The sequence below is a fragment of the Pinus tabuliformis genome, chromosome J (assembly GCF_031772625.1).
Source record: "Pinus tabuliformis cultivar Carrire ecotype Pingquan chromosome J, CPIR1, whole genome shotgun sequence".
NCBI lineage: Eukaryota > Viridiplantae > Streptophyta > Pinopsida > Pinales > Pinaceae > Pinus > Pinus tabuliformis.
Window position 1 is genome coordinate 1,326,857,292 of NC_142295.1, and position 72,089 is coordinate 1,326,929,380.

Below are 72,089 nucleotides of genomic sequence, written 5' to 3' on the forward strand. Positions count from 1 at the left end.
ATACAACAATTTCGTTCATCGTAGATTTAGAAGCTTTAATACCAAGGTACATTGGGAGGCTTTCGAAAGATTCATATTCGTGTGGATTCATCGAAATGTGAACATGAAATTTGAATTTTTCTTTCATTAAAGGCCAATCAACATCGTATTTAGAAATTTGAAAAAAAAAATGAATGGAACGATCGTGAAAATCATTAAGAGATTCATCAAGTGATTTTTGTAATTGCATAATTTTCTTGAACACAAATTTATAATCATACCTACCAAAGGCACAGTAAATTTTTGTGGCGAGATGTTCAAAAGAGTGTATGGAAGTGACATAAAATGTATAACACCATTCCCTTACGTGCCCTTCAAACGTAAGAATGAAGAACCTACAAGCAACCTCCTCGTAATAAATATTGTGCTTCATGTAGAATTCAAGAAAACAAGTAGTGTGCTCAAAGAAGGTTGTTTCACCCTCGCCACTGGAACTTTTAGTTTTGAGGTTTTAGAAAAACATGTTGGGGCTAAGATATGGGAGGAATCCATTAATAAGTGCAGAAAGTTAAAACAAACTTCATGGGCTCAGCTTATCATTTGGCACTCCTTCTAGTGCCAGAAATGTTGGTAGTGTTGAACCTGCCAACATTAAGGGGATCTCCCCTGTATAAAGTCCCAATTATACCTCACACCATTTGGTGTAGGAGTCCCATCCGGTACTACGACTTGGTTACTGATGCAGTGGGTGATAATGATATGCCTTGAATGTAATTATGCATAGAGTGATGCATAGTGACTTTGGTGAGAACAAATGTGTGACCTTGCAGAGAGTCAAGTGCGATGCATGAAGGTTATGCTACGTGGAAGGGAAAATAAGCGAGCCCCTTAAAAGCATGTAATAATACGTGACTTAAAAGGAACACACGAGCATAATGACATCACAATATAATATGTGAAACAGTTCACAATTTAACTATGATGAATTAATAAAAAACATGCATTCAACATGATTCATACCAATGCAAACAAAATAGTTCATAAGCATAAGCGTAAGTTAAATAACATACATTGCAAACATAAAAAGAATAGTCCTACTACATTTACAACATATGCATGAAAACATGTCGGCTTTAAGATTTTATTAAGTGAAATTTCCAATCATACATACACCACTGACAGGCCACTAGCCCTAATAGTGGAACTTGAAGTCACCATCACCTGGTCCTCCAAATAAAAATACTTCCTCTACGCTACAGAGAAGCCAAGGCTCTCACAAAACTCCCATGCTCCGGACTCTAATCATAGCCAAAATATTGGCTCCCAAAAGCCCTTTACATTAGTTATGAGGCTCTATTTATAACAAGAGGGGGTGATTCTTCAACTCCCCTTCATGACTTTTGGACTACCCTCATGACTCTTCAACTTCTTTACAAAGTAACTCATTACATTACATCATGACTCTTCACAATCCAATATTGACACTTGAAATTCCACTTACAACTTAATTACAAATAATATTACACTCGTACCCATATAAGATAAAATAGGGTAGAGCCAACTAGACAACCTAAGAAGACAAAACAATATCATGCTTGATTTTGGGAGAACTCAAGCTCAACAAATTCCACTTGATGTTTTTCAGTCACGTAGCGGTGCCAAGCTTGATACTGTGTGATGACATCCCTAAATTGTGTGATGGTGTCTAGATGGAAGCGGACTCGAGCCTCCATGGAATCTAAGTTTAATGTTTTGGAACCAATTTCAACTTCCTTATGAAGCATGATCAACATTGTTTGCACTTGGATAGGGCCACCAATGTAGTTGTGCATGTTCTGTCTATTCACCTCCAAGTCCTCCTTGGTGGCAATCTATCTCAGTTGCTCCAAGTATTCCTCTATCTCCTTTCTGACCTAGTTCTTGGGTTTGGATTCAGTGAGTGAGCCAACTGATGGGATCCTGTGGGTCTTCACCAAGAAATCCAGACTGTTGTATATCCATGCATACGAGGCTTGAATGTTACCAATGAATGAGGTGAGTTGTTTGTTGTTTTGGATCAACATCTGCACTCTTACTTTCTCTAGCTCTGACTGTGGCTTCATTTTCTTACCCAAGTTAAGCAGTTACCCTTTGTATCACATTGTCCATTCATGCACAACAATGATTGCAACTTGCACATTTCTAACAGTTATGACAAAGTATTTGAATTCCTGCTGCAAGCCATGCAGGCAGACAATTACCTTATGCACAACAACAAGTTCCTCATAGAGATCCCACATGGTCTCTCCAAGTGTCAATACTTCATTAAGTATCGCTGCCTTAATTTCCTCTAGGTGGACCTGTATGGAAGCTACTTTCTAACCTACTTCGCAGAGCTGCTCAACCTCTTTCCTGATAGCCTGCAAGTTCTTTGCCAATATTTTATTCTCGACCATCAGACACTGAGTGTTTGAATTTGTTGAACCTACGAAGGCCAAGTTTCCTAAGGCAATGGATTCAGGATCTCTCTTGATGTCGGCCATAATTACCCTTTCTCTCATAAAAGTAGGAGATGTGAGATCATCCGGAAAATGCTTCTTACAAGATTGTACAATCTTCTTCTGGAGTTCATCGTACAATAGATTGTATGTGTCCATAACTGGATCATCTTCAAGAGGAACATCTTACCCTTCCTCGCATGTAGTTGAATTTGTTGTTGGAGGTGGTGGAGAGTGAATAGTGACTTGTTGTGTGCTAGGCATCAAGTCGACATCTTGAGTATGCGGCTCTTGTTTTGCCTCTGTGTCATTGATATTTATCAATTGTTCAATTTGCAGAGCAAGCTCTTGATCCTGCATTTGTCCGCCATCCTCCTTTGCTGGTTTCTGGTTATGTTCTTTCTCTTCAACTTGTTTCCAGGCTATCTCTTATGCTATTGCACATTTCCTTTCTTCTTATTCCTGTTTTTTCTTCTCTTCTTGTTCTTGCTTCTTCTTTTCTTCCTCCAATCTCCTCCGCTCTTCCCTCTTCCTCCGTTCCGCTTTCTACATCCTTTGTTTCCTCTTTGCCTCTGCTGTTAAAGCCACTTTCATGAGAGTTGGATCTGCTTTCATCTTGCATCTTTGTTCTCTCCCTTGACTATAAGCAACCTTTCTCTTTCCCTTATATTGCACGGGTTTTCTACCTTCTTCTGGCACTACTTCCAGAGTAGCTTCCTTATGTGGAGTCACCTGTGAATTTCTTGCAAAACTGACTGGATCGTGGGTCTTGGAGGAATTATAGTAATTCTTCCATGGATCCTCCTCCTTCCAATGAAATGTCTCACTGAGCCACTGAAAGTGAATTCGTGCATAGTGGTTCTTGCAAATACCATGGGGATCATACGGATTAAATTCTTAAGTACTGAATGCAAACTTATCTATTTCCTTTCATTTGGTATCCATGAGTTTTAGGTTCTTTATCTCATACAATCCAATTTGCATAGGAAGAGTTGGACAAGGTGCTTTCTTCTTCCTGTGCAAAGCTGCTGACAACCTTGTGGCGAGATGTTATGACACTTTTAGCATGACAAGCTTGTTAGTGTCATACCTTGGAAAAAGATGGCTTCTTTTTGCCAAACACTCTAAGGAAGGTGCCATTCAGTGAGGCAAATCAATATGCGATCTCTAGTATGGTCTCCATTACCACAGGTGCGATGCAAGGTGGTTCTTCCTCAAAGATAATATTGTATAAAGGAATGAGGAAGGGTCAGTTAGCTTCTCCATAACTCCTCGATGGCTGCAATTTGAGAGAATCTTGTAATGGATTTGCACAATAGAGTTTCGAGGTGTCCAAGCCTAGTTCATGCCAGGGAATGTGTTATGTGCACAGATTTCATCCAATAAATATGAAGACATATTCAATCTTTCTTTCCTGCCCTTGGGAGGATTCAGGGTGTGACCTACTTGGATATTTAACTATCGAGCCAACAAGTCTAACCAGTTGAGCAACTTCCCTTCTTTCACAACCTGGTTCAGAAATATTTCCCACCTTTCCGGAAAGGTCTCTGTGATCTGCTGACCATAGATTCTACAAGCTAAGATTATTAGTCGTTGATAGGCTTTCCTGAGAGACATTGTCTTATATGTGTTGGTGGGTGTTTGTCGTAACTTTGATGGCTCCTTCACCCAACTCTTAACAACATCTTTTGTGCCCAAATTGTTATTGGTGGCTTAGAAAAGTGAATCCATGAGTGTTTCTCACTCAGGAAAATGGTACATACATCGGTAATTTGCTACTAGAAAAGTAGAAAGCCTTTGTTCATTGACACTGCTCAAAGTCATGGTCTTCACATAAATATGTGAGATAATCCAGTTGATGACATCTGCACATGGGAAGGATAGATATCTGCATGAAACCCTATGTAGCCATGATATCTGGACATTAATGTATACTTGTCGGTCCTCTAAATCTACTGCAAATTCCTCCATTGAAAAATATTCGTTCACTTTCTTCCATGTAAGATCTGAGTCCTTTTCTACATACAATTGAGTGTTTGAGTATACTGGCAAGTTTACTGGTGTTTTCTCAACTCCTTCCTTGATACTGATTTTAGTGGTATCTTTTGAAGAAACTCTCTTGGGTGCCATGGTAATAGTGACTCCTGGACAAAACTGCTCAACAAATGTGGTACTGGTGAGATAGAAAAGGAATTCATGGCAAGCAAACATTAGTTTTTGCAAATCTACCTTCACAACAAGATTAGGAAGCAAACCAGTGAACTAGTGAAAAACATTGTGCAATTTTTCTGAGTAAGTGAGGGAGCCTAGATATGGGAACTGCAAATTGCACAGTCCTAGTAGTTAGGGTGCAACCTAAGGCTTGAGACTGCGTAATGCGTAGTCTAGCCTTGGTAGTGACAAGGAGAGACTACACATTACAGAGTTTCAGTGGCCTAGGTGGAAGACTGAGCCCTGGAACTATGCAATGCACAGTTGGGCCAGCCTATACTACGCATTACGTAGTCCCAGAGGCCAAGCCTCAACTTGAGCTTCTAAATTGTCCAATGCCCAGTTGGGCAAGGTGAAAACTAGCCAAGAGAAAGTGCAAATCTTCCTAGTGGAAGTATAGGAAATAGGAAAATCTGAAAGATAATGAAAGTTCAAACATAGATCTCACTAAGCATGAATGGATCAATGTGAATTAAGTGCAAAACTCAACAAACGGAAGGAAAAACAAATATGTGTGGATATTCCATGAAATGACGATCGTTGGTGTGAAAAAATAAGAAAATCAATTCGACACTTATGAAAGGCAAACAACCAACTGAAACAACACTTCTAAAAGCTAATACAAGCTAAATGCCAACAAACATGAAGATAAACAAGTCAAACGACACTCATAGAAGAAAGAAAAAAACCGACATAAAAAGTGGCAAAAGATGACAAAAGTAAAACTCACTCAGAAAAGTGACAACAACTCCACTGAAGGTTCCTTGATCTCCTCAAGAATAATAGAGCTCCTATATTGAATGTACAAATGAGCTCTAGAGGAATCTATTAAATAGATTTGGGCAGATCGAGGTTTATGATGCACATGCCTAAAATCAAGGAAAAGTGACATTTGGCGGAAATTTCTAAAAATAGGTACTGTGCCACCTTTGGGAAACCAATGATGAATCCTTATTTTCTAGGGACTCCTGCTTCACTTTTTTTTCTTTTTTAGTTTTTTGTCGTTTTGGGAAATTTGCCATGCACACTGCCAAGGAAGATTGCGCAATTCTGGGGAACTGAGCAACTTCCTGACTCATTCCATTTCACATTTTCTGAGCTCAAGGAGAGGATTGTGCAGTTTCTGAGCTGAGGGGTTTGGTTGTATTCCATGACTACATAGTTCTTAAGGTCAAGATTGAGATGCCTGTCAGGATTGCGCAGTTTCTAGAGGCAAGCCCAAAATTGTTGTAAGATCAATTCAGAAGTATGCTTGTGACTCAAAAAGATCAGTTAAGTATGAAAACAAGAAAACACAGGCATAGATAACAAAATAACTCTTATTCAAATCATGAATACTAGAAGACATTCAAAGGTAAGCTCATGTCAATAGAAAGAAAGACGCCAAAACCAAAGCATAGGAAATTTTTTGGAGGGTGGTTGTAGCCGCTACAACACCTGCAAAGAAATCTATTTTTAGCTTCTGATCCAACTATCTCCTTGCACTTCCTTTCTTTTCTTTTGTTTTATTTCTCCAATCCAAGTGAATTCTAGAGTGCTCCAAGAATTCTCTAAGTGTGTAAGAGTATGAGAGAATGAGAGAATGAAAGGATAACTCAACTCAAAACTGTCAAAAAGCTAGCAACTGATTCTTTGATTCCTTTTTATCATTCATGTCTCATTTTTCTTCATTTTTCCTCTATTTTCTCTTGCATGCACATTTGTGTCTCTTCACCTTCCTTTTCTCCTTTTTTTCTTTATTTTCACAATTAAATGCCAATTATTGTCTCTTTTCCTTTGCCAATTCATTTTCCAATTTTGATAGAAAATAAATAACCAGAAGTGATGCGCACTAAGTGATTTCCCACCATTCAGCTTGGAATATGTGTCCCATGACCTTGGTCTTATTTTTTTACATGGAAAATCAACCAAGGGCTATTACAGATAGATACAAATTTCAAGGGTTGATATAGTGGGGGGGGGGGGGGGGGGGGGGGGGGAGAGAGGAGAGAGTGGGAAGAAGAGTGTAAACACCTCCTCCCAAATTTACCCACTTTTGCTAGTTTGCTTGGTGAACATGAGATGATGGTCACTATGATAAGGCTCAACCTCCTATATGAACTTAAGGAAATGGAGTCAATAACTTGAGACCTTACTGACTTGCCTCAGGTACTACAGGATCTCCACGAGCAACCCAACCCCTCCAGGTGTCCAACCCCTTAGATGACTCTCTTTTTAGTTGACCTAGAGTCTCAGTCGCTCCCATGAAACATGCATGCATGTGACCAAGACCCTCCAGTCGTTCCCACAACAAGGGTATGCCAGTGATTGGGGACATTTTCAGCTAGTTTTGAGACAATGACCCTAGATTCTATGTCACCTTTTTAGGGCCAGGACTCAGGACATTGCCTTGAATTCCATGAAACTTTTAGGAATGATAAATAACATGAAAACACAATTTATGAACCAAAACTTGAACTAGGACTTGACCTGACCTTCCCCAACCAAGGCTGACATTTTGTCAAACACTTGGTAAACATGCAACCTACAGGTCGTGAATGCAAGGCTAAACATAAGGAGCTAAAAACTTATCTGAGGTTTGATAAGAAGGATCACTGCTTTCTCACATTAGCTGTCATAACATCAATTACGTCTTACATTCATTATTCATTCAGTTACAAGTAAAAACATGGAAAGAGACATGACTAAGAACTGTTAAATAACCTTGTTTATAACCAACATTTAGCCACATAAATACAAATGAGAGAACAACCATTAAAGACACATAATAACAAGCACATTTACTCATCAAAATCAAGAGGAACTTAGCTCTTATTAAATATAGGCAAAATCCAACCAAGTTCGGGACTTCCACATACCACTTGACCATAGATTGTCTGAACTAAATCTTTCTTTAAGCCAATCGCTCCCGTGCCATATTCCAAGCATGAATGTGGGATCTCATGGGATAAACCAATCCATAAACAACCAAGGGAATCCAGAGGTTAAAGCACCTCCACCTTCACCATACTATGATCTCACCTAAACTAGTGCCGAGATCACAAAACCAAACCGAGCTTCGATGCCTCATAAATTCTTCTCCAATACCTTGAGGAATCTTCCTGTCTCCACCCTCAGGATTTATTGTGTATCAAACCATTATCAATCAAATGATTCCTGGGCCTTTGGGAATTTTCCCTAGACTACCTCACTCGAATCCAAAATCTTCTAGTAGTCCATAGCTCAAACCAAGAAAAGTCCCATCACACCATCATTTTCAAGAAATAGCAAGGCAAGGATAAAATTCATTGTCGAAACCCGAAAAAATCCATGCCAATGACAACAAAAGAACTTAATACCAACATGCATATACCATGGATGTCAAAACCAGCTAGGAAATCATACATGAAACCTGTTACTTGCAAGTATTCTTGTTGAAGCTACTTGATCGAAATTTTCCTTGCTTGATCCTAGCTTTCCTTTGCTTTCCTTGTCCTTCCTTTGCTTGCTTTCCTTCTCCTCCTTGGTGCTCTTCTCCTCTCTGAGAATAATTCCAAAATTCAACCAAAAAAAAGCTACCAACTGATGAATTGATGTCCTTTTATTATTGACACCTCTAATTTCTTCATTTTCCTTAATTTTCGTTCAATTTCCTCCTTAAGAAAATCATTTACTAATTGTCACAATTTATGATTTTGTGTTCAAGTCCACCTTGTCATTATTAATGGCATGTTAAATACACTTGAACAAGCCATGTAAAACATGCATATTTCGAGTAGGAAATCCATCCTATGGACACTCTAAGGGGAGCAACTGACATTGTTCAGTTGGAACAAAGGTTAGCCAATTGAAACTACAAAATCAATACCCTAGAAAAACACGTGAACAAGCTAATGACACAATATGTGTTGGGTGTGTGTTATATTCTTTCCATGACTAGCCCTAGGCAAAAGGTTGGGGGACGGTCAGTACAACCTTCATTGTGCTGAACGCAACGGGGGGGTGGTAGGTCCCCTACATGGGGTTTAAAGCAGTGCCCCAAGAAAAACAATTTAGACACTATATTAGGTGTGCGAACCTACCTATGGTTTTTTGCATGGATTTCGCACATGGTTTTGGGCATGATGGTTTTCTTCCCATGGTATTTTGTAGATACGGACAAGGGAACTATGGTTATGTTCTAATCCAGGGATAATGGATGCTTCAACATGTATATATATATATATATATATATATATATATATATATATATATATATATATATATATATATATATATGTATGTATGTATGTATGTATTGTAACATTGAAAGGAAAATAATGAAGAATCAATCTGGTAGTCCCAGTTTTGTGATCCAAGGGAAAATATCTACGTATATTTGTTTTATGTTTTATGCTCTCGCCATTGTTTATCATTTTATTTTTAAGAATTCAGTTGCAGGTAATTTCTTTATAGAGTTCAAACCTACATTTGGTATCAAAGTTGTTTTGGCTTCAAGGGCACACCTTTGCTGCTAAGGGGTTTTGCTTGGGCCTATGGTAGACCGTGTTCAGTCGGAGATTTGTGGGATTGATTCTTGCAGTGAAGGAGATGACGAGCGGTGGAAAGATAAAGATCAATAAATTTAATGGTCAGAGTTTTGAGTTGTGGAAACTCAAGATGGAGGATCTGTTGGTGGATAAAGATCATTGGATCATGGTAGATCTGGGTACTAAACCAACGACAATGTTCGATGAAGACTGGAAGAAGTTGGATGGGAAAGCAAAGAGAAAAATACGGTTATGTATCTCAAATTCAATATTGTTGAATGTATCAGGGGAAGCTTCGGCAAAGGCTTTGTGGGACAAGTTAGGGACTTTTTACCAATCTATATCTCCGGTGAATAAACTGTTCCTATAGAAAAAGTTGTATAACCTGAGGATAAAGGATGGAGAATTGGTGACAAAGCATGTGAACACTTTTAATACTGTGGTAAGCCAATTGTTATTTGTTGATATTTAAATATCAGATGAATATAAGTGCATCAATTTTTTGTGTTCTCTACCAAATTCGTCGGATAGTTTGGTTGCTACAATAAAATAACATTGTAAAGTCTAAACACTTAAATAAAAATTTAAAATAAATAAATTAAAAAATGTTACCGTTTTTTTAATATAATGTTTATCGATTTTCTCTTTAGAAAATTAATAATTATGAAATAGGATTGTAAAACATATTGAATAGTTTTATGAGAAAGAATTTTTCGGCATAAATCACATGATAACGTATTTGTCGATGCGTTTCTAACCAACAAGTGTGGTTCATCGTGATGAACCACACTCGTTGGTTCGAAACGCATCGACAAATACATTATCATGTGATTTATGCCGAAAAATTCTTTCTCATAAAATTGATATGGATCACAGAAGCCTCAATTCAACATATTGAATAGTGTCATGCATTTTCATCTGAATGTCAATATTGTCATTTTAATATAGTGTGTTAAAGTTAATGAATGACTTTATAAAAACCATTTTATCTTAATGGGTCAAATAAAGAGGAAAAAAGACAAAAGAGTTGAATAACACTTTTGTTTTTATTAGAATAATATTAGTTCGTTGTCCCATAACTTTTCTTTTTAATAAAATTAATTTGATTAACTTAATGGGTTAAATAAAGAGAAAAAAAACACCAGAGCTGAATAACACTTTTGTTTTTATTAAAATAATATTAGTTAATTTTCCCCTAACTTTTTTTTTTAAAATAAAATTAATTTGAACCATGGCATTTCCCTGTTCATTCTTTTGGGATTCCGATGGCTTCATATTCCATGGTTGGTCTACAATTAATCGGTGTATTATTTCTCTTATGGGCCATACTGACAGCTGCCGATCCAGAGGCTAATCGTCTGAACTCGAGATGTAGTTCGGTCAAGATCACCAACGTCACCCTTTTCAACGACAACTTGAATACGGTGCTTGAAGCCCCACTTGCCAATATTGTTTCTTCTAGTTTTCAACGGCAACTTGAATACAGTGCTTGAAGCCCTACTTGCTTTGCCTCTTCTAAGTACAAAATAGGTAGGTGTGCGTCGCCTCCTCACAGTGACAGGGAAACCATTCCACTTCATAGTCAATGAGAGAATATCCGCCCCTTACACTGGAATGCCTATCCCCATTGAGAGGATTACAACCATCAGTGGGCTTGCTAGCGCTGAATCTGCTAAATGTTTAGCAGCATCTGCCCTCGGCTGTTTTATATGGCGTTATGTTGAACCTTGGCAATACCCTTTTAATTTTTTGGGGATTCTGGGAGCTTCATATTCCATGGTTCGTTCACAGTTAATCAGCGTGTTAGTTCTCCTCTAGGTAGTACTGACAGCCGCCGATCCAGAGGCTAAACTTCTGAACTCGGGATGTAGTACGATCAAGAGTACCAACGTCACCCTTCTCAAGAACAACTTGAATGCGGTGCTTGAAGCTCTACGTGCCAAGATTGTTTCTTCTTGTTTTGCTACCGCGGAGCAAGCAATTGGCACAGTCCTAGTTGATGGACTGGCGCAGTGCAGAAAGGATAAAACCCCCTCCGATTGCCTCAAATGTATCACCATTGCAGAGAAGCAAATTCGCAACTGCTTCGCTGTATTCGACGGCAGAGTCATCTACGATGGCTGTTTCTTGCGATACGAGAGCAACAATTTCTATGCCCAAGCCATGTCTGAGATTGGTAGCACACTGCTCTGTGGTGCCACTAAGCGGCGACAGTAATCAATTTTTGGAAATGGCCCAAAATTTGATAAGCGATTTGATAACGGTGGCTCCGAAATCCACTAGCCTTTTTGGCTGCGCAGCGCCGAAATACGAGTGAAGGGCCATCAAATAGTAGCATCTATGCTCTTGCTTCGTGCGTGCGGTCTATTAATGAATCAGGGTGTAGTGGTGTAGTGAATGCCTGGGAAAAGCAGAGGGCAGTATCAGAAATTGTCTTCCTCAAACGGAGGGACGGGCTGTGGACTTTGGCTGCTATCTGCGATATGCCACTTATCCCTTTTTCCCGAGCAACACCACAATGGATCTCAATGCCCTCTTATCTTGGTTCTGAAAATTTCCAATCCCTTTAGTATCTTCCTTCTCGTCCAAACTTTTATATTTTCCCGTTTCAAGTATGGAAATTACAATAGGATGGGTAGGAAGTTTTGCCATTTTTTTTAATAGTGAATTAAGAGGATCTATTATTTTATGGATGATAGGTATATTCAAAATATTATTTTATGTACTCTTGCCTTTTCTTAAACAAATATATATATTTCTTGGGTTATGAATAAGAGTATTTTTTAAATGTTATTTAATTTATAGATTAAATGTTTTTTTCCCAACATATGTTTTTGGTTAATTTTAATTAATATTTGATCGATATTTTTAAAAACTTAAGTTTAAGTCGTTTAATTTACAGAATTTTAGTGTTCCAAGAGTTTTTGGGTTAAATTCATTTATGGATTCAAAATTGCAATTTAAAAACAAAAATTCACATTCTTTCTTGAAACTGTTTTGCTGAATGCCTGTGAAAAAATTTATTTAGTCTATTGATTAGACTAGGCCTTTAAAATATAAAATATATTAGGATCAAAATTTATTATGGTTTAAAATATTTAAATTAAAAAAATATTGATATTTTAACCAATTTAAAAATTAGTTATAGATATATATTTTAGAAAAGATTTTAATATTTTCTCTATTTAAAAAAGAAAATTAATAAAAATATTTAATTTACTTTAATTATATATATATATATTAAAACATGATTTTGATATATATTTACCTTCTAATATAATTAAATAATTGATAAATGTTAATACACATCTATTTATAGATTTGATTAATTTTCTTTTTAGTACAACAAAATTAAATATAATAATTAAAAAAATTTAAAAATCAAATAATAAACAAATAAATTCATTTTTTTTTATTTAAACAATTTTCTATATTTAAATGATTATTTTATTAATAAAAATTACATAGGAAATCATAGACTTCCCAAGTTAGCTTTAAATTCCAGCCAAAACCATCTAAGGCTCAAACTAGGGTGGTATAAAGACACGAGGACCTGAATAAATGTCACATCTTGCAATTCATCATAAATTTTTTTTTACATGACTTAGTTACTTACATAAATTCTTCCCTTTCAGACAATGTCAATATAAATTAATCCTGTTCATTTCAACTTGTAACGTTAACTAATCTGGTTATTACAGCTTCCCGCTCAGTGATAGCCTAGGTTTTTAGTTACATGATATTTGGTTTTTGCTATGATGTTGACACTCCGTAAACGGAGGACAGTCCTTTCCATTTTGGGTTAACTGATCGCCCCTCCAGCTCGGATTCCAGTTATTCCCTCGAGCTCAGCACTCCCTTGGAACGCTCGGCATTTACACAACCTGTCATATGGCTTTAAAGTGCACAGCTGTGATTGTCAGTGTTCTCAGGATCCTTCTTCGCATTTACGGTGGAGATTGCTTGTTGCTAATCCAACGGCTCTGGGTATCTTGGAGGGTTTTACTATTCCCCGAGTCTAGTTCCTGGGTTCATTTGGTTCCTCTCTCCTTCTCGCCTGGCTCTGCTCTCCTGCCAAGGTGGATGGCTTGCTCTGCGACCTTGATGCATGTTGTAGCTACATTGTTCTGGTTCTGGGTCAATGAATTCGCGTTCAAGCTCAGACTTTGTTTTGCTGAAGCTCAGGTAAGGTTTTGCAGTTAATCCCTTTCAAATAACCCAGAAGGTATGGTCAGGATTTTTATTTTTTTTTATGCTAAATCCTATACTGTTTCCATTCGTAGATTTGGATTAGGGTCGGGATTACACCTTCAAAGATTCTCTTCGAAGCACATAGGGCTCCAACTACTAATGGCTACTTGGGTAAGCTTGAATGGCTCCGTTCTGTCTTTTAGATTCAAGGGTCGGGTCCTTTATATCTGAAGATGATTTTCTCCTTGGTGTTATCTTGTGAGAAGTCTTGGTCGCATGGACCCTCTTGCGTTGAGCTGCGCTCAACGCTAGTTGATAAACTTGTTGTTTGTCTTTATTTTTTGAACAAGATGTAATACATTATGGACAGCTGAGGCCATAACCGCTTCTGGGTTGTATTGTTATGACTCGACCGGTGTTCGGCTGGAACAGGGTTATTGTAATGGTTTTAATTTCCTTAATATTTGCCTCGTGGCTTTATGATCAACATTTGTTATAAATGTCCATGGATATTTTCTGTTCAGCATGTACTTATGATTATTAGTTCTATAAATGCAAAGATCGATTTTCATTTCAATGCTCAGTTATCCCCTGTAGCTGGGGTATCCCTCATGTACTTCTTCGGATGAGTTATCTTTCTCATGGGTGTGGTTCTGTTGGTATTGTTTGCACTTTATAGTTGACCATATTCCTTACTTACTCGTTATCATAATTCAGGTTGTTTTGTCCATCGGGTATTAAGTTTTTCTTTCTTGGAATTTACGAATATGCTCATGGTGACAGGGTAGCCTCCAGACTCGAAACTTCTGTTGCTCTTTAGTCCCACAAGAACTGGGCTAGATGGACATGAATAAACTGTTCTCACTCTGGGCTAAAGATTACCGTTTTTATGGCGTGTAGGTATTTTTCTTCGCTACAGCCTTAGTTAATCTTTCTCGGTCGAGTTTTTCGTTGTGGTCCTGAGGTTGTTAATTGTAAATTCACTAATTCTTCTTACAGATGTTAAATCTTTCCTCCTCGATATTTACACTAATTTAATTCTTGTGCATGGATACATATTAAAAGTATTTACCGACTTCCTATGGGAATTTCTATTTCTTTAAAATTGAGAGTTACTTGCATTCTTTTACACAATTTCGTTTTCCTATATAAAATAGTCTTTCTTGCAAATGAGAATGCATGCATATAATTACACAGAATTTCATTTCTTGTATATAAATTCTCTTTCTTTTAAAATGAGAATGCATTTCCTAAATTAAATGAATAGTATTTCATGCAAGAAGTTGTTTCTGTGTAAATAACAAAAGGGTTCTGAAATTTCGTTTTCTTTAAATCTTTTGCTATATAGTCTTCCTATATTTGAGAATGGTCTGGCTACGGTGAACAGCTATTGTTTATTAGTGTATTCAAATGTTAATTCTTCAACTATATAGAAGGATTTCAGTGTTTTCCGTTCCTGTTATTCTTTTTAAAAAATAGACAGAAATAAAGAATATGTTCCATTCATTTTTCCGGTTAAACACATGACAGAGTAAAACAAGCAAATATTTGGTTTACTTACAGTAGCTATTAAATTATTGCAGCACAATCATTCCACTTAATTTACCACATTCATTTTACAGAATTTGCTTTGCAAGCGTTCCTCCACTTACTTGTGTTGCTGTGACTTACGAAGTTCTCCAGAAGCTGGGCTTACCACTATTTCTCCCACTTCCAATCTGCCACCCGACCTTGAGATTCGTCTTTCGGGACCAGAATCCCCCCCCCCCCTAGCTCTCTTCTAGGACCACTGTCCTCAGCAAGACACTTGCACCTAGTGCTTGGCTATCTGGTCATCACCAGACTTAATCAATTTTCTCTTTTCTTCTGCCTGTCCTTACAGCACAGATTTTCCCTCCCCTCTCTTCCTTTTCTCTAGAAGGCCTTCCAGTTAAGGGAGGTAGTTAGGGTTGCAATCACAACAACTATCTTTTCCCCAACTTCCTCCTTGAGAAGCTGTCAGCTCTTAAAAGAAAAACATTTCTTATCTTTTAATAAAAAAATATTATTAAATTTAAAACAGATAATAATATCATATTCAGTTTGTTTTTTACCATAGTAAAGTCAAATATTTACATTTTTCTCGGGGCATTACATCTCCCCCTCTTGAAATTGGACATCATCCTGATGTCTTTTAGCCTTGAACAGCCCTGGATAAGCTTTTTTCATGAGCTCTTCATCTTCCCAGGTGGCCTCATCTGGCCCAAAGTGCTGCCACTGCACTTTAACCTAGGTAATAGCTCATTTCCACATCATTACTTCTCTTCAGTCGAGGATGTTCAGCGACTCAACCAAGATTTCTCCTTTCATCTTGACCTGAAACATGCAACATCTTAAATCAGTTTTTTTTTTTTATACTCAGTTAGATTGATTTACCAGAGATATTTCTTCCCTGTATATCCTGCCAGCTGATTACATGCTTATGATCATAAACATATTTTTTAACAGGGAAACATGGAAGACATTGTGGACCCGTATATGACTCAGCAGAGTGAGCTAGTATGCTACCAGCCCATTTCTTTCTAAGACCTGAAAAAGTCCACAAAATCGGGGTGCCAACTTAGCCCACCCGCTCCATTGTAATGTGCTCTTTTTTGCTCAAATTCTCACATACACATGATCACCGACTTGATATTCCTTAAACTTCATTTTCTGGTCAGCAAAGTTCTTTTGCCTATCCTGAGCTGCCTTTAGATTGGACCGTACCTTCTTAACCATTTCCTCCATTTCCTTAAGCATTTCGGGACCTAACATCAATCTGTCTTCTGGTCCACCCCAGCTTGAGGGCGTGCGACACTTCTGCCCATACAATACTTCAAATGGGCTCATTTGCAATGATGTATGATAGCCATTATTGTACGCGAACTTGACCAAGTGCAGATAATCTTCCCACTTGGTTGGTTGCTGCATTACATATGCTCTTAACATGTCTTCCACCACCTGGTTCACTCGTTCTGTTTGTCCGTCAGTCTGAGGGTGATAAGCTGTACTGAAATTCAGCTGAGTTCCCAATTCTCCAAACAATGTTTTCCAAAAGACCGATGTAAATTTTACATCACGGTCTGAAATTATTGTTTTTGGTAACCCATGCAACCTAAATATATTCTGCATAAAAATATGGGCGATCTGCACAGCTCTGTAAGTAGATTGCACAGGTATAAAATGTGCTGATTTACTTAACTTGTCCACCACCACCATGATGGAGTCGTTATTTTTCTTTGACTTGGGAAAACCCGTTATGAAGTCCATAGAGATGGTTTCCCACTTCCATTCTGGAATGGGTAATGGTTGTAATAACCCCGCAGGGTGTTGGTGTTCTACTTTAATTTGTTGGCACTCCAGACAACGTGCCAAGTATTTAGCCACATCTTTCTTCATACCCAACCAACAATATTCTTTCTAGAGTGAAATGATCATTTTTTGATATCCCAGGTGTCCAACATAGTGAATTTTATGAAATTCATCCAAAATCAAGTTTTTAATGTTGTTTTGATTGGGCACATACAACCTTTTCTTATAATACAACATTCCAGCAGCATCCATAGCATAACCTTGCTGATTTTCCTTGTTGGTTGAGTGTTGAACTTGCTGTTTTATTTGCTGATATGCGGTATCTTGTTCTGCTACCTTTTTAATCATTTCTTCGAAGGTGCTTTTCCCTTTGCTACAAGAAATCTCATATAGACATTGTAATTTTCGACTTAAAGCATCCGCCACCCAGTTCTCTTTCCCTTTCAAATGCTTGATCTCGAAATCAAAACCACTTAAGAAATCCACCCACCATGCTTGCCTAGCATTTAAGGTGGGTTGGCTAAAATAATTGGTCAAACTGTGGTGGTCTGTCAACAAGAAAAAATTTCTTCCCATAAGATAATGTCGCCACATTTTTAAAGCATGAATGATGACTGCCAACTCTAGATCATAAGCGGAATATTTCTGCTCATGCTCTTTTAATTTTCTTGACTCGTAAGCAATTACCTTCCCTTCTTGCATTAACATGCCTCCTACCCCTTCCTTACTTGCGTTTGTGCACACCACATAATCTTTACTAGGATCGGCTATGCTTAGAATGGGTGTGGTGGTGAGCAGATGCTTAAGTTTCTCAAAACTTTTTTGGCATTCTGGGGTCCATCTAAAGGTTCTTCCCTTTTTCTGTAAGGAAGTGATAGGATAAGCTACTCTCGAAAATCCTTCTACAAACCATCTGTAATAACCTGCTAATCCCATGAAGGATCTGATGTCTGCCACATCCTTTGGTACCAGCCATTCCATTATGGTCCTTATCTTTTCGGGATCCACCGTGATCCCTTCTTTAGTGATTATATGTCCCAAATATTGTATTTGTTCCTTAAAGAAATCACACTTGCTAATCTTGGAGTATAATTAGTGTTCTTGGAGGGTTTGCAGTACCAATTTGAGGTGCTCCTTATGCTCCTCCATAGTTTGGGAATATATCAATATATCATCAATAAAAATTAGCACAAACTTATCCAAATACTGATGAAATATGTTGTTCATTAAACACATAAAGGTTGCGAGGGCATTGGTTAACCCAAAGGGTAACACCACAAACTCATAATGACCATATCGTGTTCTAAAAGTAGTTTTAGCTATGTCTTCTTCTTTAATCTTGATTTGGTGATACCCTGATCACAAATCAATCTTTGAGAATACCATTGCTCCTTTTACTTGATCAAAAAGTTCATCAATACAGGGTAGAGGATACTTATTTTTGATTGTCAATTTATTCAATTGACGATAATCCATACACATGCGAAGGGTCCCATCTTTCTTCTTAACGAACAACACTGGGGCTCCCCAGGGTGACACACTGGGGTGAATGTAGTTTTTGTCTAACAACTCCTATAATTGCATTTTTAACTCTATCAATTCTGGTGTGTTCATTCTATAGGGTGCTCGGGATACTGGGGCTGCCCCTGGCACCAATTCAATGGTAAAATATATGTATCTCTTGGGTGGCAGTCCGGGAATCTCTTTCAGAAACACATCAGCAAATTCTTGTATCACAGGAATGTTTTCCAATGTAGCTGTTTTATTTTTCGAGTTGGCATAACCCACTTGGATGGCATAAATCTGACATCCTTTCCTAATGCATTTTTCCAACTGAGAGGCGGTTATTGGCTGAATCTACACTGGCTTCTTAATTCCTTGCATCTCTTGCTTTGCTCCAAGCTCATCTTTGTAATAGTTAGTCTTTGTTTTACAGTTTATAATGGACCAGTGTTTTTCTAACTAGTCCAGACCAATTAGTACATCATACGAACCAAGGGAAGCACGTTTAAATCTACCATCATTGGCTGTCTTGCTATCTTTAAAGGGCAGTTATTGACCTTAGCAAGCACTCATCTCTTTGCCCCTGTTGCCAGCTGTACTAGCCAAGGGTCTTTAAATTTAACAGGTTGCAATTTACAATGCTCCACAACCTTAGGACTAATATAACTTAACGTAGCTCCAGGATCAATTAAAACAGTTACAGCAAGGTCTAAGATCTTACCTTCAAACTCCACCATGGTCGGCTGGTACTCTGCCTGACGATCTTCCAGGGTAGCATTAATCCTTGGTAAACTACGTCCTACATCGCCAACTGTAGATGCTTCATAGATCTGGGAAACCTGTTCGGTTCCCTTTCGTTGAGGACAGTTTTTAACGTAATGAGGCCCACCACAGCCCCAACATTGCACTAGAGGCCTTGTTGTCCCTTCATTGTCTATTTTTCCAGGTTGTTCGCTGATTCTGGACTCATTGGTTGGCTTTAATCTGAGCGGATTCTTCTGTATATTTCTACTGTTTTGCCCTTTGGCAAATCCTTTGTTACCACCACCTCGATTTCCTTTAGTATTTCTAGCCAACTTGTTGCTTCTCTTATCAACCCACCTTTTACCCAGGATTTCTCCCTTCTGTTTACTTTGCTGGTAACAAATCCTGGCTTTACGTATTACCTCATCCATCGTCTTTGGGTTATCAAACTCAATTCTTTCTCTCATGGTCAAAGGTAAACTACTGACGAACCTCTGTACTTTAGCCTTTTCCTCTCGAATATAAGGCACATAATGGAGCAATGAAGTAAAACGAGTGATAAACTCATCCATTGTTTGTTGTCCCAGTCGCAGGTCATGGAATTCTCTTGCTTTTTCGTCATAAAAACGTTCGGTCAGGTATCTTTCCTTAAAGTATTTTTGAAAATTTTCCCAAGTTATATTCTATTCACTTACTCCTTTTACAATCTTAACTTCTTCCCACCATAGGGTGGCTTTCCCCTATAATTGGAAAATGGCCAACTATGCCTTGAGGTTGTGATCGTATCCATATAGATGGAAGTATTTGTTCATATTAATCAATCAAGCCTCGGCTGCTTCCTCTAATTCTCCATCAAAGTGTGGCGGTTTTATCTTATGAAACTCCCCTTGCAATTCTATCCGTTGCCTTTTTGATGTCTGTTGCTCGGAAGCATTATCAAATCGTTCTTCTCGTTCTTCCTCCCTTCCTTCTGACTCTTCTGGTTCTGTGTGGTGATTCTGCTCCTCCGACACCCTTTGCTACTCAGCGCTGGGATTCAGCGGTTGCTGATTCTGCTTGTCAGATAGGCTCTTTATAATCCTTTCCTGTTCCATGGTTAACCTCGCGTTATCCTCCCGCAATCGGGCCATTTCATTTTTCAACTCCTGTACTGTCTCTAATATTGCAAGGTTCATATTGCGAGCCTCCTCTCCAAGCTGTACCCATAATTCTGGGTTATTTTCAGGGCTTGTTGCAGGTCCCTGACCCACCACAAACCTATGTGGAACACTGTTTGCTCTTCTCATATTGGTTGTCTTCTATTTTCCTTTGTGCTTAACATAAGAAAAGAAACAGAAGAAGGGTTAACGCATTAACTGTTTTCTTTAAATACAAAATAGAAATGAAAATAAAAATAAAATGAATACACTTTATCTGTTTATTTCCCAGAGGCCACAGTTTTTGAAACTTGGCTCTGATACCATATGTCACATCTCGCAATATAGCATAAAATTTTTTTTACATGACTTAGTTACTTACATAAATTCTTCCCTTTTAGACAATGTCAATATAAATTAATCCTATTCATTTCAACTTGTAACGTTAACTAATCTGGTTATTACAGCTTCCTGCTCAGTGATAGCCTAAGTTTTCAGGTTACATGATATTTTCTTTTTTGCTATGATGTTGACACTCCATAAACGGAGGACAATCCTTTCCATTTTGGGTTAACTGATCGCCCCGCCAGCTCGGATTCCAGCTATTCCCTTGAGCTCAGTGCTCCCTTGGAACACTCGACATTTACAAAATCTGTCATATGGCTTTAAAGCGCACAGCTGTGATTGTCAGTGTTCTCGAGATCCTTCTTCACATTTACGGTGGAGATTGCTTGTTGCTATTCCAATGGCTCTGGGTATCTTGGAGGGTTTTACTATTCCCTGGGTCTACTTCTTGGGTTCATTTGGTTCCTCTCTCTTTCTCGCCTGGCTCTGCTCTCCTGCCAAGGTGGATGGCTTGCTCTGCAACCTAGATGCATGTTGTAGCTACTTTGTTCTGGTTCGGGTCAATGAATTCGCGTTCAAGCTCAGACTTTGCTTTGCCGAATCCCAGGTAAGGTTTTGCAGTTAATCCCTTTCAAATAACCTAGAAGGTATGCTCAGGTTTTTTTTTTCCTTTTTTTTTTGGTGCTAAATCATATACTGTTGTCATTCGCAGATTTGGATTGGGGTCGAGATTGCGCCTTCAAAGCTTCTCTCCCAAGCACACAGGGCTCCAACTACTAATGGCTACCCAGGTAAGCTTGAACAGCTCTGTTCTGTTTTTTAGATTCAAAGGTCGGGTCCTTTATATCTAAAGATGATTCGCTCCTTGGTGTTATCTTGTGAGAATTCCTGGTCGCATGGACCCTCTTGCGTTGAGCTGCGCTCAACGCTCGTTGATAAACTTGTTGTTTGTCTTTATTTTTTGAACAAGGTGTAATACATTATGGACAGTTGAGGCCATAACTGCTTCTGGGTTGTATTGTTATGACCCGACCAGTGTTCGGCTGGAAGAGGGTTATTGTAATGGTTTTAATTTCCTTAATATTTGCCTCGTGGCTTTATGAACAACATCTGTTATAAATTTCCATGGATATTTTCTGTTCAACTTGTACTTATGATTATTAGTTCTATAAATGCAAAGCTCGATTTTCATTTCAATGCTTAGTTATCCTCTGTAGCTGGGGTATCCCTCATGTACTTCTTCGGATGAGTTATCTTTCTCATGGGTATGGTTCTGTTGGTATTGTTTACACTTTACAGTTGACCTTATTCCTTATTTACTCATTATCATAATTCAGGTTCTTCTTTCCATCGGGTATTAAGTTTTTCTTTCTTGGAATTTACGAATATGCTCATGGTGACAGGGTAGCCTCCAGGCTCGAAACCTCTATTGCTCTTTAGTCCCACAAGGACTGGGCTAAACAGACATGAATAAAGTGTTCTCACTCTCGGTTAAAGATTACCGTGTTTATGGCCTGTAGTTATTTTTCTTCTCTACGGCCTTAGTTAATCATGCTCGGTCAAGTTTTTCGTTGTGGTCCTAAGGTTGTTAATTGTAAATTCACTAATTCTTCTTACAGATGTTAAATCTTTCCTCCTTGATATTTACCCTAGTTTAATTCTTGTGCATGGATACATATTAAAAGTACTTACCGACTTCCTATGGGAATTTCTATTTCTTTAAAATAGAGAGTTACTTGCATTCTTTTACATAGAATTTCGTTTTCCTATATAAAATAGTCTTTCTTGCAAATGAGAATGCATGCATATAATTACACAGAATTTCGTTTCTTGTATATAAATGCTCTTTCTTTTAAAATGAGAATGCCTATCCTAAATTAAATGAATAGTATTTCATGCAAGAAGTTGTTTCTGTGTAAATAACAGAAGGGTTCTGGCATTTCATTTTCTTTAAATATTTTGCTAGATAGTCTTCCTATATTTGAGAATGCTCCAGCTACGGTGAACGACTATTGTTTATCAATGTATTCAAATGTTAATTCTTCAACTATATAGAAGGATTCCAATGTTTTCCATTCCTGTTATTCTTTTAAAAAAATAGACAGAAATAAAGAATATGTTCCATTCGTTTTTCCGATTAAACATAGGACAGAGTAAAACATGCAAACTCTTTGGTTTACTTACAGCATCTATTAAATTATTGCAGCACAATCATTCCACTTAATTTACCACATTCATTTTATAGAATCTGCTTTGAAAGTGTTCCTCCACTTACCTGTGCTGCTGTGACTTACGAAGTTCTCCAGAAGCTGGGCTTACCACTGTTTCTCCCGCTTCCAATCTGCCACCCGACCTTGAGATTCGTCTTTCGAGACCAGAATCTCCCCCCTAGCTCTCTTGCAGGACCACTGTCCTTAGCAAGACGCTTGCACCTAGTGCTTGGCTATCTGGTCATCACCAGACTTAGCCATTTTTCTCTTTTCTTCTGCCTGTCCTTACAGCACAGATTTTCCCTCCCCTCTCTTCCTTTTCTTTGGAAGCCCTTCCAGTTAGGGGAGGTAGTTAGGGTTGCAATCACAGCAACTGTCTTTTCCACAACTTCTTTCTTGAGAAGTTGCGATCTCTTAAAAGAAAAACATTTCTTATGTTTTAATTAAAAAATATTATTAAATTTCAAACAGATAATAATATCATATTCAGTTTATCTTTTACCACAGTAAAGTTGTTAGGCCCCTATACTACTAGTGTAACCCCTTATTGTTATTAGTACAACCCACTTATTATAGTGATGTACCCATGTAGTGCCCATATTGTTACTATTGTGCCCCATAGAAGCCCAGTATTGTTATTATTGTGCCCTTACATTATTATTGTTATGTCGGCTCTGATTATGTTATGACCCCTTAGACTCCTATATATAGAAAGGAGGTCTTTTCATTTGTATCATCCAAGAATTGTTTATTTATGTAATGTAAAGGAGATTGCCCCCTCGAAGAGGCTGAATTCTAAGGCGTTGATCTATCTTTTCTATCTTTTCTTGAGCTGGTTTCATAACATTTGGTATCAGAGCTTTGGATTCTAGGGTTTTGCTGCTCCAAATAGGTCATTGTGGCATTTTCGCTATAACATTTTTTCTGCGACGTTTCAGAAGCTAAAAAAAAACCCATTTGAGAAGACATTGCGCTGAATCTCGGGTCCAAATTTCAGAGCTTTTCGCACTATATTTGCAGAGATATGATCTGAGGAAGTTGGTATTTTTGCAGACTCCTGAATTACATTCCAAACAGGTGACCTGGGAAAATCATCATAACTTTCTCTCTGAGCATCGGATTGAAATTTCGTAAGGTACAGAAAGAAGACGGACTATAGTTTCTTGTAGATATTTTTCAGAGCTAAAGGTCGAAATAGTGACACGTGGCACTTCATACAAGTTCGCTCTTCTGGAAAGGTCTATAATCAGGTCATCTTGGGAGATTGTGCATAACTCTTTCTTGGAGAATCCAATTTGGATCAGACTAGTGGAATTGGAAAGAGGACACAGAGGGCTACTACAGGTCGCAATTTCAGAACTTAAAGATCCGAAAGTACAAAGTTACAGTCGTTTCAAGATCGAGCTCCTAAAATCAAGAAAAAGCAAGATGAGGAAGTTTGATGGCAAGAATCCGGTAATTTGGATACTTCAGATGGAGCAATATTTTGATCTACATGGTGTACCACTGTTACAAAAGGTATGTATTGCATCTTCATATTTAGAACCGGACCAATTTTTATGGTATGAAGGGCTTTGTTCTAGTAAACAACTTGTTACATGGTCAATTTTCACGGAGGAAATGATAGCACATTATGAGGATACAAAGAGAAACACCTTTTTTAGAGCAACACCACAACAATTGGAAAGAGTAAAAGGGCTTTGTGACATAGTGGAAAGAAAAATTATGGAAACCAGGAAGCATACCCCTCACAACTATAAAGATGGAAGTGTTGTTTCTCCTAGCCTTCCACAACCTACAAGGGTTACACCACAACAATTGGAAGAAAAAATAGAAAAAGGGCTTTGTTACAATTGTGATAGCAAATGCACTAAAGGTCATAAGTGTGTTGAGAAGAATTTTTTTTACATAGAATATGAAGAGGAGGAAGAAAATGATCAAGAAACATCAAAAGAAGAAGATATACGCCAAGACCCCGCCCCAGAGAAAGAAGAAATGAATCAGACCATATCTTGTAAAGCATTGGCAAGAATTACCACTCCTCAAACTCTCAAGATAGAAGGACATATCAAGAAGAAAAAGGTGCAAGAAGTGAAAGATCAAATCGAGAAAGAAGAAATGAATCCAACCATATCTTGTAATTCATTGGTCGAAATTACCACTCCTCAAACTATCAAGATAGAAGGACATATCAAGAAGAAAAATGTTCAAGAAGTGAAAGATCACATCGAGCATCAAGAAATGAATCCGACCATATCTTGTAAAGGATTGGAAGAAATTACCACTCCTCAAACTCTAGAGATAGAAGGACATATCAAGAAGAAAAAGGTTCAAGCAGTGAAAGATCACATCGAGCATCAACAACAAGTTCTCCAAATTTTAAAGGATAACGCCACTTCGGTGCAAAATCAAATGAAACAACAGATAGATCAACATCGTAGTGAGAAATGTTTTGATGTAGGTGATTGGGTATTTTTACTGCTACATCTCAAGCAAGCTATTTATGAGAAGGAAATGTTGGCAATACTACATGCACTTAAAAAATGGCGACCTTACCGAATGGGAAAAATCTTCAAGGATGAGGATGTGGAAGCATTGTTTTGTGCTATTTCTATTATCCAACTAGATTGGATAAATGAAGCAAGGGATGAATGGAAGAAGGACGAAGAAGTATGGCCACTTATTCAAAAGTTGCAGAATATCCCAATTCAAACAATATTGCCAAAAATTGAAGAGGAAGGAAAAATCATATTGGAACTTGGAGCAGTCGCAGAAACAAGAACCCGACAGCTACGAAATCAATCAATTTCAAAGTATCTCATCAAGTGGAAGAACTTACCCACTGAAGATTCCACATGGGAGGACAAGAATTTTATACAGAAGCATCAAGAACTACTCAAGCGTTGAGGACAACACTTTTTGAAGGAGAGGGGCATGTGAGGCCCCTATACTACTAGTGTAACCCCTTATTGTTATTAGTACAACCCACTTATTATATTGATGTACCCATGTAGTGCCCATATTGTTACTATTGTGCCCCATAGAAGCCCAATATTGTTATTATTCTGCCCTTACATTATTATTGTTATGTCGGCTCTGATTATGTTATGACCCCTTAGACTCCTATATATAGAAAGGAGGTCTTTTCATTTGTATCATCCAAGAATTGTTCATTTATGTAATGTAAAGGAGGTTGCCACCTCGAAGAGGCTGAATTCTAAGGCATTGATCTATCTTTTCTATCTTTTCTTGAGCTGGTTTCATAACAAAAGTCAAATATTTACATTTTTCCTGGAGCATTACAATAAACCATAGGGAGATCAATGAGAATGATGCACTACAAAACATTAATAACATTAAAAATATTGTTACTTCTAAGTTCAAAGAAAAAATGTGGTGTGAGAAAGATTTAGTAGCTAAAAGAGAATTAAGTTATTATAAAAAGGTCATCAACCCCACCCTAGAAAATCAAAAGTATCTCTTTGTTTTAGCTAGCTCAAAGAAGAAAATTAATTTAGCAAAGTTTAGAATGAACTCTCATGAGCTCTATAGTGAAAAAGGTCATTGGGCAGTTCCTAAAACACCATGGTCGGAAAGAATCTGCCATCTCTTTGATAATAAGAACATTGAAGATGAAAACCACTTCTTCCTAGCCTTTTACGATGTCAAAATTATAGTGAGCTTGGGAAGCTTCTCTCCAAGCTTTTTGAATAGAGAAATAAAATCTTAAATCAAACTAAATATTTTTTTTCTTTCAATCCAATAGACCAAAATTTGGTCTCAGTGGACGTTAACCATCATCATCAATTAAAAAAAAACCATTTAAAAAAAAGCCGACAAAGCTCGGGCTCCTCTCTTCCGCATCCTCGTCCATACTAGGTCGGAGGGTTTTTTCTATTAAGAACTATGGCGACATCCATGTGTAGTAGTTGATATGTTTTGAACGGCGAAGTCAATGGCCACGCGTACACCGTCTGTAAACCATGTCGATTGAACTTTTAAACTTCCAGAACATTTTATTTTGAATAGGAAGAATAATCTGAGTATAACAAATCTGAACTGTACAAAGGATTTTTCGAATTTTAATCGAATTATACAGATCTGAATCATATAATCGAATTTTGTTTCAGGACACAAAAACAAATCTCAAACATGGATAATAATTGTTGCGGTCATCGGAGGCTCAGCTGTGATTTTAATTATGACATTCATTGCCAGATGTTATTTTTTCAGATTATACACTATCCCCTCACAACAAAGACAAGGTATGCTATATTTTGTAGCTGTGACTATATTGTATTGCATCGAATATTGCACTCAGAATTTCTCTTTATGACTGTGGCTTTATGTTTGGTTGCGAACTTTACATCAAACTGTTGGGAATTCTACAATAGTCAACACTCTAGTCGCAACACAACTCCGAGGACCTATAGACTTTGATTTCAAAATATTAAGAGATGCTACTAATAAATTTGACACTGCAAATAAGCTTGGAGAAGGAGGGTTTGGTGAATTTTACAAGGCGAGTTAGAATCATTGTTGTGATTTATGTTGATTTGATTGTAAATTTTAAGAATATTATAAAATTTAAACTATTGACTTCACTCTCTTCTATTAAATTTGAAAATATTCATAGACAACACACTTGCCTGTCTTCCGCTGAAGTTTGATTTGAAGCAGGGTACAATGAGAAATGGGAAGGTGATAGCAGTAAAGAAACTATCTTTAGTGCAATCTGCCTGTGCCATATCCGAATTTGAGGGTGAAGTGAAGCTCATTTCAAATGTTCACCATCGAAACCTGGTACGCTTATTAGGATGCTGCAATCAAGGCCCAGAAAGACTGCTGGTTTATGAGTACATGCCAAACAGTAGCCTCGATAGAGTATTATTCGGTTGGCCCCTCATACTTAATCCCTCTGGATCTTCTTCTTTTTTCCACCCAAGAGTTGTTCTGTTGTAGCTGAGATATATATAACTGTAATTCGTGTATCAACAGGGGAAGGCAACAGAGTTTGAGTTGGGAAACTCATTTTGGGATCATATTGGGCACTGCTCGCGGCCTTGCATATCTGCACGAAGATTTCCATGTTCGCCTCATTCATCGCGATATCAAATCTAGCAATATATTTCTTGATGAACATTTTTGTGCAAAAATAGTAGATTTTGGATTGGCCAGGCTTCTTCCTGAAGATCGGAGTCACCTCAGTACTAGAGTTGCGAGAACCCTGTAAGAAAAATAATCCTTTATACGACTGTTCTGATTATATTTGCATTTAGTGTTGAAATATTAATTTCAAACTGCTGTACTGCGCACATTTAATTCAGCAAAACCACCAGTCTCCCATCGGACCGCTTTTGCTGAGGTAGTGGTTTTCCTCCGAGCGGCTCCGCTATTGTACACCATTTGACGCGTGTCCATAGTACTTTTTGCAAAATAGCTTTTTATCAGGATGTAATGTTCGTTTTCTTTGGGCAAGCGATATTCGTCCGATTGCAAGGATGGATGATGACCATTGATTAAACCAAAGTTAATTTACATGCCTGCAGCAAATGGAGATTACGTGAAGTTTCATTTTGACCGCCGATCTTATGAGTAAAATATTTAATGAAATTTATTACGGGATGGTAAACGTAGGTAGGCTTTTAATTTTTTTATTTTTTTCATGTACGAGAAGTATGGTCATGTTTTTTTTTGTTATTAAAAATATATGTAATGTAATATGTTTTTTTTTTAGTTGACTATTGTAATGCAAGGGGAAGGAATGCACAACAGTGTGAAACAAAAACCAGAATAGAGCAGCATGAAAATATTTATTGAGAAGAAAGCATTGTAAGCACGTAGCAGCGCGTGAGTAGGGAAATAGGGAATGCTCGGAAGAGCCTGAATGTAATGTTTTTTTTATTGAATATGAATGTAAAATTGCAACAGGATATGTAAGATTTTTTTTTTTGCAGTAAACGTAAATGAAAAATTTACACACAACAGTGTAAATCTTTTCAAAAGGAGACAGAGTAATTTTTGTTGAAATGTTCTTGGAGTAATCCCTCAGGCAGAGGAAGAATATTTTTGTAACAACAGTTGTCTTTGATTAATGAATACAAAGCTTTTGTGGGTGTGTGTAATACTCTGTTCTCAGAAAATAAATTATTTATAGCTTCCCTGTGTTAAGATCCTGTGGCAAAAACAGAGCATTGTCTCTGTGTTCAGTTTATTTGTTTTGGAATTTATCAGAAAATTCCCAACAGTGGTATCAGAGCTTGTCCAGACTCTTTGAAGGTGTCAAAGAAGCTGAAGGAAGGAGTTTTTGGTGCAACTACTTCTCTAGCAGAGTGAAGACACAGTCAAGAAAGGATCCAGGTATTTCTCAAGTTTTTTTTGTGTTGCTGTTGAAGACAGTCTGTTATTTTAAATACACAGTGAAGTATTTGAAGCATAGCTGAGAGTGCAAGGAATGGCTGGCTCCAGCACCAGCACTAGCATGGGTATTTTTAATACTCAGCTCCCACAGTTTAATGGGAAAAACTATGACTATTGGGCAATAACCATGAGAGCCCTGTTTGCCTCACAAGATTTATGGGAACTTGTTGAATATGGGTTTGAAGAACCAGGAGATGAAGATGAGTTTAATAGATTAACTCAGGCAGAGAAAGATCTGTTGAAGAGCAATAAGAAGAAGGATTCAAAAGCCCTCGTATTTTTGTATCAAGCAGTGCATGAGAGTGTGTTTCCAAGGATAGCAGCAGCCAAGTCATCCAAAGAAGCATGGAAAACCCTCAAGATAGCATATCAAGGCATGGAGAAAGTGAAGACAACAAAACTACAGTTGCTGAGGAGAGATTTTGAGAATTTGTGCATGAATGAGTCAGACAATATTGACTCATTCTTCACACATGTGATTGGTCTAGTCACACAAATAAGATCTCATGGAGAAACTCTTGAAGAAAGGAGGATTGTGGAGAAAATATTGACGGTCCTACCCTCAAAGTTTGATGTGATTGTCACCACCATAGAAGAGACAAAGGATCTCACAAACTTTTGAGTTGATGAACTTCATGCATCACTGATAACACATGAGTAGAGGTTGAGTAGGAATGAAAACTCATCTCTAGAACAAGCCTTTAAGACCCAGATGTCCTTTGGAAGAGGAAGAGGTCAAGGCAGAGGAAACAAGAGAGGAAGAGGCAGAAGCCAAAACAGAGGTGGAAGAAATAGTCCAGCAAATGCTCAAGGAAGAGGCAGCAATCCAAATCAGAACCAAGGCAAAGGCAGCAGCCAACAAAGTGGAAAACATCATGATCAAGGACAAAGGTATGAAAAATCCAATGTCCAATGTTATTATTGTAAAAAATATGGGCATTATGCAAATGAATGTAGGAAGAAGCAACATGATATGAATAATAGATCTAGTGCAAATATCACTAGAGAAAATATCAGCCAAGATAATGTGCTTTTAGCTTGTAACATGGCTGAAACAAACAGTGATGATATATTGTTTCTAGACTCCGGTTGCTGCAACCATATGACAGGAAACATAGCCATGTTTTCTGCTCTAGATCAGAGTGTGAAGTCACAAGTCACACTTAGGACTGATAGTAAAATTTCTGTTATGGGAAAAGGAGAAGTAAAAATATTTACAAAGAAAGGTGAAAAGAAAACCATAGCAGATGTCTATTATGTTCCTGGAATGAAGTGTAACCTCTTAAGTATTGGACAGATTGTTCAAAAGGGGTACAATGTTTTCTTTGAGAATGTTGTATGCACCATCATGGATAGAGCACCCAGCAAAAGATGTATTGCTGAAGTGAAGATGATGAGGAACAGGATGTTCCCTCTCAGAATAAGGGCAGATTTGAAAAATAAAGAAGTAATAGCAGCAGTGACACAAGAGGCTTTCCAAAGCGTACCTAAGGATGAAAATTGGTTATGGCACTTGAGATTTGGAGATCTCAACTTTGGAGGTCTTAATTTGTTGAGTAGGAAAGTGATGGTAAGAGGATTACCATTGATAGAGAAACCGGACAGCCATTGTGAAGGTTGCATCTTGGGGAAACAATACAGAGAAAGTTTTCCATCAGGGAAAAGCATAAGGGCAAAAGCTCCCTTAGAAATTGTTCACTCAGATTTATGTGGACCGATGCAAACTCCATCACTAGCAGGCAGCCAATATTTTCTAACATTCATTGATGATTTCACCAGAAAGACTTGGGTTTATTTCCTGAAGAACAAAAGTGAAGTGTTTGAAAAATTTCGAAATTTCAAGGCACTTGTGGAAAACCAAAGCGGGCTGCATATCAAAGTTCTGAGAACTGATAGAGGAGGTGAGTATATCTCCAAGGAATTTCTACGGTTTTGTAGAAAAAATGGAATTCATAATCAGTTTACAGCTAAGTACACCCCGCAACAAAATGGAGTTGCCGAGAGGAAGAATAGGACCATCATGGATATGGCGAGGAGTATGCTAAAGGCAAAGCATTTGCCAAATGATTATTGGGCTGAGGCTGTACAATGTGTAGTATATATTTTGAATAGATGCCCAAAAAAAATAGTCATGAATAGAGTGCCGAAAGAAGCATGGAGTGGGAGAAAGCAAGGAGTCACCCACATGAAAGTTTTTGGTTGTGTGGCTTATGCACACATTCCAGATCAGCTAAGGAGGAAGTTGGACAGCAAAGGGGAGAAATGTATTTTCATTGGATACAGTGAGGAATCCAAAGCTTACAGGCTGTATATCCCATCTACTAAGAAGTTTTTTGTGAGAAGAGATGTTCAATTCATTGAGGAGGAAGCTTGGGATGGAAGCATAGAGAAAACAGTGAATGTTAAAAACTGTTTGTCTCATGATGAAGATGATGAGGAGATGGCTGAAATACATCCCCAAGCAGCAGCGCCAACACAAGGGCAGCAAGGGACACCCTTGAGGAGAAATTAAAGTGCTTCTCCAAGCATACCACAAGGAGGAAATTCAAGTGCGTCTTCAAGCACTTGTACACCAAATGAGAGAGGTAAGAAATTCAGAAATTTAAGTGACATTTATGATGAAGTTATAAATTCTTTGTTTTCATTATATTGTCATGTTGATGACCCTGTTCATTTCGAAGATGCAATTAAGGATAAGAAATGGATAGAAGCTATGGATAAGGAGATCAATGCCATAGAAAGAAACAAGACATGGGATTTGGTTGAACTACCAAAAGGAAAAGAAGTCATTGGAGTTAAATGGGTTTACAAGACCAAGAGTAATGCTGAAGGAAAAATAGAAAGACACAAGGCAAGGCTGGTTGTCAAAGGATACAAGCAGCAGTATGGGAGAGATTATGAGGAAACTTTCGCACCGGTTGCAAGAATGGAAACAGTGAGAGCAGTGCTGTCCATAGCAACACAAAACAAGTGGAAAGTTTACCAAATGGACGTGAAGTCAACATTCCTAAATGGAGTGTTAAAGGAAGAGGTCTACATTGAAAAACCTCTAGGGTATGAGAAGAAAGGCCAAGAGCACAAAGTGTGCAGATTGAAGAAAGCTCTTTATGGGCTGAAGCAAGCACCAAGAGCATGGTACAGTAGAATAAATTCCTATCTACTGGAAAATGGATTTGACAAATGTGAGGGAGAACCCACACTCTACATCAAAGAAAAGGATGGTAAAATTCTAATTGTTGTGTTATATGTTGATGATGTTATTTTTACAGGTAATGATGAATATCTCATTGAAAATTTCAAAGCAGTCATGAAAGAGGAATTTGAGATGACTGACATGGGTTTGCTGAGATACTTCTTAGGAATAGAAATAGATCAAAATGAAAATGGGATTTTTATCTCACAGGCAAAATATGTTAATGAAGTGTTGGAAAGATTTAATATGCAAGAGTGCAAGGCAGCAATCACCCCCACAGTGATGCGATTAAAACTCAGCAAAGTGGATAACAGCAAGGATTTTGATCCTAGCTTGTATAAGAGCATAGTTGGCAGCCTGATGTATTTGACTGCAACTAGGCCAGACATAATGCTTGCTGTTAGTTTAATTTCCAGATTCATGGAGAGGCCAAAAGAAGCACATTGGCAGGCAACAAAAAGAATTCTAAGGTATGTTAAAGGTACTAAAAGGTTTGGCATTTTATATATTGTCTCAGAATGTTCAGATTTAATTGGATACACTGATAGTGATTGGGCTAGAAGTGTAGATGATCGGAAAAGCACATCTAGTTATGTTTTTCACATGGGTTCAGGAGCCATTTCATGGGCATCTAAGAAACAACCTATTGTAGCATTGTCTACAGCAAAGACAGAATATGTGGCAGCTACAGCAGCAGCATGTCAAGCAGTTTGGATGAAAAGAATGTTAAGGAGCTTAGGCCAAGAGCAGGCAAAAGGAACAATGATTTTTTGTGACAATAGCTCAGCTATTGCATTATCCAAGAATTCAGTGTTTCATAAGAGAACGAAATACATTGACACAAGGTTTCATTATATCAGAGAATTGGTGAACAATGGAGAAATTGTTTTAATACATTGCAGGACTCAAGAGCAGATTGCAGACATTCTGACAAAGCCATTGGACCAGAAAAGCTTTGAATTTTTGAGGAAATGTTTGGGTATGACTGAACACCCAGCAGTTGAAATTAAAGGGGAGTGTTGAAATATTAATTTCAAACTGCTGTACTGCGCACATTTAATTCAGCAAAACCACCAGTCTCCCATCGGACTGCTTTTGCTGAGGTAGTGGTTTTCCTCCGAGGGGCTCCGCTACTGTACACCATTTGACGCGTGTCCATAGTACTTTTTGCAAAACAGCTTTTTATCGGGACGTAACGTTCGTTTTGTTTGGGCAAGCGATATTCGTCCGATTGCAAGGATGGATGATGACCGTTGATTAAACCAAAGTTAATGTACATGCCTGCAGCAAATGGAGATTGCGTGAAGTTTCATTTTGACCGTCGATCTTATGAGTAAAATATTTAATGAAATTTATTACGGGATGGTAAATGTAGGTAGGCTTTTAATTTTATTGTTTTTTTTTCATGTACGAGAAGTATGGTCATGTTTTTTTTTGTTATTAAAAATATATGTAATGTAATATGTTTCTTTTTGAGTTGACTATTGTAATGCAAGGGGAAGGAACACATAGCAGTGCGAAACAAAAACCAGAACATAGCAGCGTGAAAATATTATTGAGAAGAAAGCATTGTAAGCATGTAGCAGCGCGTGAGTAGGGAAAAAGGGAATGCTTGGCAGAGCCTGAATGTAATGTTTTTTTATTGAATATGAATGTAAAACTGCAGCAGGATATGTAAGAATTTTTTTTGCAGTAAACGTAAATGAAAAATTTACACATAGCAGTGTAAATCTTTTCAAAAGGAGACAGAGTAATTTTTGTTGAAATGTTCTTGGAGTAATCCCTCAGGCAGAGGAAGAATATTTTTGTAACAACAGTTGTCTTTGATTAATGAATACAAAGATTTTGTGGGTGTGTGTAATACTCTGTTCTCAGAAAATAAATTGTTTATAGCTTCCCTGTGTTAAGATCATGTGGGAAAAACAGAGCATTGTCTCTGTGTTCAGTTTATTTGTTTTGGAATTTATCAGAAAATTCCCAACAGTGGTATCAGAGCTTTTCCAGGCTCTTTGAAGGTGTCAAAGAAGCTGAAGGAAGGATTTTTTGGTGCAACAACTTCTCCAGCAGAGTGAAGACACAGTCAAGAAAGGATCCAGGTATTTCTCAAGTTTTTTTTGTGTTGCTGTTGAAGATAGTCTGTTATTTTAAATACACAGTGAAGTATTTGAAGCATAGCTGAGAGTGCAAGGAATGGCTGCCTCCAGCACCAGCACCAGCATGGGTATTTTTAATACTCAGCTCCCACAGTTTAATGGGAAAAACTATGACTATTGGGCAATAACTATGAGAGCCCTGTTTGCCTCACAAGATTTATGGGAACTTGTTGAATATGGGTTTGAAGAACCAGGAGATGAAGATGAGTTTAATAGATTAACTCAGGTAGAGAAAGATCTGTTGAAGAGCAATAAGAAGAAGGACTCAAAAGCCCTTGTATTTTTGTATCAAGCAGTGCATGAGACTGTGTTTCTAAGGATAGCAGCAGCCAAGTCATCCAAAGAAGCATGACAAACTCTCAGGACAGCCTATCAAGGCAGGGAGAAAGTGAAGACAACAAAACTACAGTTTCTGAGGAGAGATTTTGAGAATTTGTGCATGAAGGAGTCAGACAATATTGACTAATTCTTCACACATGTGATTGGTCTGGTCACACAAATAAGAGCTCATGGAGAAACTCTTGAAGAAAAGAGGATTGTGGAGAAAATATTCAAGGTCCTACCCTCAAAGCTTGATGTGACTGTCACCACCATAGAAGAGACAAAGGATCTCACAAACTTTTGAGTTGATGAACTTCATGCATTACTGATAACACATGAGCAGAGGTTGAGTAGAAATGAAAACTCATCTCTAGAACAAGCCTTTATGACCCAAATGTCCTTTGGAAGAGGAAGAGGTTAAGGCAGAGGAAACAAGAGAGGAAGAGGCAGAAGCCAAAATAGAGGTGGAAGAAATAGTCCAGCAAATGCTCAAGGAAGAGGCAGCAATCCAAATCAGAACCAAGGCCAAGGCAGTAGCCAACAAAGTGGACAACATCATGCTCAAGGACAAAGGTATGAAAAATCCAATGTCCAATGTTATTATTGTAAAAAATATGGGCATTATGCAAATGAATGTAGGAAGAAGCAGCATGATATGAATAATAGATCTAGTGCAAATATCACTAGAGAAAATATCAGCCAAGATAATGTGCTTTTAGCTTGTAACATGGTTGAAACAAACAGTGATGATATATGGTTTCTAGACTCCGGTTGCAGCAACCATATGACAGGAAACATAGCCCTGTTTTCTGCTCTAGATCAGAGTGTGAAGTCACAAGTCACACTTGGGACTGATAGTAAAATTTCTGTTATGGGAAAAGGAGAAGTAAAAATATTTACAAAGAAAGGTGAAAAGAAAACCATATCAGATGTCTATTATGTTCCTAGAATGAAGTGTAACCTCTTAAGTATTGGACAGCTTGTTCAAAAGGGGTACAATGTTTTCTTTAAGAATGATGTATGCACATCATGGATAGAGCACCCAGTAAAAGATGTATTGCTAAAGTGAAGATGACGAGGAACAGGATGTTTCCTCTCAAAATAAGGGCAGATTTGAAAAATAAAGAAGTAATAGCAGCAGTGACACAAGAGGCTTTCCAAAGCATACCTAAGGATGAAAATTGGTTGTGGCACTTGAGATTTGGACATCTCAACTTTGGAGGTCTTAATTTGTTAAGTAGGAAAGGGATGGTAAGAGGATTACCATTGATAGAGAAACCAGACAGCCTTTGTGAAGGTTGCATCTTGGGGAAACAACACAGAGAAAGTTTTCCATCAGGGAAAAGCATAAGGGCAAAAGCACCCTTAGAAATTGTTCACTCAGATTTATGTGGACCAATGCAAACTCCATCACTAGCAGGCAGCCAATATTTTCTAACATTCATTGATGATTTCACCAGAAAGACTTGGGTTTATTTCCTGAAGAACAAAAGTGAAGTGTTTGAAAAATTTCGAAATTTCAAGGCACTTGTGGAAAACCAAAGCGGGCTGCATATCAAAGTTCTGAGAACTGATAGAGGAGGTGAGTATATCTCCAAAGAATTTCTACGGTTTTGTAGAGAAAATGGAATTCATAAGCAGTTTACAGCTAGGTACACTCCGCAGCAAAATGGAGTTGCCTAGAGGAATAATAGGACCATCATGGATATGGCGAGGAGTATGCTAAAGGCAAAGCATTTGCCAAATGATTATTGGGCTGAAGCTATACACTGTGCAGTATATATTTTGAATAGATGCCCAACAAAAGTAGTCATGAACAGAGTGCCGGAAGAAGCATGGAGTGGGAGAAAGCAAGGAGTCACCCACATGAAAGTTTTTGGTTGTGTGGCTTATGCACACATTCCAGATCAGCTAAGGAGGAAGTTGGACAGCAAAGGGGAGAAATGTATTTTCATTGGATACAGTGAGGAATCCAAAGCTTACAGGTTGTATATCCCATCTACCAAGAAGTTTTTTGTGAGCAGAGATGTTCAATTCATTGAGGAGGAAGCTTGGGATGGAAGCATAGAGAAAACAGTGAATGTTAAAAAATGTTTGTCTCATTATGAAGATGATGAGGAGATGGCTGAAATACATCTCCAAACAGCAGCGCCAACACAAAGGCAGCAAATGACACCCTTGAGGAGAAATGAAAGTGCTTCTCCAAGCATACCACAAGGAGGAAATTCAAGTGCGTCTTCAAGCACTTGTACACCAAATGAGAGAGGTAAGAAATTCAGAAATTCAAGTGACATTTATGATGAAGGTATGAATTCTTTGTTTGCATTATATTGTCATGTTGATGACCCTGTTCATTTCGAAGATGCAATTAAGGATAAGAAATGGATAGAAGCTATGGATGAGGAGATCAATGCCATAGAGAGAAACAAGACATGGGATTTGGTTGAACTACCAAAAGGAAAAGAAGTCATTGGAGTTAAATGGGTTTATAAGACCAAGAGTAATGCTGAAGGCAAAATAGAAAGACACAAGGCAAGGCTGGTTGTCAAATGATACAAGCAGCAGTATGGGAGAGACTATGAGGAAACTTTCGCACTGGTTGCAAGAATGGAAACAGTGAGAGCAGTGTTGTCCATAGCAACACAAAAACAAGTGGAAAGTTTACCAAATGGACGTGAAGTCAGCATTCCTAAATGGAGTGTTAAAGGAAGAGGACTACATTGAACAACCTCTAGGGTATGAGAAGAAAGGCCAAGAGCACAAAGTGTGCAGATTGAAGAAAGCTCTTTATGGGTTGAAGCAAGCACCAAGAGCATGGTACAGTAGGATAAATTCCTATCTACTGGAAAATGGATTTGACAAATGCGAGGGAGAACCCACCCTCTACATCAAAGAAAATGATGGTAAAATTCTAATTGTTGTGTTATATGTTGATGATGTTATTTTTAGAGGTAATGATGAATATCTCATTGAAAATTTCAAAGCAGTCATGAAAGAGGAATTTGAGATGACTGACATGGGTTTGCTGAGATACTTCTTAGGAATAGAAGTAGATCAAAATGAAAATGGGATTTTTATCTTACAAGCAAAATATGTTAATGAAGTGTTGGAAAGATTTAATATGGAAGAGTGCAAGGCAGCAATCACCCCCACAGTGATGGGATTAAAACTCAACAAAGAGGACAGCAGCAAGGATTTTGATCCTAGCTTGTATAAGAGCCTAGTTGGTAGCCTAATGTATTTGACTGCAACTAGGCCAGACATAATGTTTGTTGTTAGTTTAATTTCCAGATTCATGGAGAGGCCAAAAGAAGCACATTGGCAGGCAGCAAAAAGAATTCTGAGGTATGTTAAAGGTACTAAAAGGTTTGGCATTTTATATACTGTCTCAGAATGTTCAGATTTAATTGGATACACTGATAATGATTGGCCTGGAAGTGTACATGATCGGAAAAGCACATCCGGTTATGTTTTTCACATGGGTTCAGGAGCCATTTCATGGGCTTCTAAGAAACAACCTATTGTAGCATTGTCTACAGTAGAGGCAGAATATGTGGCAGCTACAGTAGCAGCATGTCAAGCAGTTTGGATGAGAAGAATGTTAAGGAGCTTAGGCCAAGAGCAGGCAAAAGGAACAGTGATTTTTTGTGACAATAGCTCAACTATTGCATTATCTAAGAATTCAGTGTTTCATAAGAGAACGAAATACATTGACACAAGGTTTCACTACATCAGAGAATTGGTGAACAATGGAGAAATTGTTTTAAAACATTGCAGGACTCAAGAGCAGATTGCAGACATTCTGACAAAGCCATTGGACCAAAAAAGCTTTGAATTTTTGAGGAAATGTTTGGGTATGACTGAACGCCCAGCGCTTAAAATTAAAGGGGAGTGTTGAAATATTAATTTCAAACTGCTGTACTGCGCACATTTAATTCAACAAAACCACTAGTCTCCCATCGGACCACTTTTGCTGAGGTAGTGGTTTTCCTCCGAGGGGCTCCGCTATTGTACACCATTTGACGCGTGTCCATAGTACTTTTTGCAAAATAGCTTTTTATCGAGACGTAATGTTTGTTTTCTTTGGACAAGCAATATTCGTCTGATTGCAAGGATAGATGATGACCGTTGATTAAACCAAAGTTAATGTACATGCCTGCAGCAAATGGAGATTGCGTGAAGTTTCATTTTGACTGCCAATCTTATGAGTAAAATATTTAATGAAATTTATTACGGGATGGTAAATGTAGGTGGGCTTTTAATTTTATTGTTTTTTTTTTCATGTACAAGAAGTATGGTCATGTTTTTTTTGTTATTAAAAATATATGTAATGTAATATGTTTTTTTTGGGTTGACTATTGTAATGCAAGGGGAAGGAACGCACAGCAGTGTGAAACAAAAACCAGAACAGAGCAGCGTGAAAATATTATTGAGAAGAAAGCATTGTAAGCACGTAGCAGCGCGTGAGTATGGAAATAGGGAATGCTGGGCAGAGCCTGAATGTAATGTTTTTTCTATTGAATATGAATGTAAAACTGCAGCAGGATATGTAAGAATTTTTTTTTGCAGTAAACGTAAATGAAAAAAATTTACACACAGCAGCGTAAATCTTTTCAAAAGGAGACAGAGTAATTTTTGTTGAAATGTTCTTGGAGTAATCCCTCAGGCAGAGGAAGAATATTTTTGTAACAACAGTTGTCTTTGATTAATGAATAAAAAGCTTTTGTGGGTGTGTGTAATACTATGTTCTCAGAAAATGAATTGTTTATAGCTCCCTGTGTTAAGATCCTGTGGCAAAAACAGAACATTATCTCTGTGTTCAATTTATTTGTTTTGGAATTTATCAGAAAATTCCCAACATTTAGGTTGTTTTGATTATATTTGCTGATAGTGTTGAACATAATTAAAATGGAGTTTTGTTTGGTCAGAGGATGTACAGCACCAGAATATGCCGTTCATGAGCAATTGACCAAGAAAGCGGATACCTACAGTTACGGTGTTGTAGTTCTTGAGATTGTAAGCGGCAGGAAAAGCATTCACATGAAGCAACTAACGCATATGCAATATCTTCTAGAATGGGTATTTTCTCAGTCCATTCACCCTATATTTCTCAAACTGGTGTGGATAAAGGAACTTAGGCCGTCTCAATTTGTTTTTAATTATTATTTAATTTATTAAAAGTTTTAAAAATAATATAATAAGAATATATATTTGTAACAGAAAATTTGAAGATTATATATATATATATATATATGATACTTGATAAGTCAATGGAATGAATGTTACATGGGAAATTGATGAATTGGGTTATGAATGTTGTAGGTCTGGAAACTATACGAGACCAACGAGGCTTTAAAATTGGTGGACGAAACCATGGGAGATGAGTATGATAAAAAGGAAGTGTTGAGAATGATACAACTTGGTCTTCTATGCACCCAAGCTTTTGTTGCACAAAGGCCGTCCATGTCTGAGATGGTGGCGATGCTGGTAAGCAACAGGGACTTCAATAATTTGCAGACAACACCCATGAAGCCTGCTTTAGGATATACAGCCCGGACTACCAATTCTGAATCGGGCACGTCTTCATCGGCTTCGAATGCAACGGTGTCAACATCCGTCACTGCTCGTTAAATACAATTACAGATAAACAGCACTAATAGTTTCCTACCAAACTATTTTCATGCATTTTATAGTAACAGTTTCCAACCAAACTGTTTTCATGCATTTTATACATTCCGCAATGTAACGACTTTATAATCATACAATTCACATATTGTATATTTCACTTGTGTAAAATATTTTTTTAATAAATAGATTGATAAATTTAGTATTTAAATTTTACAAATTAATATAAAAAAATCATATCAATTAACTTTTTTTTTTTTTATAAAACTTACAGCACAAATAAAAACTAAAATTACATAACATAAAAAGGTTTATTTATTTATTTATTTATTTTTTTCAAATATTAGATTTGATTTAACCAAAAACCTATACATAAAAGTTCCAAAATCAAAATATGCAAAATTTAACTACCATTCTCACCCAAAAAGCAAGAAATGTCTATAGAATCCCACGATAATAATGAATCTAAACCACGCATCCCAGGAATAAACCAAAACTGAAATACAAATCAGTGTTAATAAGTTTTAATTCTTTTAAATATTTTTTTTATCGCTATTTTTTTCTAAATTTAAGTAAAGAATTGAAGCGGGTAATGCAAAATCATTTAAAGTCTATTGTGAATTCTTAACTTTTTATTTCAAATGGTTATAAAATAAGTATATGTGGGATAAATAAAGTTGTATTTGTGAATAATGGTGCATTGTAGTTTTTTCCTTTGTTTTTATGAAATAATATAATTTTACATTATATATATATATATAGAATTATTTTGATATATATAATTTTTTTATAATTATTGTTATTTTTTATATAAGAAATTGTATTTTTTTACTATTTTATATAAAGTTGGTATATTACATTTAAAATAACATATATTTTATTATAACTAATTTAATAACCTATATATATATATATATAAAAGTTACATAGTTTTATATCAATTTTATCTATATATATATGTATGTTACATAATTTCATATCAATTTTATATAGATAGAGATAAAGTAATTGAAAATATATAGATATATATATAGAGAGATATTAGAAATTGAGAAAAATGTATAATGCTAGGAATAAATAAAATTCTTCAATGTTCACATTAAATAACATAATTTTACATCAATCTCTTATATATATAAAAAAAAGATGATAAATTAATAGAAAAATAAAAAAATCCTCATCTTACTTTGTAACTATTATTTTCCTTTTTATATGAACTGATTAAATTGTTTTACTATAGATTGTTATCCTTAGCTCATCCTTACCCTTTTCCCTATAGTTTGACACTTGTCTCGTAATTTGACAAATATCTCTTGAGGGCGGTGGAATGAGACGGCAACTCCTATTTCATAGACCATAGAAAAGTAAATGCTGCCTGACATGCTAGGCATTTAGCTTTCGCCCTTTGAGTGATAGCACGTGAATCGAGATAGCAGCCTGGAGAGAGGGCGAGAGCTAAATGCCTGGCATGTTAGGTAGCATTTACTTTTCTATGGTTTATGAAATAGGAGTTTCCGAATGAGACTCGGTACCTGGAGTTCTGACGTCTACTCCACTTCGCCATGTTTTTAATGTATTCTGTCACGGTCTTCAAATATGGGTGGAGTGGGCATTTCAGTTATGGGTGGAGAGCTCCCGCCGGATAAGAACCCTCTCTGTTACGGGTAAACTCTTTCACTTTGAACAGTTTACCTTGAAGCTCCCCAAATGCTGATGGTGCCCACCGACCTCGACAGCGCCCGCCGCAACGAGCTCTCGCAGTGCCTTTTCAACGCCTGCCCTCGCTCTCAGGGCATCGCCGCTTCTCAATTGGTACTGGAGTCCGCTTCTCAATTGGTACTGGATGTTGAGACTCCAGTCGCTTTTGGTTCCCACGGCTCCGGCCCTGCGGTTGCGAATAAGAACGATTAGACTGCATGTTCTGGAGTATTTCACCATGCTTTCCTTAAGCTGGAACCATACCTCCACGGAATTGCGGCTGCAAATGTGCCCGGCTGCAGGATAGGCGTTTGGATGAGAGCCCCGGGATGATTTCCAATTGGCGTCTTCGTTTGAGAAGGCCGTCATCGGTGCACACTCGTAACGTTTGAATGCTGGACTGAGTCTGATTTAAAGTTGAATAATGTTTAGAAATGGAAAGTTTTGTATTTGTGTTTGTAAATGTATTAATACTGGGTATGGCGGTTTCGAAGGTGTAGTAGCTGTACATGGGAAGCTTGAGTTTGGTGTGTAATATTTATTATAAAAGAATAAACAAAACCATTAAATAATAGTAAGCAGTAAGGTGGATGATCACCCCACCCGAATTTATTTCCAAGCATGATCTTCGTGTTGAACGAAGCTATGCAGAGTATTCATGTAGCAATAATTCTTGGAAATCTTCGTCTGCATGCAAAGGTATATTACGGTGAAACCCGTATACTTAGTTCACATGCAAAAGTATATTACGATGAAACCCGTATACATCGTATTAGAGAGCTTTTTACCTGTTAAAAATGTTTTTATTTTTATTTTTAATATTTTTTTACTGAAAATTCAAGTTTTACCTCATATACATCGTATTAGAGAGCTTTTTACCTGTTAAAAAAGTTATTATTTTTATTTTTAACAAGTTTTACTGAAAATTCAAGTTTTCCCTTGTGGGAGTAAAACTTTGAGGAGAGCTTTTCCCGCCAAATTTACTAACAAGATTTGGACAAAAAAATTTTGACGACTTTTAAAACAAACCAAATCTTCGAAGTTGTCCATTCTGGTTGTTGTTACTTCACCATAATTTTCCAAAATATTTATCAATAACCATCTGTTTACGTGGTGAAAGTCTCCTGATATCCACTGTGGAACCTATTTCAATTTAGCTCACGGTAGATGTGGACATGTGAAATTTTAATTTTTTTAAATCAATGAATAGGATTAAGCCTTAAAGGGAATATGGTTGAGAGCAAGGGTTGTGATTTCACCGAGCAGTCCCCTCGTTTAAGGTGCCTCCACAAACGCTCGCCTGTTGAAAATGTAATTTCAACTGCGCAACAGTTGAGCCATGCAGCAACATGAAGACAATAACCGTGCGCTTCACCAAGGATCGGGAGGCAAAAACACTCCAAAAATCAAATTGCAGGCTTAAGGATCCACTTTTGTTTTCAGCCGTCAGATCTAACTGATTAACGGTCCAGATCGCGTCGGCGTATCGGCAAGTCGGCATATCGGCGGGATTGGAGAAACGGAGGTAGGCAGCGACGAGCGATCGCCGATATCGCATCGGCGAAGTGGGAGTGGAGGACTTATAAAGGAGCTTTTGTGTTAGCGATGAGTGATCGCCGATATCGCTATCGGCGTATCGCTATCGGTGAAAACAAACAGGTGGGCTTTTACCATGGGTTATGATGTGACCCGATAACCCGGACCCGACGGGTATTCAACATTTTGTTCAATATTATTTCAGTTCCGCCAGCGGCTTTCCCTTTTCGTGTTTTAATGTACTTCAGGCATATGTTATAATATATATATATATATATATATATATATATATATATATATATATATATATATAGATATGATCGGAGGTATTGACCCATAGTGCGATCGGCATATCGCAATCGGGGAAACCATGGGTGCACAACTTTTTTCTTATATGAGCACTATGCGATGAAGCCCGGACCCGATGGGTTCCCGAAGCATAATGGTTTAACTTTTGAAGTCCGTCAAAAGGAAACTTTATGTGTTTTGCAGTGCTTTTCATATATTTTCAAATATAAGGAGAAACAGAGAATTGGCGCGGAGCTGGTTAAACAAAGGACATGGAGCAGTACAGCAGTAGGCGACTGCATTCAATTCTCAGTATGGCCGAAGAAGGAAACAGGTTGCAATCCAAGTCTTTCACATTGAATTTCTCAGCCATCGCAGTAAAAATGCAACTCAGTCGAGGACAAGAAGGACAACCTCGAGCAGTTCACAGCATGGGTCTCCACCCTCGTTCTTTAATTCGCTCAAATTTTGTATGTAATCAGTTTTTTATGTTGTTGAGTGAGTAGTTGAGTTTTTGTTGTCCGCAGAAGAGTGTGAGACTGTGTAGAAGCGCAACAGCGCAAGTGATGTATGTCTTGTAATACGTAGCAGCGTAGTATAACAATGTGAGTGGAATACACAGCAGTGCAGAAATGTTTTCTGTTTGTTCTGTAACAGTTTGAATGTTTTCCTTTGGAACTGCATCTGAAGCAGGCTCTTGGTGAATCCCTCTGAGTGGAAGAGGATGAATTTTGTATCAGTTTATTTTGCTAAATACAAATCCTTTTTATGTGTGTTTAAGACTCTGTTCTCAGTAATTTGTTAAAGGCTTCCCTGTGCTAAGATCCTGGAGCAAAAGAAAAATAGAGCATTGTCTCTGTGTGCATTTTATATTGTGTTTTTGGGATTTTGACAGAAAAATCCCCAACAGTGGTATCAGAGCTAATCCAGGCTCTTTAAAGGGTTCAAAGAAGCTGAAGGAAGGATTCTTACTGCAGCAAAAGAATCCAAGGTATTTTTCCAGTGGATTTTAATACATAGTCAAGTATTGTAAGAATGGCTGGCACCAGCACCAGCAATAGCATGGGTATGCATCTCCCACTATTTGATGGCAAAAATTATGACAATTGGGCAATAACAATGAAAGCCTTGTTTGCTTCCCAAGACTTATGGGAAATTGTTGATGATGCTTTGAACAACCAACAGATGAAAATGAGTTTAATGCATTAACTCAGGGAGAGAAAGATTTGTTGAAGAGCTACAAGAAGAAGGATTCAAAAGCCCTTTTCTTTCTGTATCAAGCAGTGCATGGAAGTGTGTTTCCAAGGTTAGAAGCTGCTAAGACATCCAAAGATGCTTGGAAAACTCTCAAGACAGCCTATCAAGGCATGGAGAGAGTGAAGACAGCAAAACTACAATTGCTGAGAAAAGATTTTGAGAATCTACGTATGAAGGAGTCAGACAATATTGACTCATTCTTCACACATGTAATTGGCCTGGTCACACAAATAAGATCTCATGGAGAGATACTTGAAGAAAGGAGGATTGTGGAGAAACTGTTGAGGATTCTACCCTCAAAGTTCGATGTGATTGTCACCACCATAGAAGAGACAAAGGATCTCACAAATTTCTCAGTTGATGAGCTTCATGCATCACTGATAACACATGAGCAGAGGTTGAGTAGAAATGAAAACTCATCTCTAGAGCAAGCCTTCAAGACCCAGATGTCCTTTGGAAGAGGAAGAGGTCAAGGCAGAGGAAACAAGAGAGGAAGAGGCAGAAACCAAAACAAAGGTGGAAGAAGCAGTCCAGCAAATGCTCAAGGAAGAGGCAGCAATCCAAATCAGAACCAAGGTCAAGGCAGCAGCCAACAAGGAGGACAACATCATGCTCAAGGACAAAGGTATGAAAAATCCAATGTCCAATGTTATTATTGTAAAAATTATGGGCATTATGCCAGTGAATGTAGGAAGAAGCAGCATGATATGAGTAATAGATCTAGTGCAAATATTACTAGAGAAAATGTCAGCCAAGATAATGTGTTGTTAGCTTGTAACATGGCTGAAACAAATAGTAAAGATATATGGTTTTTAGACTCAGGTTGCAGCAACTATATGATAGGAAACTTAGCCCTGTTTTCTGCCCTAGATAAAAATGTGAAATCAGAAGTCACACTTGGGACTGACAGCAAAATTTCTGTTATGGGAAAAGGAGAGGTAAAGATATTTACAAAGAAAGGAGAAAAGAAAACCATAGCATATGTCTACTATGTTCCTGGAATGAAGTGTAACCTCTTGAGTATTGGACAGCTTGTTCAAAAGGGGTACAATGTTTTCTTTGTGAATGATGTATGCACCATCATGGATATAGCACCCAGCAAAAGATGCATTGCTGAAGTGAAGATGACAAGGAACAGGATGTTCCCTCTTAGAATAAGAGCAGATCTGAAAAATAAGGAAGAAATTGCAGCAGTTACCCAAGAGGCTTTCCAAAGTGTGCCAAAGGATGAAAACTGGTTGTGGCATTTGAGATTTGGACATCTCAACTTTGGAGGTCTTAACTTGTTGAGCAGAAAAGGAATGGTAAGAGGATTACCATTGATAGAGAAACCGGACAGCGTTTGTGAAGGCTGCATATTGGGAAAACAACACAGAGAAAATTTTCCAAGCGGGAAAAGCATAAGGGCAAAAGCACCCTTAGAAATTATCCATTCAGATTTATGTGGACCGATGCAAAATCCATCTTTAGCAAGCAGTCAGTATTTCCTAACATTTATTGATGATTTTACAAGAAAGACTTGGGTTTATTTCTTGAAGAATAAAAGTGAAGTGTTTGAAAAATTCCGAAATTTCAAAGCACTTGTTGAAAATCAAAGTGGGCTGTGTATTAAAGTTTTGAGAACAGACAGAGGAGGTGAGTATATCTCCAAAGAATTTTTATGCTTTTGCAGAGAAAATGGAATTCACAAGCAGTTTACAGCTAGGTACACCCCACAGCAAAATGGAGTTGCTGAAAGGAAGAACAGAACCATTATGGATATGGCGAGGAGCATGTTGAAGGCAAAGCATTTGCCAAATGATTACTGGGCTGAAGCTGTAAATTGTGCTGTATATATCTTGAATAGGTGTCCTACAAAAGCTGTGATGAACAAAGTGCTTGAAGAAGCATGGAGTGGGAGAAAGCAAGGAGTCACCCACATGAAAATTTTTGGATGTGTGGCCTATGCACACATTCCGGATCAGCTAAGGAGGAAGTTGGATAGCAAAGGGGAGAAATGTATCTTCATTGGATACAGTGAGGAATCCAAAGCTTACAGGTTGTATATCCCATCCACCAAGAAATTCTTTGTAAGCAGAGATGTTCAGTTTATTGAGGAGGAAGCTTGGGATGGAAGCATAGAGAAAACAGTTAATGTTAAAAACTGTTTGTCACATGATGAAGATAATGAGGAGATGGCTGAAATACATCCCCAAACAGCAGCGCCAACGGAAGGACAGCAAGTGACACCCTTGAGGAGAAATGAGAGTGCTTCTCCAAGCACACCACAAGGAGGAGATTCAAGTGCATCTACAAGCACTTGCACACCGAATGAAAGAGGTAAGAAATTCAGAAACTTAAGTGACATTTATAATGAAGGAATGAATTCCTTATTTGCCTTGTATTGTCATGTTGATGATCCTATTCATTTCGAAGATGCAATTAAAGATAAGAAATGGATAGAAGCTATGGATGAGGAGATTAATGCCATAGAAAGAAACAAGACATGGGATTTGGTTGAGCTACCAAAAGGTAAAGAAGTTATTGGAGTCAAATGGGTCTATAAGACCAAGTGCAATGCTGAAGGCAAAATTGAAAGACACAAGGCAAGGTTGGTTGTCAAAGGATACAAGCAGCAGTATGGGAGAGATTATGAGGAAACTTTCGCACCGGTTGCAAGAATGGAAACCGTGAGAGCAGTGCTGTCTATAGCAGCACAAAACAAATGGAAAGTCTACCAAATGGATGTGAAGTCGGCATTCCTAAATGGAGTGTTAAAGGAGGAGGTATATATTGAGCAGCCTCTAGGCTATGAGAAGAAAGGCCAAGAACACAAAGTTTGCAGATTGAAGAAAGCTCTTTATGGGCTGAAGCAAGCACCAAGAGCATGGTACAGTAGAATAGATTCCTATCTACTGGAAAATGAATTTGACAAATGTGAGGGAGAACCCACAGTCTACATCAAAGAAAAGGATGGTAAGATTTTAATTGTTGTCTTGTATGTTGATGATGTGATCTTTACAGGTAATGATGACTACCTCATTGAAAATTTTAAATCAGTCATGAAAGAAGAATTTGAGATGAATGACATGGGCTTGTTGAGATACTTCTTAGGAATAGAAGTAGATCAAAAAGAAAAAGGAATTTTTATCACTCAAGAAAGATATGTAAATGAAGTATTGGAAAGATTCCACATGCAAGAATGCAAAGCAACAATCATTCCCACGGTAATGGGATTAAAACTCAGCAAAGAGGACAGCAGCAAGGATTTTGATCCTAGCTTATATAAGAGCATAGTTGGCAGCCTTATGTATTTAACTGCAACTAGGCCTGACATAATGTTTGCTGTTAGTTTGATTTCCAGGTTCATGGAGAGGCCAAAAGAGGCACATTGGCAGGTAGTAAAAAGAATTCTGAGGTATGTCAAAGGTACAAAAAGACTTGGCATCTTATATACTTTTTCAAGAAGTTTAGATTTAGTTGGATATACTGATAGCGATTGGGCTGGAAGTGTGGATGATCGGAAAAGCACATCCGGTTATCTTTTTCACATGGGTTCAGGAGCCATTTCATGGGCTTCCAAGAAATAGCCAATTGTGGCACTGTCTACAACAGAAGCAGAGTACGTGGCAGCTACAGCAGCGGCATGTCAAGCAGTGTGGATGAGAAGAATGTTGAGGAGCTTAGGCCAAGACCAGGCAAAAGCAACAGTGATTTATTGTGACAATAGCTCAGCTATTGCCCTGTCCAATAATTCTGTGTTTCACAAACGAACGAAACACATTGATACAAGGTTTCATTATATCAGAGAATTGGTAAGCAATGGAGAAATCAGTTTACAACATTGCAGGACTCAGGAACAGGTAGCAGACATCTTGACAAAGCCATTGGATCAGAAAAGCTTTGAATTTTTGAGGAAGTGTTTGGTTATGATTGAATGCCCGACAGTTGAAATTAAAGGGGAGTGTTGAAAATGTAATTTCAACTGCGCAATAGTTGAGCCATGCAGTAGCATGAAGACAATAACCGTGCGCTTCACCATGGATCGGGAGGCAAAAACACTCCAAAAATCAAATTGCAGGCTTAAGGATCCGCTTTTGTTTTCAGCCGTCAGATCTAACCGATTAACGGTCCAGATCGCGTCGGCGTATCGGCAAGTCGGCATATCGGCGGGATTGGAGAAACGGAGGTAGGCAGCGACGAGCGATCGCTGATATCACATCGGCGAAGTGGGAGTGGAGGACTTATAAAGGAGCTTTTGTGTTAGCGATGAGCGATCGCCGATATCGCTATCGGCGTATCGCTATCGGTGAAAACAAACAGGTGGGATTTTACCATGGGTTATGATGCGACCCGATAACCCGGACCCGACGGGTATTCAACATTTTGTTCAATATTATTTCAGTTCCGCCAGCGGCTTTCCCTTTTCATGTTTTAATATATTTCAGGCATATGTTATAATATATATATATGATCGGAGGTATCGGCCCATAGTGCGATCGGCATATCGCAATCGGGGAAACCATGGGTGCACAACTTTTTTCTTATATGAGCACTATGCGATGAAGCCCGGACCCGATGGGTTCCCGAAGCATAATGGTTTAACTTTTGAAGTCCGTCAAAAGGAAACTTTATGTGTTTTGCAGTGCTTTTCATATATTTTCAAATATAAGGAGAAACAGAGAATTGGCGCGGAGCTGGTTAAACAAAGGACATGGAGCAGTACAGCAGTAGGCGACTGCATTCAATTCTTAGTATGGCCGAAGAAGGAAACAGGTTGCAATCCAACTCTTTCACATTGAATTTCTCAGCCACCGCAGTAAATATGCAACTCAGTCGAGGACAAGAAGGACAGCCTCGAGCAGTTCACAGCATGGGTCTCCACCCTCGTTCTTTAATTCGCTCAAATTTTGTATGTAATCAGTTTTTTATGTTGTTGAGTGAGTAGTTGAGTTTTTGTTGTCCGCAGAAGAGTGTGAGACTGTGTAGAAGCGCAGCAGCGCAAGTGATGTATGTCTTGTAATACGCAGCAGCGTAGTATAGCAATGTGAGTGGAATACACAGCAGTGCAGAAATGTTTTCTGTTTGTTCTGTAACAGTTTGAATGTTTTCCTTTGGAACTGCATGTGAAGCAGGCTCTTGGTGAATCCCTCTGAGTGGAAGAGGATGAATTTTGTATCAGTTTATTTTGATGAATACAAATCCTTTTTATGTGTGTTTAAGACTCTGTTCTCAGTAATTTGTTAAAGGCTTCCCTGTGCTAAGATCCTAGAGCAAAAGAAAAATAGAGCATTGTCTCTGTGTGCATTTTATATTGTGTTTTTGGGATTTTGACAGAAAAATCCCCAACATCGCCTCCCTTGGAATTGTGATGGGTTCTTTGGAATCCATAACATTTGGAATTGTGATAGGTCGTTATCATTCATTTTTTCAAATGTTGATGTCTCACGGGGACTACTTTTAGTGTTGAGAATTGGCAGGAAATTTATTAATCTAAAAAGAGTTATTTAATAGACATAGGGGTTACTTAACACTACCTGCGATTGATTGTCGTTCAAGCCGTCGTTGTGTCATTCTCCTCTTCCCAACGCTGATTCTGTGCCTAACATCTGATTTTCGCCTGATGGAATTATATGCTCATCTCCTTCATCCTTCCGTTCCTATTCTTTGTAATCCTTACTACCTAATGCGCCCCTCTATTCCCCTGCTACTTATGCTTGGACGTGCAATACCAGTATTGCAAAAATGCTAATACATGTGGTAGTACAAATATAATGTATCCTTCCAGTGTAGGAAAACGTGGATGTGGTCATCCCAACTTTCAGAAAACTGTATGTAGAACCATAAATTTAGCGTCATTACACAATTTTACCACCAAATTGGACCATCAATTTTGTTAACGGTGAGTTGGTTGACATTATCATAGCACCCTCCGGGAGCGTCGATGATGGAGCAATTGGTTACCAAATTAACGACACGCACTCAATTATTTGGATTATCCAAGCTTGTGTTATCTCTCCGCGATGATTTCTTCCATGCGTCGGCCGGCCAACGAGGATAATGCATTGAAAACCCTCTATCACAATTAGTAGATCTTCAATTTTTGTTAATTAATTGAATCCCAAAGTTATTTTTCCAATTTGGACCAGCACATTTTTTATTATTATTATTATTATTATTATTATTTTAATATGAATTTTTCATTTGGTAAATTGAAGGTTTGTTCAGGTTAGTTCTCTTCAATTGTTTTTTTCATCAGAGTGTAGGGCTGGTTACAATAATGAAGTTTATGGAGATATTTTGAAATTTAACTTTCAAAACTATCACTATACACGTACAGTCTCACATGCATATAAATGTCCTTCGAGTAGTTGGTAGGCTCTCGACGATAAAATCTAATTACTCTTCCACTTGTATTATAAATGTCCTTCGAGTAGTTGGTAGGCTCTCGACGATAAAATCTAATTACTCTTCCACTTGTATTATTAATGAGACTCCTGTATATATAAGAATACAAGTATCCCTTTTTCAGTTTTAAAAATATCTCCCCCATGCAATTTTGCAAATTAAAAAGGAATTAATTACGGTTTTCTAGATGTTTATCTATTTTAGTTTTTCTTTTGAATGACAAAATGGTTAAGATGGTTATTTTGTTCCTTGCAGACCCACATAATTTTTAATGATTGATTCTATATATATATATAGCTATATATATAGAGCTATACACGTTCACCAATATTAACAATAACTAAAATTGCATCCACCCCCACCGTGCATCGCATATATGCTTATACGGTGTGCTTAGTACGCGCAGTGTAAGAATTTGGGTTATATAGGTTATATTTTTCATAAGTGCATATTTTATTCTTAGTACATTGTCGGTTTTCCTTTCTTAGTACAGGCCGAACAGGAAGCGTTTTTCTCACAATTTCCTCCAGTGAACAAAATTCATTCTTCCTTCTCATTCTTGGAGACTATTATTCAAAGTTGCAAATTTTTTTTGATAAGTGAGAGACTCTTCTAATTTACTTTTCTTAAAAATGGTCTACCCAATATTTTATGAGAAATTATAACTTCGTATATAGATATTTTTAATGATGTAACTAACACTTTTGGGGCAATTGATGGTATAAATATGATAAGAATAAAATTATCGATATTCCTCTGTCGTCGTCTTCTAATGGTTTTTGGAACAACTCTTCCATTAGATTGTACTGAACTACACTCATTTCCCGTTTCATAAGTGTCACCAACATGTGAAGCCTTTCATGAAGTTCTCCCAGGCGATTTTGGTTTTCAGACGCGAAGAAAAACATGTGATAGATAACAATGTACGAAAAACTGTGTTTTTCTTTTGGAAATATAAATATAAGAATTTCAATGATCTGAGAGAAGCAAATTCGCAACTGCTCCGCTGTGTCGGGGGCAGAGTTGGCATGGTTATTTATGATGAGGTAAATATTCAAATTTATAATTAATATAAATTTATTAATTTCATATATATTGGAGGTGGGTGTATTGATATATTTAAATAATTTTTATATTGAATTTGGGTTTTATTGTTAATTTTCAGGACATTAATATATGGTGCGTAGTGTGAGGAATTTTTTCCCTATGCACTCCACACAATCTATAAATAACTATATACATGATTGTTAGAGTACATAAATTCAAAATTATTTAAATCTAGAGATAAACAAAATATAATTTTTTATGTAATTAATCAAATTTCAATTATATTAAATTTCCAAATTTATAATTAATATAAATATACAAAGTTTAGTCATATAATATTTAGTTAATGGTTGATTGCAATGATTAACCCTAATGTTTCATTATGAAAAACATAACTTTTATTTTTCTAGGTAGTCATTGATTTTACCTATATATGGTAAGCTCTTTTAGTTGTTGAAGTGTATAAATGATATGGATAACATGTTTGAGTTTAGCCCCTGGAATTGTGTTAATCAGATAAACAACCACATTAATTCTTCACGTAAATGACATAAAATTTGTCATCTTATGGATTTTTTTAAGCCATGCACTTTGTTAGCTCTAAAGGATACACTATGAATTCACGCCTAAAACAAATAACGAAGTCTAAGTGGTTAGTGTGATGTACTACCATCTTTCACTTATTTTGACAACATAAGCATCTTTTCATGTTTGCTTGGTTTTGGTGAGATGTAATTACACAGAGTGCAAAAATACAAAGGAAGTTTTCATTGTGCTTAAAGGAAGTTTTCATTGTGCTTCCTCTGCACCACAGAATGAAAGATTTTTCCACACCTCCTTACTCTAAACAATGAAAGCTTCTTCTACACCTTCATATGAAATTGATAAATTAATTTTGTGCCACTTAAATTTCTGGGTATGCACTTGCTTCATATATAATATTGCTAAGTGTTTGCCCTACTTCCATTTAATCCAGCGGTTTGATTTTCTATATCTTTAGGGGTTAGAGACAATTTCTATAACATTAGGGTGTAGAGATACGAAATTTTTTTCATTATAAGTAGTATGGAGGTGCAGGTTGCAGAAATGATTGCGAAAACATAACGTTTTCAATACAAAAATGTGAACCCACACAAAACACCGGGAATACTCTACTATACAACTATTACCATTATTTTTTTATGTTTTTAGTTTCATTAATCTGACATAATTACCATTGTTTATGTTATTAGTTTCATTAATTTGACATAAAAATAATATTGTAAAATCTTACCCTGTATCAATAAAACAAATTGAAAATAAGATTACAAATTGTATTGTAATAATGTCATACATAGATGTTAAATTTTAATATGATATTCAAAAGTGAATGAAATGGCTTAATAAAATTTATCATACTTGGATGGGTCACACTTGAATGGGTGAATGGAAATTCGAAAACAAATAGGGAATAACAAAAAAACAAATTAGACAACTTTTCCATTTTTAAAAAAAAATAATATTTAACTCTGTATTCCTTTAAATACTTTTTAATATAATCAACGTGATTTTTTATATAATAAAACTATCATTTTTAATTTCTCTTCCTTTGGACGAATATTTAAAGCTAGAGATGAACTTTTATATGAAAAAGGTTGTTTGAGTTTACAACTTCCACATTCACTATAACACAAACGGGAGTTTTAAGACAATATTTGAGACAAAAAGAAACTTGTGTGTTGTCTTAAATATTGTCTTTAAGAAGATTTCTCAAATTATTGTCTTAAAAAATTGTCTCTATAAATACAATATATAACACAAGTATTATTGTATCTTATGAGACAATTTCATTTTGTCTCTCCAAAGACAATAGTTGGGATTAAAGATGTATTATCTTTATGGAGACAATATGTCTTTAATCCTAGCTATTGTCTCTTTACAGACAATAAATTATTATACTTAAATTTTTGTCTCCTTAGAAACAATATAAAACAATGAATCCAGAAAAATATCTCACCATTGAAATGGTGAAATAAATCATTTTAAATTTAATTAAAAATAAACTATAATATTGTTGATTAATTCATGTTAGGGCACAATGGAATCAGACCATGACCTTTGTATAGCAAGTTCTCTTTCAATGGGTTAGCACCCTTTAAAAAATTATGTGAGAAGTTATGTAACCTATTCTATTGAATTCAACCATAATTTGTACCTGGCCTCAACCCCATGGATGGTTCTTAGCACAGGAAACAAACATGCGAGGTTTTGAACTTGGAGCATCATTTCTTCAAGCTAGAGAGAAAATACAGAGTAGGACAACAAGTCAGTGTTTCTTTGGGTTGGTCCTTTCAGCCAATTAATTTATAAAATCAATTTCATTTAGTGTTTTTTCCAGACTAAATGGAAAATCATATGAAAGATGTCATATATTTGAGTAGACTTCCTATGCCAGGAGAAATACTTTCTAACTTTACTAAGTCTAAAATGCATGGACATATCTACCTTCTCTCTGAAATTCCCAAAAGAATCGCCTTCAAATTTATGTGTCCTTTGCATCTACTATTGAGAAGAATTCCCAGTTGAGTACCTCGCTGAAGGGAAGAAAATAATGGTTCGCTAAATAGAAATTCCCAAAAGAATGGTCTTCAAATTTGGTATATCTTTTGCAATTATTATTGAGAAGGATTCCAATTGAGTACCTTGTTGAATGGGAAGAAAATAATGGTACAATATTTCTTCTTAGGGTGGTGGTGGTGGATCATCGGTGATAGTTCTTCTTAGATAGGGAGGGGGAGGCGATGGGGGTGGTGGATTCATAAGGGGAGGAGGGTCGAGAGTAGGGGAACGAGAAAACCCAAAAGCATCCTAATTACTACTTGATTTTGGCTTCAGTGAACTTTCAGGCTGGAAGGGTGAATACTGTGGAGTTACTTTGGGGTTCTCAGGGTGGTTTTCTTCACTTTCAGACTGACTTAAAAGAGTTTTGTATTCAGTTTCTATAGAAGTATTTGGATGTTGGCCACAAGGTCTCTTCCTAGTGTCTATTCTATATCTTTTTCCACTTCGTGTTGTTCCAGTTTCTTCTTCGGATATTCTTCCAAACATAAGTAACTAATAATTTGACTGCATTCGTAAAATTCTCTTTTTGCACAAAAGCATCTTATTCCAAAGTTTTAGATATCTCAAGAACTTACCTCACAGTCCTTTGGAAAATTTCTGTTCTTATTTTCTATAGGACACAATTGAGTCTACCGTGAACTCAGTAATGAATCCTCCCAAGATGCTATAAATCTAGAAATCAACTGCTCTTGAGATCCTACTGTTGGTGTTCTTGAGTCATTGTACTAGTTTCGAAGTCCATTCCTTAGGTTTGTCTCCTTTAAAATAGTCTTTTCTCTCGATCAACCTTGATATCCAATTGTATATCTCCACAAGGAATGAACCGAAGAAGATTTCATATTGATAATGAGAATGAGCATTTCCTTGGTCCAACACTGAGTTGACTCAGAGGGCTGAAGCTCTTGGGTTAGGTCACAACCCTAGAAGCAAACACTCCACTTCTTGTATTTGTATGCTTAGTTGATTTCATAAATTAATGGTTGAATTGTCTCTAGCATTATTTCATTGCAAGAAGTTGTGGATTTGATTACCTTGCTTCCATTTGTGTATTACTTCAACAATAGCTTAGGAATATAAAGGAATATCAAAAAGTTATTAGTAGGTGGATTTGGCCTCACTCCTTCCTTTAGGTATAATAGTTTGAGGAAAGAACTCCTATGCAGCCCTGGGCCCTAACCCAAGAGCTTCAGCCCTCTGAGGTAACTTAGTGCTATCTCAAAAAGTATTCCATATTTATTTCCAAAACAATAACAAGATTACATGGAACTGTCAAAATAATAAGCTCGAAGTTGAGCAGAGTTTACATAAGCAAAAGTATAACAAAAATCCAGCAAAATTCTGATCCTATTGAGGCCCTAGGCCTCCCTACTTATACAAATGAAGCTACCAATAGCTTCCTTAAAATCAGGGAGGCTTGGCTCCCAAAACTCGAGATAATTATCAGTCATCCTCCACTTGCTCAGTTGCTTTCTAGTGCATGACTTGGTTGCTTGTACTCTGAGCTCTTCTCCAACCACCTTTCAGTTGACAGACGAGGGTTTCTATTCTCTTTTTCTGCAAATTCTGGTTCCTTCTGTTCTACCTAATCTTGAGTTTATTTCTTTTACAGATACCACATAAACATATCCCACAAACAGATCCCGGTCCTCGCAACAGAACCATTTTTTGGCTTAGGTTGGGCTGATCCGGGTTCGATTCTTTACTGCACACCAACAAAACCCTCAATCATTGGCCCTTTTGGCAACGACCTGCAAGCAAGACACAGTCTCACCCGAAGTGACTATGGGAGGTTACAGAACTAGGTTTCTGTAGCCTTGAGGGATATTTCGATGTGGTAATGTGGTATTTTATTATGCTTTAACACTTATAAACTACTTCGCATTCATGAACTATTCCACACTTATTTATTACTTCGCAGAATTACATTCATCACTTAAACATATCATAAACATCCATAAACTTCATAGTACTTAAACAAAGTGCAGATAATAAGCAAATCACACATGAAGACACAAATTTTACCATGGTTCATCCTAATGTGGGACTATGTCCACAAGAACTGTTGCTTATAATAGAGAATTCGATACAACAAACAGTTCTTCACCCACACACACAACTGCAGGTTGTCTGCACACTAGGTTGCAGACCCATGTCTCCGCACACTCAACTGCAGACCTAGGCCTCTGCACACTTAGCTTTTGATCCTTGCCCCTTTCTTCGAAGTATAGATCACAAAACTACAACCATAAACATAAATTTGGATCCAATTGATCATTGAATCCTTCCTTCTTTATTATTTATTCCTATATATACTATTACATTGAGGGATTACATCACTAAATTACATTGGATCCAATACCATGGTTTCCAAAATACAAGGGACTGTGGTCCAAAACCATTCAACTTTTACAATATTATATGCTTTAGACAAAGGGAGCGGTTTCACAGTGAAGGACCTATACTGTGCGGTGAGTTTTTTGTGTAGTCCTCGTTGTGCTCTGCTGTGTGGTCCACTTTGCACTCCACGACATCCTTTCTACTATGCGCTCTACCCACAAAATTCAGATTCCTTGCCCAAAAGATGGCCAAGTTGGGTTGTGCCCAACAAGGATTCAATCAATGAACCTATGACATATCATGTGCATTCATGGGATACTAAACAATACCCCTAATTTGACTACATATTGGAAAATCACATTATTTAACCCCTATCACTATATATTATAGGTATCCATTTTTTCATGAACAATTTTTATACCCCTTTATATTTTTTCATTAACTTTGAGCTCCATATTTTATACATGCCAATATAAAAACCCTTTACCCCCTATTATATGATGAATATATTATGTTATTTTTTCCTCAATATATATCCCCCAATATGAACACTCGTGGTAGGGTATTTCTACACTAGTGAAGCCCCCATTCCTACACATAAGAGGTCAGTGAATGAGGTGTGTTGAAGAAAGCATGAAGAGGTTATAGAATGCAACATTTTGGCACACCTATAACAAAGATTGTGCACGCGAACATAACCTAACACATGTATCTGATCATTAGAAGAATCATTATCATGCATATAGAGCATGAAAAATATCGCTTGTACGCATAGCATGATGTAGTGCATTAAAGAAAAAGAAAAATTTAGAATTGGAGGATGTGCACATGGTTAGTTCTTGGGTTGATTTAGTATGTAGAGATCAAATTTCTAACGTGTGCATTGAGTATCATGTGCGTAGTGCACCAATGTGCATGGTGCAATTCTTGAGGACTAAAGAGTCGATATTCAAGATATTCTAGCCAAAAAACCTTGAAAAAACATCAAAAACAGTGTTAAAAAGAAAAAGTGTTGATGCTGGAATAACACCTTTTTTTTTCTTAGGTAAATTTTCAACATGTTTTAAAAATGGCGGTGAAAACCAAATTTTTGTGCAAAAATTGTCCAAAAAACACTCTCAAAATGAAAAGTGTTAACGTTGGGAAAACAATTTTTTTTTTTTTCCTCAAAAGTAAAATTTCAACATTTCGAAATAATGGCATAAATATTTTATCATGACCCTGAAAAACATTAAAATTTAAAAGAAATAATGAAAACATAAAATAAAATTAAAACAATGAAAAACACAAAACAAAAAAAAGTTAAAAAAATGAACAAAACATAAATTAAAATATATACTAAAAACAAAACATAAAATAAAAATAAAAAAATAAAAAAAAATCAAATAAAAAAAGAAAAAAAATAAAAAAATAAATAACAATAAATAAAAAATAAAAATAAAAATAAAAATCAATCATAAAATAAAAAAAAGAAACTGATGATAAGAATTAAAAAACTAAAAAATAAAAAATAAACATATTTAACAAATAAATATTAAAATAAATAAATAAATAAAATTTCTTCTAAACCATAAAAAAAATTGGCAAAAAAAAAAAAAAAAACAAAAACAAAAATATGGAAAAGAAAAAAAAAAACATTTAAAAAAACTAAAAATTAAGTAGGTAAAAATAGAAAAAAATTAAAAAAAAAAATAAAAAGAAAAAATTAAAAAATTAAAAATAAAAATAAAAAACAAACTAGATTTAAAAAAAATAGAAAATTAACAAAAAAAAATAAAATTAAAAACTACTAAAATTAAGATTAAAATGTTGATTACTTAAAAACAAATATAAAAATATATATAAAAAAGACAAAAATAAAAATAAAAAATGTAAAAAAAAATTATCTCATAAACCATAAAAGAATTTGGAAAAAAAATAAAAATAATATATATATATATATATATATAGAGAGAGAGAGAGATAGAGAGAGAGAGAGAGAGAGAGAGAGAGAGAAAACATTAGCAGAAACTAGAATAGAGAAATTAAAAAAAAACATTAGCAAAAACTAGGAAAAAAAATTAAAAACAAACTAAATAATAATAATAATCATATTAATTAATTAATTAATATATATATATATATATATATATATATATTTTGAGTTTATTTTTGTTTTTTTTTTGAATATTAATTTTACTAGTTTTCTTTTTATTTTTTTCATTATTTATTTATTTTTTATTATTATTATTATTTTTAACTAGTTTGTTTTTTTCCCCTAGTTTTTGCTAATGTTTTTTTTTTAATTTCTCTATTTTTACTTACTTAATTATATATATATATATATATATATATATATATATATATATATATATATATATATTTTTTTTTTTTTTTTTTTTTCCAAATTCTTTTATGGTTTATGAGATAATATTTTTTTTTGTCTTTCTTATATATATTTTTATATATGTTTTTTAGAGACAATTATTTCATGTGGATTGAAAATTTAATTAACGATGTATAAATATGTAGAATATCAAAAATGCAAAATATCGACCTTCTTCTTTAAATATGCAAAACAATAAAAACCTCACTACAAAAAAAATAAAAATAAAAATAAAAACAAGAAAATATGAAGAAGAAGACCACTTCCAAAGTTATTAAATTTACAAAATAATTATTTACATTTCATACATTATAAAATTAAAAGTTACAAAAAAAAAGAGAAAAAAAGAAACCTTTTAAAAAAAAGGCATGGTGTTGAATTACAACTTTTTTAAATCAACATCAAAATCACTACCATTCTGAAATGCAATGTACATAAAAAAATTTATAGTGTCAAAAAATATGCTCCTAAAAAAACATGTGTGTTCTGCATCACCCCTTTTCAAAATCGGGTCACTTTTTTACTATCTCTACAAAACGGGTAATAGTATCAGCTCCCGTTTCAAAGTTTACATTGTTACTAACAGATTCAGTTAGTCGGAAAGTGGAAAAGTAGAGACAATGATGAATAAAAAATGTGTTCCCTATAGGCCGAAATCCTTATGGAAATGAACGACTATGCTTTGAGGATATCCAGAGATTTTACCAATCCCACAAAAATCAAATAAGTTGATAGGGAGGAAATATTTAACATGAATTTAGACTAGGTGGTCTGTGACAACACCAATTACTTTACCTTAGGTCATCATGTATTTAGAAAAAAGACTCATACTGACAACTACCTTCATGCAGACTCTCACCATTATCCCCCTCAAAAGTTTGGGATTCTAATACCTTGGCCCTAAGAGCAGTTTGAATATCTAATAGATAAAACTTTGATCAAGAATTAAACCACCTTACTAATGTCTTCAGAGGAACCAGATATAAAAACAAGAACATTCTCAAAGCCATCAAAAAAGAAAAAAAGAAAATTATCCCCACCTTCTCCACCCCCCTTGCCCCCTCCCCCCTACAAGAAGAAAGATGTAATGTCCCTTAATAATAATAATAAATAATATAATATAATATAATATTAAAATACAACAAAATAAATAATAAACAATAAATAAATTTAAAAAAATAGTAATAATAAATAATAATAAAATAATAAATAACAATACTAAAGCTCTAAATAAATATAAAAGGAAATAAAACAAGAAAGCAGTAAAAATCAGTAAAGCTATCAAAAAGTAAAAATAAAAGAAATAAAACAAGAAAGTAATAAAGTTGCATGTAGACACATGGAGTGTGTGCATGTGGTTCCCCTTCCAATGTTTGCTCTATTTAATAGATGGTGAGGAAGATGAGAGGCATTCCATCATTCCATGATTCCACCATCCATTCTCTTGGGAGAATAGTGTTGTGAGACAAAGGATACCCTGGCAGTAGTACATTGATTGAGGGCTCAAGGGTGACTAGTTGTAGCAAGATTTTGTGCAACTGAGTCTACGGTTGGGTGGAGAGTCATCCCCAAGACTTTGTTGCAGGTAGTAAAATTAAACTAGCATTCAACTAGCGTTCCACAGTTGTAGCAAGATTTTGTTCAACTGAGCCTATGGTTGGGTGGAGAGTCATCCCCAAGACTTTGTTGCAGGTAGTAAAATTCAACTAGCGTTCCATAGGTAAGTTGTCTCTCTTCACTCATATTTTTGTAATTTAATGTTAACTAGTTGATAAATTACTTGTTGATTATAAATTGCTTAATTAATCTAATTTATTATGTGTTGTTATTTTGGGGCTATTATATATGGTATTAGAGAATAGGTTCAACTCTTAGGGCCTATAGGGATTTTACTGTGTAGGAAGTCACGTAGGCTTGTAGCCCAACTAAGAGTGCATGGATGTTGGCAATAACCTTTTCATCTTGTGATTTTTTTTTTCTTTTTCACAGAGTATTTTTCTACCAATTAGATGATTGCAAAATGAAAAAAAACAGATGTAGAGGCCAGCATAGGCATGAGTTTGTGTTGTTGAGATTGGTAATCTAAAATGCTAATCTCTGGTTGTTTGGAGGACCAAACTGTTGTCAGTAACGTATAGCTATTGTAACAGCAGTTTTCATGATTCCAACAAATCCATGGGCAAGTTCCACTCTTCCCCCAACAAGCTCCTCAAGTGTTGCATCAAATATTTTATTTATTGTTGGGAGGTTGTTGTTGGGAGATTGCAATTTCACTTGTAGATAGTAGGTCAAACCAATTTATAATTTTCGTGCAGTAGCTCACTCAGGATTTCTCTTTGGATCTGTACAGCAAGTCCGCACAGATGTTTTTCAGCAAATTTTCCCCAAATTACACAATTTCAGTTAATTTTCCTCAAATCTAAACCAATTTTTTTTTTTTTTTTTTTTGGTTCCTTGGGGAAAAAGTTGTGTGTGTGGTCTATGTACGGAACATACAACCTCGAATTAGTAGAAAATTCTTCAAATTTGCAGTGTACTATAGTAATCCTTTGAATTTTACTCAAAATTGCAACATACGAACAAGTTCCCTATGAATTTCACTCGAATGTGCAACATATGGACTCAATTGCAGTGTACTGTTGCAATCCCTCTAAATTTCACTCAAAATTGGAACATACGACCGAGTTCCCTCTAAATTCACTCAATTCACAATGTCTAGATCCGTAAGGCCGTTTTCTTTATATGTTGGGCTATTTTCGATTGTAAGGCAATTTTTCTATCAGATCTTTAGTCAGAATAGTTGATTGGCAATGAGGGTTTGAAATCTAACCTTCTTCACTAAGGGCATGAAAATATAGTTGGTTTTTTATTGTGCCTCATGACTTTTGTTGTTGGAGACTACACAACTTGCACATCTTTGATGGAGTTGTATTGTAAGAGCCATTGCAGTCGTTGATTAGTGGCTTTACTTTGTGATCTCTATAAATTTTTTTGCAGACCAGCTGTATATTTGCATATTTGACTTAATTCTTATTGGATGAGTAGCTGATTTGCTTTTTCTAGAGCCATGGCGTTTTGTTTTCACCAATTCCTATCAGATTTATAGTATATGGATGTAATTTGGGCTCTCGACTAATATTTACTCAGTTTGAGTGACTTTATTCATTGAGGGTATGTGGCTTTGGTTGGTTCTTCATTGTGGCATTGTTTCATTAGATCCACACTTAATGCTTTGGCCTCTGTTTCTGCAATTGAGTCTCAATTTAAATCTCTGTTTCTGACTCAATACCACCTCATCACACAAATGTGTGAAGTAATAAACACCTGTCATTGGCCCCGTTATTCCATACACCTCGTTGGTTTGGCTTGGCTAACAGTGATTATCCATTTCCAAATTCCCTGGTCTCCAGCCTAATTACAGTTACACCAGTGAATTACAAAGTTTAAATTGGTCTGGGTGTGTAATTTGTTTTGATTGGTAGGTTTTGCTTTTTAATCTTCGAAACTCTCTTTCTCGCATTCTGCTTCCGCTTCCCATTTCTAATTTATGATTCAGGTCATCCTCCATAGCAATCCCTTAATAGAGAATATAAATTAATGTATCATTCACTATAGGAAGGAAGCCAGTAATAGAATTCTTTAAATTAACAGAATTCGATAAATTCAGCCTGGAAGCCAAATTTTCTGCCGTGAAACCGATCCGGTTTCGCTATTTTCAACTCGACAATGGTGGTGCAGTGCCTACGATTTTGCAGTTTTGGACATGTTTTGAGTGTTTTTCGCCCGAATTCGTTTCTTGAATAGAATGTTTTCAGCATCAAACAGCTAAACTCTGCAAAATGACTCGATTTAAATAGAATATTTTGAGCATCAAACAGCTAAAGTCATCCAAAGTGACTCGATAAAGAGACAGTTCGCACAAAATTCAGGGAAAATTTTATGAATGTCTGCTAGAATTCGTGTCTCGTGTCTTCTTTTGTCTTTGTGAAATCAAGGTTTGCTTTGTTATTTTTTTTTTTAATCACCGATAGATGAGCAACATGTTATACTTTAGTTAAGAACTTTAGACCCTAGTGAGCAAATAAGCAGCACACCGATACTCTGAAAATTGAGGATGGGTGCTAAACAATGTAGAGCATGTTTGGAAACCATGAATTTGTTGGACTATGCTTGGATCAGTAGATCTATTTGGATGAGGTCTTGTAGTATGCAATTCATCACGTGTACAATATCACATACCAAAAAAATCCTGTTTGACAGTTTCACACTTTGATTGGCTCCACAGAGTCTGGATAGAATCTGTTGTTATATTGGAGAGGATTTATGTCATGCAATTAAGTGTGCATTCTCACTATAATTCTCTGTGAAGCATCTTACAGTTTCATGAATTAACTCTGGAGTCTTGAAGTAAGGAATCAGGATTGTTTTCATCTTTTTTCTCATGGTTGAATGAGACTAGGAATTATTGTTAATAAAAATCCTGTCCAAGCTCAAGAAGATAAGAAGATAACAAGACCAAAGTGGGAAATTTATAAATATTGTCAAATCACACTGCTGAATTGATAATTTGCATGATCAACCAAACAGTTTCAAATTTGGCAATGGTCTGATTGCATGCCGTGCAGTAGGGGGAAAATATACAAAACAATAGATTGAAATGAATCAAGAATCTTCAAAACTTTGTTGAAATATATGGCAAGTGTGTGGACAAATGGATTATGGTTCAGACTTGGCACAAGAGTCTTGTTTATACAAATAAATTTGGCATGGTTAATACATATCTAGTTAAAAATTCACTGCATAATTATCACAACAATAATCTAAGTATCTTGGCTCTTATTTTATGCTTCTTCAATGATGAATCTTGATATTGAGTGACTAATAGTATTATTACAGTGTTTGGTTGCATTATTCCAGTGGTGTTTTTTTTAGCGTACAAGGTCTCTACATCAACCTTCTTTTCTTTTTTTTACAGTTCATCAACTTTCTTTCTCATCACATTTTGATAACTGATCTGGCTTTGGTAGACTGATATACTTGTTAAACTAGCTACAGCCAGCTTATTTCTTTAGAATCATTACAAAAGTCTAATATTAAATGATGGAAGTGAGACATGAAATTCCAGGGGTATCACCATTTGTTTTGGAGGATCAACTGTAAGTGTTTGGCTATCATTGCATGCATATGTGGGTGACTTGATTTCACTTTTAGAAATCTGATATATTTTTTTCTTTTTTCTTTTTTCAAAGGTTCAATATAGGTCTGATCTAGATCATTAGTACTCCTTATCTTGCATTCAGTGATCATTTGAGAAGTGATTTGGTGGACTGATTGGATCATCTAGTGACTCACATCACATTGCAGTTTTGCTTTAATTAGTTATTGAATTTTGGTATCTAAGGACTGATATATTCTTGGCAATAAGCTACAACAATCGGATTTCTTGACAGCAGACTAACGTTGGTATAACTTAAAGTTTGGTGCATTCATTAGTTCCTCATTGGTTTTCTCATGCATTATTGTGCCATTTTATAGACAACAGATTGATATTTGCATTAGTATTGGAATGAGCCTCCTTTCTTATTTCTTCTCTGGTTTGGATACCGGCCTTTTCCTCTGTGGTTCTCTGCTCTCATTAGAATCTCATTGCATGGTAAAACCACTGATAGAAATCTCATTTTCTTGAGTTGTTTGTGCTTGCATACTCTTACCATTTTCTAAACGTTGTTTCATAAAATGAACAGTGCTATAATCAACTACAACAATTAAAGGTGTGACAGTGCTTCACTAATCTAAAAGTTTATTAATTCAAGGTGTTGCTCACATAGCTCTTTGTGGACAACTTGTTTATCTCTAGCTACTTGTGCTTGTACACTTTATATTCCATTACAACCATATAACAAAGCGAAATTCTAAATGAGTCACATGATTAAAGGTATATAGTTTTGTTGTGACTCATTGATTCATTGGAAGAGGTTTTTCTTGTAATCTTGTATTGCAAGTGTTACTTTCACAAATTGGATAGCAGGTTATTCAATACTCTTGATCTACATTGTCTCATTAGAGCATTTTCATTGCATTTCAGTCTTGCATTTTCTGGTTGAATAATTGGTTTAATATTAAGGGCAAAGTCTTCTTTAGAGCAAGCAACCCTGTTTCTCGAGTTATTTAGATGAGAGTTTAGGAACACCGTAGAGTATTTAAATCAGAAGCATGAAAGATATATTGTGCCCAAAAATGGTTCAGCCCCAAAAATACTCATTTATATCAGTCATAGTCAAAAGATACCCACTTAGAATATCTTAGAAATTTCCACAAAGAAATCTGAGTTTACTTGTTGGTTCACTGTGGTATTATAACATTTGGTAAACAGTATATTGTAGGTGTTTCTCTTCCAAATTGTGATTAAAATAACATGCACAATACTAAGCATACAGAACAACTGATATACACCTTGCATTAAATTTAAAAGCGCACACACCAATGAAAGTATACAGTCCAGCAATAGTATGATTTCTGAGGTTTGAAATGATGATTGCTTATCAAATTTATCAAAATTTCCATTGATGGATTGCTTACTTAGCTAAGACAGATACTTGTATGGAGCATCTAAATCATGTTTTATTGTTTAAACTTTATGATACATCTAAATTGTACACTATGATTTCAATTTAGTTTAATTAACTGTTATGATGTTGAGTATAATGTTACATGAGGTTTCGTGATTCAAGGTTAATTGCATATATTGGATAAAGTTGTCTAAGGAGAAATGGAAAGGAGAAAATTGCAAATTTTCTAATGATGATAACTAATGATAGCTCATGTGATTATGGCCAACTTGGATATAGATACTTAAGGTGGTTGAGAGGAAGTGTCACAACAAGGGTAAGAATTAAAAAAAAAAACAATCTATTTTAGAACATAATGGAAGAGTTTGGTATAATCATAACTTGGTACTCTAAAGGTATCACTATAAGGTCTATCTAAGGATGATGCACATAAAGAAGAAAATATTGGCAATCAACTAATGAAGTTGAATAATCATGGTAATAATGAAGGTCATTTTGAAGGAACCTCGAAGGTATGATGACATAGATTAAAGAAGTAAATCCATAATAAAATTGATCAATTGGAGGAGATAAGTTGTGTGCATAACAACATCTATAATAGTTTTTCCCCCTAATGGGAGGGCTACATCGTAAATGTTTCCATAGGTGACTAACTATATGCATGAATTATGGATAACAAGATGTATGATCAGGCAATTTTATTATGTTGATGTCTTAAAACAGGAAATGATAAGCGGATTACATTTGGTAGCCATCTTAATGAATTTATTTATAGGGTATTACCCAAGTTGGGAAATAGTAACAACATTTCCAAAGTGTATCAATGCTATACTTCTAAGAGATGAGGAAAGGAAACCACAATGGCTGGAGGAGGAGAAATTAAAGTCAAATTAATAAAATAGAATGAAGTGAGGAAGTTTCCATTTTTGAAGCTAGTAGACATGGAATATTAGGAAATTAAGACTCGGAGAAAAATAAAAATATATCTATGAATATCGGGTAGGAGGAAATGAAGGGATGTTCTATCAAGAAGAAAGTTCTTTTAAGGGTATTGATGAGTGGACCAAGAAACATGATTGGTAATGGTCATAGTGATGATCTACATAGTTTAAAAGTGTGAAGATATGAAGTTGAGAATTTTCATAATGACCAGTGATGATAAACAAGGAAGATGTTTAAAGGTTTAAATGGTAAAAAATAATAGTTGAAGTATAGGAAAGAAATGTTGCTAGAAATTTTATAAGGATACCTTGAGAAGGATTGTGTACATATTGACAAAAGAAGTGAGAGTCAATTAATAGAGGTTGTACTTGACTGATTTTCACTCATTGTTTCATGAATGGGACTTCACATAGAGAAACTTATCAAGTTTTGTTCCCATAGCGTTAAAAAAGGTTGTTTCCATAGAACACCACACATTTAAATTTTTCATGGACAATGATGGTAGTAGTGTTTCCAACTGTTTCAAAATCTAAAATAAAAATACTATTTAATGAGCAAGAATCTCTTGTCCAAATTGAAGAAGGGTGAATTTACGATAAAGCAATCAAATGGTATTGAGATAGGAACTTGACGAGATAAGAAAATATTTTTTGTGGATGAAAATGATAATTGTTAAGTGATGTATGTATAAGTCAACATGGATCAACAAACCCTCATGCAAGTAAATTAAGCACGATATAAAATTAAATCATGATGACCTAGTGTTTATATGCAATTGCATATAGCGATATTGGAATCGGTAAGCCAAAGGGTAAATGGATGTAAAACCAAGGGATTTTAATTTTGAGATAGATGATTTAAATAATGATTGTATAACTAGTAATATCTTAACAATGAATTTCACCAGAATTTCCTTGGGGAAGGAAGAATATATGATGAGAGATTAAGACTCAAGATGATGAGGCTCATGTGAAATTTAACGATGTACTTAGATGATTATACCTATGGTGTAAATGGTCAACTTCCTAGTTGAAAGAAGTGGAAATGATTATTGAAAAACTAATTGGTATCTTGATGAAAACATAACACTAATAACACTGATGAGATAACATAGATCCTAGATGGATGTTGAATAATCTTAGTTCATAGTTGAATGTGTGTAAAGTAAATGATATTCATTTTTTTGATGAATCATGCTTATAGAGTATTATTCTATATTTGATAAGTATTGAGATGTTTCTCATGTTTCATGATATGATGGTATGAGGGTGATCATGCACATGCGGTTCATATTTATATAGTTGTTACAATACTGCTGATGTATCCTTATAATGATTATGATATACATAACGTGGCATAGGAATTATAATGCTATAATATGAGGTTTATTGACATGTGGTTCATTTATTATGTGAAGTCATGATATGTCTTTGATGCAAATATGTTGATATTATAACTTATGATGGTATTTCATGAGGTGAAGTGTGTGATAGTTGTGTACAAATTTATGACATGCATGAGCATGCAATTCATTATAATTCGATATGTTGCGATTAACAATGATGAATGTTACATGATGACATGCAAGACTTGGCATGTGCATTATTTTCTATGATACTATGATGGTATAGCTAATGCATTGGTTGCATGTTGAGGTGTGATGATTCACAGGACTCCACAAATGGGTCGAGAGGGCCGGTTTATTTGATGATCTCGTGCGAGCCCATATGCACGAGGGAGAATAAGTAACACCATACGGGCTGGGGACAAACTCAATCAACACTACATATGCCAGTGGTTCCTTTGTTTTGTGTAGCTCTTAAAGGGCTATGGGACCATCTTGAGGAGGTCAAGTGCCTGATGTTCTAGGCTAGGTGCCTGTTATTGGATTGGGATGCCGAAGTCTGGTGGGGGTGTAAGGAATTCGATGCCTGGGGCTATGCGCCTTAATAGTTGTGGAGGGAGTGGACCAACCTTGCGAGATGCCCGAAGTCATTGAGTACTGTACTGGATGCCTGCCTTGGGGAAAATGAGGTCTGAGTCAGGTGTGAGCCTTGGGGCCAGCCTTGGACTAGGATACAGACCGGGGAGGCTTATGCCTGGTTCCAAAAGTGGGAAAAAGGATAGAGATTCCTTGAGATTTCCCAGGTGTTGTGAAACTTTCGATGCCTATTGGTTATACTAGTTCAGCAGAGGGTGTAGGGCAAACATGAAGTAATAAATAACTAAATAAATAAAATATTAAATAATTCAACTTAACTTCGGGACGAAGTTCCTTAAAGTGGGGAAGTATGTAATGTCCCTTAATAATAAATAATAAATAATAAATAATAATAATAAAAATAACAAATAATAAAAAATATAATATAATATTAAAATACAAGAAGATAAATAATAAACAATAAATAAATAAATAGTATTAATAAATAATAATAAAATAATAAATAACAATACTAAAGCTCTAAATAAATATAAAAAGAAATAAAACAAGAAAGCAGTAAAAATCAGTAAAGCTATCAAAAAGTAAAAACAAAAGAAATAAAACAAGAAAGCAATAAAGTTGCATGTAGACACATGGAGTGTGTGCATGTGGTTCCCCTTCCAATGTTTTCTCTATTTAATAGATGGTGAGGAAGATGAGAGGCATTCCATCATTCCATGATTCCACCATCCATTCTCTTGGGAGAATAGTGTTGTGAGACAAAGGATACCCTGGCAGTAGTACGTTGATTGAGGGCTCGGGGGTGGCCAGTTGTAGCAAGATTTTGTGCAACTGAGCCTATGGTTGGGTGGAGAGTCATCCCCAAGACTTTGTTGTAGGTAGTAAAATTCAACTCGTGTTCCACAATTGTAGCAAGATTTTGTGCAACTGAGCCTACAGTTGGGTGGAGAGTCGTCCCCAAGACTTTGTTGCAGGTAGTAAAATTCAACTAGCATTCAACTAGCGTTCCACAGGTAAGTTGTCTCTCTTCACTCATATTTTTGTAATTTAATGTTAACTAGTTGATAAATTGCTTGTTGATTATAAATCACTTGATTAATCTAATTAATTATGTGTTGTTATTTCAGGGTTGTTAAAAAAGAGTTCAACCCTCCTATAAGAAGGCTCATCTTCCATACATCTTTAATTTCACTAACAAAATTGCTAAGATCCTCAAGAAAAAGGAATATTGGTTCTATATTCAAACCATTTGAAACATTAAGGCACAAGATGAAATCCTTAAAGGAAAAAATTGATCAGCAATAACATAAAGGGGTTTACAAAATCAATTGCTCTTATGGAAGAAGCTACATTAGTGAAACCATAAGATCATTTAAAATAAGAATTAAGGAGCATGGAGTAGACATTAAGAATCGATGCACTCACTCTCTAGCTGAACATTCCCTCCATTATAGGCATCATATCTTCAACACTAAAATTATCTCAAGAGAAGATCACTACCTTGAAATAAATTTTGGAGAAAAGCTTGAAATAATGAAACATCTTGATAACCTCAATTGGGATAGTGGACTTGAGGTAAGTAAAAACTCACTCGCTCTCATCCCTCATCTCTGAAGATAAGTATTCCTTTCATTTTTAGGGTTTATTTCATAAATAATATACCATATCACATGATTATATTAATATTATTATATTACATTAATATTAATATGCTTATTTATTAAGTACATCATATTAATTTTAATACAATGATCTATCATTATATTTCCATAATTAATATTTTTTAACCTTGTTATTAATACATTAAAGTCACTGTATTAATATAATACATACTATATTACATAAATACTTACTTATTAATATTAATGCTTTTAGATTAATGTGTTATGTAATTAATATAATTTAAGAATTTACCCATCTTGTAATATGACTGTATTTTATCAGTATGGTTATATTTCTTTTACAAATACTTATTTTATATTACTATTTATATAATAATATATTATACATAAAATATTATCAATATTTTATTGTATTTCTTGAACCAAATCCTTAATTCTTATGAAACCTCATATTTCATTCATTAGTCTATTTCTATTTTTTAGGTTTTTAGGGTTAGTTTAGTCAAATTTTATTCTTCTTCCCTTCTCTTCATCTTTATTTATACTTCATCCCTTTGCCTTTTTTTTCTCAAGCATCTTGTCCTGATGATGGGTCTTGGTATGGACGTGGACCTAAAAATTAAACTGTGGAGCATAGTCCACATCTTTCTTCTTCAAATTCTACCCAAAAAACTTGCAAACAAGAATATGAATAGTAGTTTTTTCCTTCTTTAGTGATAAAACATAAGATTCAAAATTATGTTATAGCCAAGCCTAAATCATTGGGGAACTAAAAGATTGTAATTTAAGGATATGGCGGTCATATCAAACCCATTAGTCTATTTCTATTTTTTATGTTTTTAGAGTTAGTTTAGTCGAATTTTATCCTTCTTCCCTTCTCTTCATCTTTATTTATACTTCATCCCTTTGCATTTTTTCTCTCAAGCATCTTGTCCTGATGATGGATCTTGGTATGGACTTGAAACGTGGACCTAAAAATTAAACTGTGGAGCATATTCCAGTTCTCTCTTCTTCAAATTGTACCCAAAAAAACCTGCAAACAAAAATATGAATAGTAGTTGTTTTCTTCTTTAATAATAAAACATAAGATTCAAAATTATGTTACAGCCAAGCCTAAACCATTAGGGAACTAAAAGATTGCAATTTAAGAAT

General features: G+C 36.1%; 1 protein-coding gene across 1 annotated transcript; it reads left to right on the plus strand.

Moving 5' to 3' along the window:
- Positions 1-10,789: 10,789 nt before the first annotated feature.
- Positions 10,790-40,352, plus strand: LOC149232181 (cold-responsive protein kinase 1-like). The gene is made up of 10 exons (XM_089381856.1): positions 10,790-10,894; positions 10,994-11,388; positions 11,570-11,713; positions 25,186-25,195; positions 26,868-26,919; positions 27,029-27,156; positions 27,315-27,532; positions 27,633-27,863; positions 39,650-39,800; positions 40,044-40,352. Exons 1-10 carry the CDS (start codon positions 10,790-10,792, stop codon positions 40,350-40,352), a joined length of 1,743 nt encoding a protein of 580 aa, XP_089237982.1.
- Positions 40,353-72,089: the final 31,737 nt, after the last annotated feature.

What these genes read in the sequence shown, in the direction of transcription:
- LOC149232181 (XM_089381856.1), top strand. Translation starts at nt 10,790, where the DNA reads ATGCCTATCCCCATTGAGAGGATTACAACCATCAGTGGGCTTGCTAGC. An exon ending in GTATGCTATATTTTGTAGCT is followed by an intron (nt 26,920 to 27,028) that starts GTGACTATATTG and finishes ATTCTACAATAG; the next exon opens with TCAACACTCTAGTCGCAACA. An exon ending in ACTAGAGTTGCGAGAACCCT is followed by an intron (nt 27,864 to 39,649) that starts GTAAGAAAAATA and finishes TTGTTTGGTCAG; the next exon opens with AGGATGTACAGCACCAGAAT.